At 41.8% G+C, this 72,089-nt stretch overlaps 1 long non-coding RNA gene across 3 annotated transcripts; it reads left to right on the plus strand.

The window, feature by feature from the left end:
- The first annotated feature begins 12,016 nt into the window (after nucleotides 1–12,016).
- On the plus strand, nucleotides 12,017–44,978 carry LOC132404880 (uncharacterized). 3 transcript variants are annotated; one of them, XR_009515696.1, is made up of 5 exons: nucleotides 12,017–12,156; nucleotides 25,376–25,843; nucleotides 27,374–27,461; nucleotides 27,865–28,092; nucleotides 44,672–44,978. It is a non-coding gene; the product is annotated as an uncharacterized LOC132404880 (long non-coding RNA). The 3 variants fall into 3 exon arrangements; XR_009515697.1 differs by having other exon boundaries at nucleotides 25,654–25,843; nucleotides 27,368–27,461; XR_009515695.1 differs by having other exon boundaries at nucleotides 25,654–25,843.
- The last annotated feature ends 27,111 nt before the right edge of the window (nucleotides 44,979–72,089 follow it).

Genomic DNA, 72,089 nt, shown 5'->3' on the forward strand with positions numbered 1-72,089 from the left:
TATTTTTATCTCTATGTGATACAATTGGTTGCTTTTTTAAGTTTTAGATGTTTTTCTGTTCATCTTTTCAATCTTAATAATTTGAAAATGCAAATGAAGTTGTGAGATATAAAAAGGAAGATTGACAGAGTCCAATGCTAGAATGCAAATTGAAAAAATACATTGAGTAGTTGGCACAAACTATGAACTAATTTGTGTGGAAATCCCAGAGTTCTTGCTAATAATGTGAGGAAACATCATCGTTAAAGAAGCGCATATCAGGGTCAACAATTTGCCATATACATTTGCATCTACAGTATTAGGAATTTGCTGTGTGTTGCCACCAAAAAACAATGCAACAAAAACAACATTCACCAATTATAAAGAGTAAACAATTATATAGAATATAAAGTTAGAGGTTCAAGTACGGAAATAGAATAAAATGTGCATTAATACATAAATACCAGCATGTATTTGCAATGTAAACTATTATAAAGAATTTTAAAATATTTACAGTGCAGGTATATGTCAATATTTCCCTGAAATTGTCAGATCATTCTTACATCAAAACAAATCAAACCTTTCTGTTATCCAACAAACAACAAACAATTACAACCCTGAATTATGTTTAACAGAAACAATGTTAAAGTTACAATCTGACAGCAATCAATCTTTTATCTCCAAGTCCTGACGAAGGGTCTGGGCCCGAAACATCAACAGCACTTCTCCCTATAGACGTTGCCTAGCCTGCTGCGTTCCACCAGCATTTTGTGTGTGTTGCTTTTATCTCATGTACAAAGTTACAAGACAGTTTGCAGATTTGGGAACATCCTTCCCTTTATTTCATGGTTTACTAGCCTCTTCTATCAGATTCTTTCTCTTTCACCACTTTACCTTTTCTGCCTATCACCTCCCAGTTTCTCACATCATTCCATCCCTACCCACCCACCTTCCCCTTGACCTACCACATGCCAGATTGTACTTTTTTCCCTCTTCCCACTTTCTTATTCTGGCTTCTCCATCCTTCCTTTCCAGTCCTGAGGAAGGGACTGATCTCAACATATCAACTGTTTATTTCCCACCACAAATGCTGTCTGACCTGTCGAGCTCTTCCATTGTTTTCTGTGTGTGGTTTCTTATTTCACATAACCTCTGGTGACCTGGATCAAGATGTGTTTGCCGTTGAGTTGTGCAAGTGATCTCAGTAGAAAATGGGTGAAGAATAATCATTATGGGGTTGGAAACAATATTTGAGAAGTTTTGAGGAAGATTTGGAATACGAGTTAGGCCTTCCTACCGCACTTGTTTGCTCAAACACAGAAACCTGGTAAGGGTGCCTGTATTAACATGGATCACTGCAGGCTCACACTCCAATTGATCCTGTTCCTTAATATATCATCAGTGGAAAATAAACTGGATTACCTGCGTCTGCATCTGAACTAGTGCGAGATAAGGGACTGTTGCACATTGAAACGTGGCTTCGAGACACCATTCCAGTCTCAGCTATCCAGCTAGAAGGCCTAATCTCCTTTTGGGCAGGCAGAAGTGCTACAGCCTCCAGCAAGACCTGTAGGTAAGGCCTGTGTGTCTACATCAATAAAAAATGGTGTGTCAACACCTCAGTAGTAATGGCCCACTGCTCACAGCGGATAGAGTTTTTAATTAACTGCAGGCCTTTCTACTTACTGAGGGAGTTCACTGTTGTTGTGATTATTGCTGTTTACTTCCCCTCTGTGGAACTGCTGGGGAAGCACTTCATGAGCTTTATGGAGCAGTCTGCAATCTCAAAGCCACTCATTGTTGCCTTCGATGGTTTATTCATTGTTGCTGCTGACTTCAATCATGCCAAATTAAAAATAGTCCTGCAGAGGTTCTACCAACAAGCCAACTTCACAACCAGAGGAGAAAATATTTTTGACCTGGTTGATACCGATGTCCGTGGAGCCTACATGACCTCACCTTGGATACTCAGAACACATACCCATTTTGCATCTCCCTGCATATCGGTCTGGTTAAATGAGTCAAACAAGTTCACAAGGAGACACGCACTGCAGAACTGCTTCAAAAATCACGGACTGGAGCATATTCAGGGAGGCAGCTACCATCAGCATATCAACATTGATGAATATGCGAGATTGGTGACCGGTTACGTAGGTAAGTGAATTGAGGGCGCCATTGTAATTAAATGCTACCCTGCCAGGGTAAACCAGAAACCATGGCTGACTGTAGAGGTTCATGCACTGCCTAGAAATTGGGACTCTGCTTTCAGATAGGGATATAGGATGATTGTAAATTCAGCAAGAGCCACACTCTCTCATGCCATCAGGAAGGCAGAGTGTGAGTACGCCCAGAAAGTTCACAGATGCCTTTGTGATATCAGGGACATGCAGTGCATGTGGCAAGGTTTGCAAACCATAACCACTTGCAAGTCCAGTCCGCCCTGCATGACAAAGGTAGCAAGGCCTCCTTCCTTGATAGGCTGTTGCTTTCTTTGTACGATTTGACCAATTGAATGATATGACATTGAGGAATGCCCCCTCTCCTGAGGAGCTGGCAGCCTCTCCGGATATAGCCAAGGTGGAGAGAACCCTAGCCAGGGTAGACCCACATAAAGATTCAGGGACAGACAACATACCTGGTCAGGTGCTAAGGCCTATGTAGCTCAGCTTACAGAGGTCTTAACAGACATCTTCAATATCTCTTTGAAACAGCCCAATCTCCCTATGGGCATCAAGGCAGCCAACATCATGCCGGTGCCCAAGAGAGCAATGGTAACTGGCCTAAATGATTACCACCTAGTGACACTGACATCAACAATTATGAAGTGCTTTGAGTGGCTGGTAGTTGATCTCATTAAAATCACACCTTTCAGCTACATCGGACCCTTTCCAGTTTGTCTACCCCTCAAACTGGTCCATTGATTGTACCATCGCCTTGGCCCTCCATTCTGTCCTGTCCCACCTAGAAAACGATGACTTGTGTGCCAAGAGGTTGTTAATCGACGTGCATTCAATGTTTAACATTATCATCCCTCACAGACTGGTGGATAAACTGTTCTCATTGGGAATCAATAACCCTCCCTGTAATGGGATCTTAGACTACTTGATGGAAGCACCCAAGTCAGACCATGTTGGCAGCAATATCTCAAGCTCCATCACACTGAGCACTGTTACCCCCCCCTCCCCCCGAGGGTTGTGTGCTCAGTCCGCTGCTGTTCACACTTCTGACTCACGACTGCACTGCCAGATCCAGCTCAGGTTCACTGATGATACAAGAGTGGTTACCCTCATCAGCAACAATTACGAGTCTGCATACAGAGAGGAGGTAGAGAGGCTTGTCAAATCATGGGAGAACAACAACCCAAGTCTCAACATGGACAAGACAAAAGAGATGATGGTAGACTTCAGGAAGGCAGGGTTCCATCACTTTGCATTGCACATCGATGGCTCTGCCATGGAGAGAATAAAGAGCACAAAGTTCCTTGGTGTACCCATCATGGACAATCTAACCTGGACCCACAACACCTCGTCACCAGTGAAGAAGACACACTTTCTGAGGAGAGTGAGATGTGTCAGGCTCCCTGCTCCCATTCTAACAACTTTCTACAGAAGCACCATTGAGAGTGTCCTGTTTGGCTGCATCGTCATGTGGTACAGATGCTGCAAGCTGTCGGACCACAAGAGCCTACACAGAACCTAAAAACCAAGAGGGTCATCGGGGTCTCCCTCCCCCTTATTTGTGGCATTTACTAGGTCCGTTGCAGACATAGGGTTCAAAGCATTGCTGAGGATTTTCCTACCACCATCCCACAATTCCCTTGACCCATGACAGTCAGGAAGGAGGTACAGGAGCATCAGAACTAGGATCTCTAGACTGGGCGACAACTTTAGGCTGTGAGACTAGTTAATACCCTGCCATCACCGAGGTCTCATCACAAGGTCAGCAAGCTGTTTACTGTACTGTTTACACTTTACATGCATATTGAATCACATTTTATTACCTCATTACTGCACCTCCTCCAACCCCTATGTGAAGCTTTGAAGTTTGCAGACGACACCACCGTCATCGGACTCATCCAGAACAGTGATGAGTCTGCATATCGACAGCAGGTGGACCAACTGGCGCTCTGGTGCAGTCGGAACAATCTGGAGCTGAACACGCTCAAGACAAAGGAGATGATAGTGGATTTCAGGAGACATCCCCCCGTTATGTCCCCCCTCACAGTCCTCGGCAGCCCTGTGTCCACCGTGGAGAACTTCAGGTTCCTGGGAACCACCATCTCTCAGGATCTGAAGTGGGAGCAGAACATCAGCTCCATCCTGAAGAAGGCCCAGCAGCGGATGTACTTCCTGCGGCTCTTGAGGAAATATGGTCTGCCTCAGGAATTGCTGCTGCAGTTCTACACTGCAGTCATTGAGTCTGTCCTGTGCACCTCCATCACTGTGTGGTTTGGAGCCGCCACCAAGCAGGATAGAACCAGACTACAGCGCACAGTGAGGACTGCCGAGCGCATCATTGGAGCCTCCCTGCCCTCTATTGTGGACCTGTACTCTTCCAGGTTGAAGAAGAGGGCGGGGAACATCATAAAGGACTCCTTCCATCCTGCGCACGGACTGTTTGAACTGCTTCTGTCTGGTAGGCGCTTCAGATCCCTCCAGACTAAGACTAATAGGCACTGGAGAAGTTTTTTCCCTACTGCAGTCACTTTGCTGAACAGTTAACTGCCAGTTAACTGTCGGCTAACTATTACTTGGATTGCACTACCTGTATGTATAATCTATATTTTCATTTATATTTATTATCTGTTATGAGCAGAGAGACAACATCTGCCAGAAGTAAATTCCTTGTATGTGCACAGGTACTTGGCGATTAAAGTCTGATTCTGATTCTCATTGTATAATATTTTAGTTATATTGTTATGCACGCAGACCCTCCTTTGTGAGAATCGCAAGAGCACTAGTTGAGGGAGGGTCAGTAGACCCAGGAAATGGGAGAGAGAGAGAGAGACCTGCCGAATACCTCGTTCCACTGCGATGCAAAATAATGCAACATTGACCATTGTCTCCTGGAGACCACGTTTGTGGATTGGGGACTATGCCACGTGCAAGCCCTCGGGCAAAGTGGGCTGGTTGAGAGAGAGATTGCATCATCCCAACCTGATTGACATCTGAGCCCCCGTGAGGAAGTATAAAAGAAGGTCTGGAGGAACAACCCCTTCAGACGCACCAGAAAAAACGCTAACGATCCCGTAGTAGCGGGAAGCCATTTGAAGGTAGCCATGTGCATTCGATTCCACTGCTGGAATCGGTGGCTGGAACCATGGAAACCAGCTTTTAGCTAACAACGGGGAAGCCCGCTCCCCTGATTCAACGGATTTGCTTCATAAAAGACCCGGGCAAGTTTCTTTTCTCACCAATCTCTCTCTCCAACAAGTGAAAACCCAGTGGTCCCCCAAAAGGCTGAAGCCTGCAGAAACTGAGTGACTTTTATATTTCCATCGGACAATATATTATCCCCTAGACAAACGATCGAGTTGTTTCTTATTGATGGTTATTATCAGACCCGCACTTTTAGATTGAGTAGTGACGACGTATGTTTGAATGTTTGTATTAATCTAATTTTTTGTGTCCCTTCATAAATAAAGACTTTTAAAAATAGTACCATCAGACTTCAACGGACCTCTCTATCTTTGCTGGTAAGTGATCTAGTTACGGGATTTGATAACAGTTGGGGTTCTCGTTTCGGGATTTGACACCAAATTGGAGGGCCAGTGTATTGGGCTTGCAGGTCCAAAACTTGGATCTGGTTACACGGGTAGCCAGACGGGAAACCAGCAAAGATGGACGTGGGTGAATTTATAGAAAACCCGACTCTGGAGGCGCTGGAGGTGGCCTCCAAATCGGACTTGATAAAATTGGCAAAGGAGTTAAACCTCGCAGGGGTGAGGTTGTCAATGAAAAAGCGGGAGGTGCGAAGGGCAATAACTCAGTATTATATTGGGAAGAAGGTGTTTACAGCTGAGGTATTGGAAAATATCTCTGAAAAAGCTCAGTTAGAGTTGGAGAAATTAAGGTGGGAATATGATATTAAGTTGAAACAGCTGGAAGCAGCTGAGAAGGAGAAGGAAAGATATTGGAAAAGGGAGAGCCGCAGTCCCTACGGGGTGTGCCGTGGTAATCAGTAAATTGACGAGAGCCCCGGGTAGACAGAGTACGAGAAGGGTCTGAGACTTGTCTGATACACAGAACCGTGTCTTTGAGGAAGGGGGAACCACCAATTCCTGTACGAATCTGGAGAGACACGGGGGCTGAGCTGTCGTTGATCAGCAGTAAGGTACTAGAATTTGGTCGAAAAATGGACATGGTAAAGGTAGAGGGGATCAGAAAAAGAATAGAAATGGTGGCCTTAAAATGAGGTCACTATGGATTGTGAGCTGGTGTCTGGACCCATTGAAATAGGGGTACCATCAGAGTCTCCGAGAACTGACGCGGACGTCCTTCTCGGTAACGATTTAGCAGGTGGTAAGGTTTGGGCAGCCATGATGCCGACCCGCCGACCGGCGAGTGCGGTGGCCCGGCCCCTAGAATCCCAGATCTATCCCGCATGCGCAGTCACTCGCAGCCTGTCGAGAAAGGCAGCTGAGAACGAGAGCAGTTTAAACCGGGCCAGTTTTGATTTGGCCGAGACGTTTCTATCGACCCTGTACCACAAGGGTTTACAGGATGGTAAAACAATGAGTAGTAAAGTGAAAGAGGGTAAGGGAACGGAGGTAGATATGCCTTTAGTGAGGAGAAAGGTCCTAGAGGCCGGAAATAAAGATGAGGAACCGCTAGAGCGTTAAGAGGTCCAGAGTTGGACAGTGATGATCTGTCTGGTTTGGCAGAACTGTTTGAGGAAGTTGAAACTTCTAAAGGTGTTCCCGATAATGAAATGAGGGCAGCCCTAGATGAAAAGGGTGCCCTTACCTCGAAGAAGTCTGCTGGGTTGGCAGATGAGGTTGTTTCAGCCCGCGGGGTTGAGTTTACTCCGGAAGGGAGTTGCCCAGAGAGTAACTGGGAGAAACGGGGGAACTTAGAATTTGGACCGGGTACGGGGTATTGAAAGCCTGGAAGAGGCCAATGTCCCATTTGATTGTGTCCAAGATGGGGATGCACGTGGTACTGAACCTAGTAACGGAGCTCAGAAGAAGTCTGAGGTATTTGATTCAGTGGAACGGGGCGGCCGTCCTTGTGGGTCAGATAGACTTGGTTCAGTGGAAAAAGGGTTAACCTTGGTAACCGTGGGAAGTGTGAGTTCCCAGGTGTTTGTACTCGAAGGTGGGTTCAAAGTTAATGCAGAATTTAAGAATGGGGAGATGAGGATTATTATTGAAGGAAACAGAAAGTCGGTAGTTCCCAAGTCGAATGAAGAAATTTTAAACCTGGAAGATCGCTCACAGAGTGAGCCGGGAGATAGCGGGGCCCCCCCACTCTATTGTTATGCCAGGATGGGGTGTGAAGAGGCTGAATTCAAAATGCTACTTGAACGAAGCGTTCGAATTAAAAACCAATAGCCTGAAGGGTCCTGACGAAAGGGCTAGCCACGTGGGTAAAATTAAAGAATTGGGTGGAAATGGTCTAAGTTTGGGGCATGGTGTTGATAAAATAACCCCTATGAACGAGGTGGGCGGGAGTTTACTGCGCCAAATTACTCAAGTTCCCCACGGGGGGGGGGGGGGGGGGGACTCACCGGAAAAGAGGCGACGGTTAATTGGGATGCCATTTTAAACAGCAAAGCAGGTTGTACGGGATTGCGCCAAAGCCTGTGAATAATAAAGACAGCCCCTTTGGAAACCTACCGGTTAAGTAAAACGACCGAAACGATTAGTATTCGCATAAACTTTTGTAGAGGCACATCAGCAAAGATCACAACTCCTTAGTTTTGTTGCTGGGAAAAAAAAGGTGGTTATTCAGTTGAAGTCTGATGCTACGAGACTTTAGTAAGGCACAAGGTGTTACAATATTAAAGGAAATGCCACTGTAATCGTTAACCATTGGATGTCAAATTAAATGTATACCTGTATTGCTCTGTAGTGAAAAGAGAAGCTTGTGTATTGTGTTCGATTCAAAAATCCTGTAAGACTCTGTACAACTCCGTTTTTAACCGCTGGTAAAAAAAAACGCTGTTAGGAGGGGAGGTGTTATGCCCGCAGCCCCCTCCTTTGTGAGAATCGCAAGAGCACTAGTTGAGGGGGGTCAGTAGACCCAGGAAATGGGAGAGTGAGAGAGAGACGTGCCGAATACTTCATTCCACTGCGATGCAAAATAATGCGACATTGACCATTGTCTCCTGGAGACTACGTTTGTGGATTGGGGACTATGCCACGTGCAAGCCCTCGGGCAAAGTGGGCTGGTTGAGAGAGAGATTGCATCATCCCAACCTGATTGACATCTGAGACCCCGTGAGGAAGTATAAAAGAAGGTCTGGAGGAACAACCCCTTCAGACGCACCAGAAGAAACGCTAACGATCCCGTAGTAGCGGGAAGCCATTTGAAGGTAGCCACGTGCGTTCGATTCCGCTGCTGGAATCGGTGGCTGGAACCATGGAAACCAGCTTTTAGCTAACAACGGGGAAGCCCGCTCCCCTGATTCAACGGATTTGCTTCATAAAAGACCCGGGCAAGTTTCTTTTCTCACCAATCTCTCTCTCTCACCAACAAGTGAAAACCCAGTGGTCCCACAAAAGGCTGAAGCCTGCAGGAACTGAGTGACTTTTATATTTCCATCAGACAATATATTATCCCCTAGACAAACGATCAAGCTGTTTCTTATTGATGGTTATTATTAGACCCGCACTTTTAGATTGAGAAGTGACGACGTATATTATCCGAATGTTTGTATTAATCTTAATTTTTGTGCCCCTTCATAAATACTTTTAAAAATAGTACCATCAGACTTCAATGGACCTCTCCATCTTTGCTGGTAAGTGATCCAGTTACGGGATTTCATAACAATATGCTGTGTGAGTACACTGTGGTCAGATGAACGTTGCTTCATTTGGTTGTACATTTGTACAGTCAGATGTCAATAAGCTTCATCTTCAAAGATTCAAGATTCAAAGTTCACTTATTTTCTAAGTACATATGCAGCATACAATGCTGAAATTAATCTTCCCCAGAGACAGTTTGAAAACAAAGAAGAGTCATGGAACCAAAAACATTAAACATCCAACCTTCTTCCTCCATGTACAAAAAGATTGCGCCAAGAGCAACAAAAAAAGAATGAGTGAAAGACAGAGAATGTAAAACTCAAAATCAAAAGGCACATTTCAGTACAGTTCAGCTTAGTGTTCTTTATCCACAGGCCACACCAATTCAAGAATCACCCAAAAATAGTAACAAAAAAGAGCAACCTGAACTAAAACAGATCATAAACCCGAATTAGAGTCCAAATCTACAATCTGCATCGACCAGGCCTTGGTCTGGCACCATCCATCAATAGCATCAAGGGAGAGAGAGATAGTTCGAATGCAAGGACCATCCCTCGGAAGCAGCAAGTGAGAGACAGCCACACGCAGACACCTTCTCTAGCAGCAACGAACGAGAGGCTGGTAGACAGCACTGAAAACCCGCTTGCTTTCCTCATCCAGCACGATAATTTCAACCTTCCTCAGGTCTTTAATCGGTGAGAGATGCAGTCGATCACGGGGTCGTGGCCCGTCTCCTGGAGTGCTGGCCTCCATACCGCACACTTCCGTAGCAGCCCAGGGGAACACTCTCGCAGACAGAAAAATCGCATCTCTAGGATGTAGATTATAGGCTCCAACAGTAACAGAACCATAACTGAAATAAAAGATGTAAAAGTAGTAAAAATAATTGCTTCTTTACCCATCTTGAGGATGCCGCCTTTGGTAGCATTGTTTACTGGCCATCTCCTTTTGGTATGAGTAGTACGACAGAGAGAAACTACATAACATGCAAATGACGCCTCAATAATACATCTATTTTAATTGGTGCCAGGTGTATAACAATTTTGTGACAAGGTATATATTGTAACATATTATCATTCTGTTTTATATCTTGCTGGGTAGCAAGCTGTGAGAAGATCAACTGTTGAAATAAAGGACCTTCACTAGAGTACCTGAAGCAGAGCAGTTGCTGGTCTAATGAAAATCTTGCAGTTGCCAGCCAGGCTTCCAGGGGCTCAGGTAACTTGGCAGCAAAATGGAGCGGTTAGCTCCAAAATCAAGTACGTTTCACAACAGCTGTGGGCCAGAGGAATTGGGAATATTAGATCTGCCCAGTTTACCTCGGGATCAATAAAATATGTCTGTCTGTCTGTCTTTCTGTCTATCTTGCTGAGTTCCTGAAGCATTTGTGTGTGTTACTCTAGGTTTCCTGAATTGACGAAGTATTTTGTGTTTATTTATTCCACCTAAACCTTTGTACTATAAGGAACAAAGTTGTTCCCAGAATTGTTCACCCTGCTGCAATAATTCATCTCCCTCCCACCCCACTCATCTGATCTGTAATTCAAAATTAAAAAACAGAAGATGCCGGGGATAGTCAGCAGGTCAGGTTGCAGAAGAGAGAGAGTTAGAGTTAATATTTAACGTGCGTGACTATCCTTTGGTACTGGAAAAGTGAGTCATAGACACATACAGCATACAATCAGGCTCTATGGCCCAACTGGCCTGCCCACACTGACAAAGACACCCATTCAAGCTAGTCTTATTAGTCAGTGTCTGGGCCATGCATTCTAATCTGTTCCTAGCCATGTCCCTGTCCAATTGGCTTTTAAAAGCTGTTGTTGTACCCTCCTTAACCATTTCCTCTGCCTCCTCATTTTACATACATGTCAGCTTTGTGTAAAGAAAGCTGTCTTCTCAAGTTCCTATTAAATCTTTCCCCTCTCACTGTTAAAACAATGTCATTCAGTTCTTGATTCTCCAAACATGGTGCTGCCAACCTCACAGCCTCTCTCCCAGATGAGTTGCTTTTATGTTCAGTTATTTCCCATGATAGGGGAGTCGAGGACAAGAGGGCACGACTTCAGGACTGAAGGGCGTCCATTTTGAACAGAGGTGCAGAGAAATTACTTTAGTCAGAGGGTGGTAAACCTGAGGAATTTGTTGCTACGAGTGGCTGCGGAGGCCAAGTGCATTTAAGGCAGAGATAGATAGCTTCTTGATTAGCCAGGGCATCAAAGGTATATGGAGAAGGCAGGAAAGTGGGGAAGACTGGGAGAATTGGATCAGCCCATAATTAAATGGCAGAGCAGACTTGATGGGCCAAATGGCCTATTTCTGCTCCTATATCTTATGGTCTTACCACAACCAAGGCAACACAGTTCTCCTGCCATCAGCCATGCCAATGAAACGGTGAAGCAGACTGCCAATGTCCAACAGGGTCTTGCAATCACAATAAAAACAGCCTTGACAATCACTTGCACCACACACTGTTTCGGCAAAATGGTACCCAACAAGTCCAGGTGACAACCCCAACCTCGGTACATGATAAGTTCAGTTCCATTCCTATTGAGCAACTTGCTGATGAGATAGACCTGCAGTGCCTGATGTTTTTAGTTTCCAGTAATGTCTTGGGTTCATAAAAAAGACAAACAGGATGAACTAATACATCTTTTTTTTGGACCCAGAGTGGCTGTTGCATCTAAGCAAGCAGCCATCTTACTGGAAGCACATAAAAAGGCACCACAAGTGGCCCTTAGATGATTAATGGTTTAAAGCAACTAATTAAGGGTGGCATGAGAGCATAGTGGTTAGTGCAATACTATTACAGTGCCACAAACCTGGGTTCAATTCCACTGCTGGCTGGAAGGACCTTGTACATTCCCTCGTGAATGTACAGATTTCTTCCGTGTTCTCCAGTTTCCTCCCAGAATCCAAAGGCATATGAGTTAGTAGGTTAATTAATCACCTGTGTGTAATTAGTTGGTGTATGTTCATTGGTCTAGAAGAGACCGTTACTGTGCTGTAGCTATAAACAAATAAATAATTACACCTGAAAACCTTCAGTGCGTTTTGCACTTTGATCTGTATCTTACTTTGTTCCACAGATTTTCAAACAGCTACATCATAAGTAATTTCTGTAAATGCTGGCTGGAGAATTCCAGTCAATGCAATTACACATTAGGGTGACCAGTTATCCAGGGTTTAATTGTGTAAAAGTCACCAATATGGTAAGTGCTTAAAGTTTATTACCTCTTTGTCTCTCAGGCCTTTAGAATCAATAGCACGAGGTTTTACCTTGCAGTTTAGACAATAGACAAGACCTCTTTGCTGTTAATATGCACTTCAGGTTGTCATTATTGTTTATTTGTTTCCTGGATGTGAGCTCCGCTGGCAAGGCCAGCAGTTGCTGTTCATTTCCAATTACCCTCGACAAGTTGGAAGTGAGCTGCTGCAGTCTTTTGAATGGAGAAAAATACACAGACTGAATGCTGCCAGGATCAAGACTCATTTCAATGAGCCCTGAAGTATTTCTGCAGACTTTTAGCTCTTTTGTACTCCTTTCCTACCTTGAAGTACTGTTAAAGTCCACCCACGCCACCCCCCCCCCATTGATTTTATGTCTTTGCCTACGATCAACTTTCTAGAGTCTCCATTTTTCCACTAATTAATGATGGAACAGAAAGGGCAACGAAGCAGAGAACAACAGCATGCAGATGAGCTGTTTACACTGATTAATTTTCATTGGCATTCAGTTCTCTGACAAGCACACTGAGCAGCTGTTGCTGCAAGAGAAAGTCATGTGTCAAGTATTACCTGACAATCTTTGAACCTGAATGTTGAATTTAGGATTCAACATTTAGCAAGGGTTCGCTTCAGGCTAAGTGAGGTTATTGGAAATTTATTATTTAAGATTCCTGGTCACTTCAAAGTGCCAGACACATCAGCACTTAAGAAAATCATTCATTACACCGTTTCACTCAGTGCCTCAAACTACATTCAAACTTCTGTATGTTAAAACCTAGAAGTATCCTCTGTTAAAATTACACAAGGCATTTTTTTTGTTATTTTGAGAGAGATCCTGAAATTTAAAAAAAAATGTAGAAGAATACCACAGCCATATGCACACACAACAACCTCTCCCAGACAGCAGACTGATTCTAATCCAGCATTTTGGAATCTTTGTGTGTACCTGCATGGGTCTCCAACAACTTGGCTGGAGATCTCATCCAAAAGACAGCTGGCTGAAAACTGAGAATTAAAAATTGATTTGACGCAATGCTGCCGCTTTTAATCATGAGATGGTTGAGCACAGCAGTAAAGACCTGCCAACCTACTAATCTCATTAAGACTATAAGACATTGGAGCATAATTAGGCCATTTAACCCATTGAGTCTGCTCCACCATTCCATCATGGCTGATTTATTATCCCTCTCAACTCAATTCTCCTGCTTTCTCTCTGTAACCTTTGACACCTTTAATAATCAAAAACCTATCAAACTCTGCTTTAAATATACCCAGCAGCTTGGCCTCCACAGTTGTCAGTGGCAATGAATTCCTCAGATTCACCACCCTCTGGCTAAAGGAATTCCTCCTCATCTCTGTCTAAATGGATGTCCCTGTATTCTGAGGCTGTATCTTCTGGACTTAGACCCTCCACATCCACTCTATCAAGATCTTTCACCATCAATGAGGTCACCCTCATTCTTTTGAATTCTAGTAAATACAGGCCCTGAGCCATCAAATATTCTTCATGTGACATGCCATTCAAGCCTGGAATCATTTTCATAAACCTTCTTTGAACCGTCTCCAGTTACATCACATTCTGTTGAAATTACTTACAATACTCCACCAGAGGCCTCACCAGTGCTTAATGAAGTTTCAACATTACACCCTTCCTTTTATATTCTAGTCATCTTGAAATGAATGCTAGCATCACATTTGCTATTCTCACCACAGATTCAACTTGCAAATTAACCTTTAGAGAATGCTGCACGAGGACTCCCAAGTCCCTGCGCAATTCTGTTATTTATATTTTCTTTCCACTTAGTAAGTTGTCAACCCTTTCATTTCTTCTACCAAAATCTATGACAATATACTCCTAACACTATATTCCATCTACCATTTATTTGCCCATTCACCTATCTACGTCCTTCTGTAGCCTCTTTACTTCCTCAAAACTACATGCCCCTCCACCTATCTTCAGATCAAAGGTTCAAGGTTCAAAGGTCAAATTTAATGTCAGGGAATGTATACAACATACATCCTGAAATGCTTTTTCTTCACAAACCTCCACAAAAACAGAGAAGTGCCCCAAAGAATGAATGACAGTTAAGTGTGAGAACCCCAAAGTCCCCCCAGCTCCCCCCTCCCCGTGCATAAGCAGCAGCGAACAACAATCCCCTCCCCCACCAGCAAAAAAACACGCATCGGTACCATCACCGAGCCCAAGCGTGTGGTAAGCAATAGCAAAGACATAGACCAAAGCTACCCCAAACGCTTCGCATTTCATCCAAAGGAGAATCGGTTAACGTTGTGTAGTTGCATTTTCAGATGTCAAAGGCCACCTGAAAATGCAACTACATGACATTAACCAATTCTCCTTTGTCTATCCTGATAGAGCCAGTATGTGTTGTGAAGAACATTGCAGAATTTCTTCCTACTGGCAAGGCTTCTGCACAAATAAGGTTTTCCAAGTGGCGGATGCTTTAACATGCAAACTCTTGGAAAACACCATATCTGGGAGACTAGGCAGAGACAATGAGAAGATGGCAGATGAATTAAAGTAATGTTGCATTGATCATTCCTACAGGGAACACAAATGACATCCCAGAAATAGCTGTGTAAGGAATTGAAAGTGTGAGAGCAATTTGGGAACATTGCGATTGAAAGAGCAGTTACATTTTTATTATAGGACATTGCTGGAGTTACTGTGTATAGTGTCAGTCCCCTTAGGAAGAACGTTAATGGATTATACACAATTCAGAGGAAGTTTCCTAAATTAATGCCTGGAAAGGAAAGGTCAGTTTATGAGGAAAGGTTTAATCGGATATGCTTATATATATCGGAGTTTAATAAAGTGGGGGAAGTCCTGACTGAAAAATAGAAGTTTTACTATGGTCTTCTAAGACTTCTGAAAAGTTATGGCAGGTAGGATCTAGAGGTAGTTTGTTTTGTGGAAAATGAAAACCTGTGTATCACTTTGTGGGGAAAGAATAGGTGTTGCTTATTTATGATATTAAAAAGACAACTTTTTTTTGTTCTGAGGGTTTAGAGAGTTTGGGATTTTCTTCTGAAAGTGTGGTGGAAGCAAAGTATATGGATCTTTTTTTTAGCAAAGTTAGATAAGCAAGAGGTGGGAGATTACCTTGAGTAGAGGGGAAAAGAAAGTTGAGATTACAATCACATCAACCATGCTCTTATTCAAGTCAAGTCAAGTCGCTTTTTATTGTCATTTCAACCATAAACTGCTGATACATTACACAGTAAAAACAAAATAATGTTCCTCCAGGACCCTGGTGCTACATTGAACAACACAAAACTACACTAGACTGTGTGAGACAGCACAAGGCTACACTAGACTATGTAAAACAACATAAAAACTGCACTAGACTACAGAAGTGAACAGCACTACATAAAGTGCACAAAACAGTGCAGGGCAGTACAATAATTAATAAACAAGACAATAGGCACAGTAGAGGACAAATTTCAATATAATAATAAATGATGTAGATGTCAGTCTAGACTCTGGGTATTGAGGAAACTTGGGGGAAGAAACTGTTGCACAGTCTTGTCGTGACAGCCCGAATGCTTTGGTGCCTTTTGCCAGATGGCAGGAGGGAGAAGAGTTTGTGTGACGGGTGAGTGGGGTCCTTCACAATGCTGTTTGCTTTGCGGATGCAGCATGTGGTGTAAATGTCTGTATTGGCAGGAAGAGAGACCCCGATGATCTTCTCAGCTGACCTCACTATCCACTGCAGAGTCTTGCGATCCGAGATGGTGCAATTCCCAAACCAGGCAGTGACACAGCTGCTCAGGATGCTCTCGATACATCCTCTGTAGAATGTGCTGAGGATGGGGGGGGGGGGGGGGTGCGGACTTTTCTCAGCCTTCGCAGAAAGTAGGGATGCTGCTGGGCTTTCTTAGCTATGGAGCTAGTGTTGAGAGACCAGTTGAGATTCTCCACCAGGTAAACACCAAGAAATTTGGTGCTCTTAATGATCTCAACAGAGGAGCCATCAAGGTTCAATGGAGAGTGGTCACTCCATGCTCTCCTGAAATCAACAACCATCTCTTTTGTTTTGTTCACATTCAAAGACAGGATTCTGGCTCTGCATCAGTCTGTTAGCTACTGCACCTCCTCTCTGTATGCTGGCTTGTCGTTCTTGCTGATGAGACCCACCATGGTCGTGTCATCAGAGAACTTGATGATGTGATTCAAGCTGTGTATTATTGCCCAGTCTTGGGTCAGCACAGTGAACAGCAATGGACTGAGCACACAGCCCTGGGGGGCCCCCGTGCTCAGTGCGATTGTGTTGGAGAAGCTGCCTCCGATCTGGACTGACTGAGGTCTCCCAGTCAGGAAGTCTAGGATCCAGTTGCAGAGGGAGGTGTTCAGGCCCAGTAGGCTCAGCTTTCCAATCAGTTTCTGAGGAATGATTGTGTTGAATGCTGAACTGAAGTCTACGAACAGCATTTGAATGTATGTGTCTTTTTTGTCCGGATGGGTTAGGGCCAGGTGGAGGGTGATGGCAATGGCGTCATCTGTTGAGCGGTTGGGACGATACATGAACTGCAAGGGGTCCAGTGAGGGGGGTAGCAGGGTCTTGATGTGCCTCATGACGAGCCTCTTGTGAGAGCAACGGGATGGTAGTCATTGAGGGAGGACACTGAAGACTTCTTCGGCATGGAGACGATGGTGGCAGCCTTGAAGCACGTTGGAATGACATCACTGCTCAGGGAGATGTTGAAGATGTCCATGAGAACATATGCCAGCTGGTTTGCACACCCTCTGAGCACTCTGCCAGGAATATTGTCTAGTACAGCAGCCTTCCGTGGGTTGACCCTACATAGAGTTTTCCTCACATCGGCCATGGTGAGACACAGCACCTGGTCATTGGGAGGAGGAGTGGTCTTCCTCGCCACCATGTCATTTTCCACCTCAAAACAAGCGTAGAAGTTGTTCAATGCATCTGGGAGGGAGGCATCACCTGCACAGTCAGGTGATGTTGTCCTTTAGTTGGTGATGTCCTGGATGCCCTTCCACATGCACCGTGTGTCACCGCTGTCCTGGAAGTGGCTGTAGATTCGCTGGGCATGTGCACACTTTGCCTCTCTGATGGCCTGGGACAGTTTGGCCCTTACTATTGTTAGGGCTGCCTTGTCACCTGCTCTGAAGGCGGATGCACCTCTGTGGTCATCCATGGCTTCTGGTTGGAGCATGTAGTGATGGTCTTGGACACAGTGATGTCATTGATGCACTTGATGATGTAGCTGGTCACTGATGCCGGGTACTCCTCTAAGCTGCTGGAGTCGCCATCAGTTGCAGCCTCCCTGAACATGTGCCAGTCAGTGTTCTCAAAGCAGTCTTGAAGAGCAGAGATGGCTCCTGCTGGCCAAGTTTTCACCTGCTTCTGAACTGGTCTGGAGCACCTGACAAGCAGTCTGTATGCTGGGATTAACATATAAGAGATGTAGTCTGAGTAACCACAGTGGGGGGCAGGGCTCCACCTAGTACGTGTCAGGGATGTTTGTGTAAACCAGGTCCAACACGTTCACCCCTCTTGTTGCAAAGTCCACATGCTGATGGAACTTGGGGAGCACTGACTTGAGGTTTGTGTGGTTAAAATCTCCGGCGACAATACACAGTCCATCAGGGTGTGTGTTCTGTAGCTCACCAATAGCCGATCAGCTCACAGAGCGCCTCCTTAGCATTAGCACTGGGGGGAATGTACCCTCTGACTATAAGGACAGTGAGGCATACAATGTGGCCTATCCTGCTCATATTTATTTAACTGGGAAGGTCAGCTTTTGTTGAGAGCTGATTAAACGGAAGAGCAAAAGAGCTGTCAGCAGGCAGCCTCATCCACTCAGGTTCAATTCTCCCATACGTACCTCAGTGAAAGCAATACTTCAGATTAGACAATAAGATCATGACATAGGAGCAGAATTAGGCCATCAAGTCTGCTCTGCTATTTTGCTCATGGCTGATCCATTTCCCTCTTAACCCCATTCTCCTGCCATCTTCCCATAACCTTTTTATGCCCAGACTCATCAAGAATCTATCAACACCCACTTTAAATATACCCAGTGACTTGGTCTCCACAGTCATCTGTGGCAATGAATTCTGGCTAAAGGAATTCCTTCTCATCTCCGTTCTAAATGGACAACCCTCTATTCTGAGTTTGTGCCCTCTGCTTCTTGGCTCACCCACTCTCCAGATCCATTCTACCTAACATTTGGTAGGCTTCAATGAGATGCCCTTCATTCTTCTAAATTCCAGTGAGTACAGGCCCAGAGCCAATGTCCCCTCCAACTTTTAGTAGCCAGTATGTGCAAAAATCTTATGTTGTGCAATTTTTTTTCCTGTGACAGAAGTATGTGTGCACTGAATGTACACATGGCACAGTTTATGTACGTTTACAAAATATTTGACATAAAACTGCACAGAATATCAACAAAATAACATACATATTTAAGTCACTTAGTTATTTTTTTCTCTCTCCTGTCTTTGGCATTTACCCATTCTTTGTAAACTCTATCTAGACGAATAGAACTTCCATCCAATTGGTAGCTTTTGATTCTCATTAACATATCCAAATGACATTCACCTAAACAGTTTCTCAGCTTGTTTCTGCGTTGACTCATTAGGCTAAAACCTCTCTCACAGTCCACACTAGACGCAAGAAAGGTTCCTCCCAATGTCCATCAACTGTATAAGGTTGCAAAACTGTTCATTTTGAAGTACAAATGCCACCATTTGAACAAAGTTTGAAATCACTTTGGATTTAATTTTTTCTTGCACAGAAATTTTGAAATATTAAATTGTCTATTGCAGTATTTTCATTACAGTTATTCATTTTAACAGCTAACAACACACTGTCAATAAGAAATTTGATCTCCCCTGCGTTTGATCGTTTTCACTCTTGCGCGTCTGTACTCAACCATAACATGTGTAGCACTCCTGTAATGGTTAATGACGGGTTCTGTTGACTGAGCTTTTGTACACTGTCCAAATATGATTTACTTGTCAAATATCACTTCAAAAAGTCAAGTTTCCAAATATCATCCCATTTCTTTCCACTAGCAAATTCTCCAGCAACTTTCACATCACAACAATACAAACAGATAACTCCAGATTCCAAATCATACATAAATATTTCTCATAGCTGAACGTTCAGGACCACATGGGCTTTCAGTGTAGCAGTTTCTACTATATTGTTAAGACATTCAACTTTAAACAAATTTGCAGTTTTTTTGTGCTTCACATCCTTAGCTTCTTTTGAATTTGACGTAATGAATTGATAACTTTTTTCAATAAAAACTTAGTAAGCTATCTACAGGATTTGAAATAGATCTTTGTAAACTTTACGATATGAACGCTGTCTGCCAAAGATGCCAAAGCTACATCATGATGTAGCTGTACAAACCGGAACAGGAAAGGTGAGGTGATGTAAATTAGTGACGTGCATTGTGGTATTTGAAAAACTAACAGAAATGTTTAGCTAAAAGATTATTTTCAATAAGTATAAATATTAATTACTACATTATTTTAGATAACTAACCTTTAGTGCGCACATTAATTTCCTTTGTGCGCTGGTTGAAAAACGTGTGCACGCGCATAAGCACACAGCTGAGAGGGAAAATAGCCCAGAGCTATCATACATTCCTCATACAAAAAGCTTTTCATTCCTGGAATCAATTGCATGAACTTCCTTTGAACCCTCTCCAATGCCATCACAGCTTTTTTTAGATAATGCGCCCAGGACTGCTTACAATACTCCAAATGAGGTTTCACTACCTCCCCTTCCACCTTCCATCATTTGCAGAAGTAGCTGGGGGAAATAAATGGAAAAAGGTGTCCCCCTTTCACAGCAAGAAGGGAGACATACAAAACACTTGCTGATTTACAGTTTTAAAAGTTTGTCACGCTGCTTTTTTCCCAAGTTCTCTGACCATAGAATTGGCAACAAACTGTCTTGCACTAATGAGAGAGAAAAAGAGTGCAATTCACCGAGAACAGAGCCTTCAACAGCTGAGATCCGCTGTTCCTGATGTTCCGTTCCCTCCCACAATGCTTCAATCAGCTGCTCTAGCTTGGAATCAGCCCAACCATAGGGATGCAAAATCTCGGAACCCTGAAGGCGTACTTGTTTTCTAGGCCGTATCCTTAGGATTTTGAAAAGCAGGCAGTCGTGAGTTCCTGGGAGCGGGTGCCACCACCAGAAGCACCCAAAGTGTGAGCCGAACTCCAGGTCAGGGTCTTCTACAGAACCTTGTGATGCACCATCAATAACTCTCGAAGACTGGAAGTGAACAATAGGCTTTTATTAACAGGGAAAAGGGAGCACAACATCTTGAAGACTGAGGGAGGAGCAGTGCCCCAATCGCCTTTATACAGGGGTCTGTGGGAGGAGCCACAGGAGCAGTCAGCAGAGGGGCATGTCCAGACAGGTATATGTAGTTTACCACACCCTGTCCACCCTGAAAAGTGAAGAAAAGAGATTTCAAAGGTGGAAATTAAGCTGTTTTCATAGATGAACTGGAAGGAGTTGCTACTGAGTGTCATTGTAACTCTGTCTCATTAGTCTTCCTGTGTATTGAAATCCCCATGACTACTGTAACATTGCACTTTGATATATATTTCCTATCTCCCTTTGTAACTTTTGAGCCCACATCCTGGCTACTGCTCAGAGGCTTGTATGTAACTCCCATCAAGATCTTTGTACCTCTGCAGTTCCTTAACTCTACCGACAAGAATTCTATGTCTTCTGATCCTATGTCATCACTTTCTAAAGATTTGATTTCATTTTTAGCTAACAGAACCACCTGACATCTTCTGCCTATCTGACTGTCCTTTTAATACAATGTGTATCCTTGGATGAAACGCTCCCAATTATAATCTTCTTTCAGTCACAACTCATTGATGCTCACAACATCATATCTGCCAATTTCTAATTCACTACAAGTTCATCTACTTTATTCTGTATACTGCATGCATTGACATATAATACCTTCAGTGCTGTATTTGTCACCCTTTTCAATTTTGTTACACTGCAACTCATCCCACTGGCTGCAATTTTGCCCGATCTTCTTCCTGTCGTTGTCGGTCTCACTAAACACTGTTTCTGATTGTCTACCAACTGCCCCATCCTCAGCCCATCCACCTGCAAAATTAGTTTAAATTAGATATCTGCATTTCTTTGCAAACTTCCTCATTGAAATCTGCCACCCACCACAACCACAGAACAGCCACCTTAGATTAGAGCAGGGCAAGGACTATATTGCCTCGAAATGCATCAAAAAATTTAATGTCTCGAGTACTAACTAGTGTTGGCCTCATTGTGCACCAATGCACCATGTGGCATGCATTTAAGATAACAAGTATGCTTAGCAGGTGTCCTGGCAGAACGAGTGATGATGTTGGTGCACAGGAGAGGCACAGGTGAGAACCCGCATGTGATGAGAAAGAAATGGGCATGTTGGTGTGACAAAGCAGATCACCAGGGTAGTGCAATGATGACTTTACTCTCTGGAATCCTTGTATAGCCTCATTGTCCGAACAGAATAATATAAAAGTGAATCAAAGAATACAACATTTACACCATTGAAGGAGGGCATTCTGCTTGCCCGTCAGAAAAGAGCTGTGCAATATACCAGCAATTTTCATGGCCTAGCAAGTCAGCTGGGCACCCAGACACAGTTTGAAGATGGTGAAGTTTCTGCCTCTATCACCCTTTCAGACCGCTGAATTCCAGATCCCCTTCACCCCCGCTTTACGCATTTCTTTCATTGTGCTCCTACGCAAGGCTAACCATGTGGCTGGAACTTGGCTGGTGGATGGCTGTGGAGGCTAAGTCATTGGGTGTATTTAAAGCAGAGGTTAATAGGTTCATGATTAGAAAGGGTGTTAAAGGAGAAAGCAGGAGAATGGGGTTCAAAGGAAAAAAATAGATCAGCCATGGCTGAATAGTGGAGTAGGCTCAATGGGCCAAATGAACTAATTTTGCTCCTACGTTTTATGGTCTTACAGTCTATAAGATTTTGCTTCCTACTGTGCCATCAAATGTACCACCTACGGTGGTATTTCAAGAGGAATGGCAGAATGGTAGTAAGTGGAAAAGAAGAAATTTGTCTTCTCAAGAAAGCACAGCAGGTTTATGGTCCATAAAGCCACTGCCAACATCCCCACATTGCTCTTTGGATACCCTAGTGATCCAGTAGAGGGCAGATGGCAGGGCCAGATCCCATGAGACCATGAAGCCCTTTTGCACATTGCTATCCATAACCATTATGATCTCTGTCTGGGTTTGCAAGGGAGCTTTCTAAACTACAGGTTTAGAAGTTGAATGGTAGCAGTCTGGTCTGAAATCATAAAAAGATTTCCAAATATCCAAGCAGATTTAGCCACAACTTCCATCATGAAAATGAATGGCTCAACACTGTCTTGAAGGGAATGAGTAATCATGCAATCAGTTATTTTGTATTTAATGATTGTAATAAATTTAGACCAATTTGTTTTCACTTTGACACAAGTCTTTCTGTTGATCTGTGTCAAAAAAGACAAACTAAATCCACTGTGATGCAATGTTGTAAAATCATAAAACATGAAAACTTCCTAAGTGGGTGAATACCTTTTATAGGTACTATACTTTCACCTTGACTAGATTCTTGTCTCTGTTCACCCACCTCTGAAATTATTGACTCTTTAATGCACCCTAAGCCATCTTTCCTCAATTTCCCAATCCCCGCTTTAAATTCATGCCATTCAAAATCTTCCTGCCAATATCGTAATTTGTATGATGTCATCTATCCCTCACCTCTGAGGTTGCTGACCTACATGAACTCTAGTTAAGTGAATCCTCAGCTCTTATCCTGTGTTCAAATCCCTCTCCACTTTTATCACCATTTTCCTCCAAATCCAGTGAGCCTCTAAAGTTATCTCAAACTGCTGATTTCTGATCCTGAGCAACTTCATGGTACAGCATTCACCTCAAAATATCTGAAGCATCAAAAGCCTTTGCTTCTCCTTTCCATAGTATCTATCCTTACATAATTAAACACTCTTGAAAACACACCCCTTTGACCAAGCTGATGCACCATCAATAACTCACTCTGAGACGTAAGGCGAGATATCGGCTTTTATTGACTGAAGAAGGAACCAGCAGTGAGTGACCATCATATTACATCCTGGAGAATGAGGCAGAGGATTAGACCTGAATCGCCTTTATACAGGGGCCTGTGGGAGGAGCCACAGGAGCAGTCAGCAGGGGGTGTGTCCAGACAGGCACACGTAGTTCACCACATTCACCCCCCCTTTGTTTGAAAGAGTCCCCATGTGGCGAAGTTTCTTACAGGTCAAGTCTATCAGGTGGTTGAACCTGTCGCTGCGATCTACGTAGCACCGGCTGTGATTGCACCGATGCCGGCGACATTGGTGATTGCACAGGAGACGGAGGTTGTGCTGGTTCCAGCTCATGCATGTGCGAGGCACCTGGTATATAAGTGTCATGAGGAGTCCATGTAGGGCCTGGTGAGCGCGGTCTCACCCCGGGTACAGGGTTCATAGTTACCGGAGAGTGTTCAGGGTAGTGGTCTGCTGCACCTGCGGGCGCCAGGTCGCGGATGGAGGCCGTGTCCTCCTGCCCATCAAGTAAGACCACGTAAGCATACTGGGGGTTCGCATGCAGAAGGTGAACCCTCTCGACCAGCGGGGAGTATTTATTGCTCCTCACATGTTTCCGGAGCAGCCCTGAATCGCCTTTATACAGGGGCCTGTGGGAGGAGCCACAGGAGCAGTCAGCAGGGGGTGTGTCCAGACAGGCACACGTAGTTCACCACACAAGCTTTTGACTGTCTGCGCTTTATACAGATTGATGAAAAATTCAGCTTAAGAAAATGTTAGTGAAAGATCTCAGGACATTTTGTTTTGCTTGCAGTTTGAAGTGTTCTGTTGCTGAGTTGTTTTAAACTTAAAAGTTTAGTTGTAAAGTAAAAACTGTTCAATAACACTGGAGTTTGCATTATCTCATGTAATACAATAAGAGGTATTGTTAATTGTGGCTTTCCAGTTATAACTCTGGAGGACCACTACAATCGATACGACTGTTGTTGGGAGAATCTCAAAGGACAATGAGAAGGCACATAGGAGTGAGATAAGTTGGTTAGTGGAGTGGTGTCTCAACAACAACTTTGCATTGAACATTAGCAAGAGCAACGTATAGATTGTGCACTTCAGGAAGGGGAAGTTGGGAAAGCTCCTTGTTGAGCGGTCAGCAGTAGGAATGTGTTCAACTTCAAGGTCCTGGATGATGAGCATCAATCCTGGGCCTAACACACGCAGTTATGAAGAAGGCATACTATTGGCTCTAATTCATTAAGAGATTGAGGAGATTTGGTATCTCTCCAGACTCTAGCAAATTTGTACAGTGAAGAGCATTCGGACAGGTTGTATCACTTCCTGGTACAGATGCTACAATGTGCAGGACTGAAAGAGGCTGCAGAGGTTTGTAGATGCACCCAGCTCCAGCATGAGTACAACCTTTTCCACCATCAAAGACATCTTCATAAGGCTGTGCCTCAACAAGTTGGCAACTATCATTCAGGACCCTCATCATCCGGGGCATGCCCTCTTCTCATTACAACTATCGGGGACGAGGCACAGGAACCTGAAGATCCACACTCAATGTCTACCATCAGATTTCCTGTATCTCTTCCAAACTATTTATTTATTGTCTATTTATTTGTAACTTTTAAGAATTTTTGTCTTCAACTCTATTACTGCCACAGAACAACACATTTCATAAGATCATAAGATATAGGAGCAGAATTAGGTCATTTGGCCCATCAAATCTGCTCTGTCATTTCATCATGGCTGAAACACTTTCCCTCTCTGTCCTAGTCTCCTACCTTCTCCCTGTATCCCTTCACACAATGACTAATCAAGAGTCTATCAAACTCTGCCTTAAACATACCCAGTGATTTGACCTACACAGCCAACTGTGGCAAAGAATTCCACAGATTCGCCACTCTCCAGCTAAAGAAATTCCACCTTATCTCCTTTCTAAGAAGACATCCCTCTACTCTGAGGCAGTGTCCTCTGGTCTTAGACTCCCCCAGCATAAAAAGCATCATAAGACCATAAGACATAGAAACAGAATTGGGCCATTCAGCCCATTGAGTATGCTGTGCTATTCAATCATGGTTGATTCCTTTTTCTCCCTTCCTCAGATCCATTCTCCGAACTTCTCCTTCAACCTTTCATGCCATGACTAATCAAGAACCTATCAATCTCTGCCTTAAATACACCCAACAACCTGGTCTCCACAGCTGCCTGTGGTAACAAATTCCACAGATTTACCACCATCTGGCTAAAGAAATTTCTCTGGATTTCCAAGAATTTCCAAATCTTTCACAATAGTTCTGTATAAGCTCATAACACTCAGGACCACAAAGAATTATTCATTTCTCCTACAAGTTCTGAATATCAATATTTACTCTTGAAACAGAAAAACCTTGAAAATATGGAAGGAGATAGAAGACGATTTTATTATTATGGAATTATTGAAGCATAACATTGCTGATGGAATCGCTGAAGCTTTGCTTATTGGGAGATATTTTCTACTTTTCATTATTCAAAATCACAAAATATGTCAACGATAAACCAAAGGTATCTAATTAAAAAGTAGAAAAAAACAGGTATGAGGAAAGTTTTAAGTTTGTTGCTAATTATTGCATTATTTTGATTCATTATATTATGTCATGCAGTGCATTTGGATTATCAATTCTTCTAGCAATTGGTTTTCCAGAGCAAGACATCTTTATTAGCTGCTACATTTTCTGTATCTCCTAGAGACCATTTCCTACAGAATTTACATTAAAAAAAATTAATAGAGTGGATTCCAGTTAACTGGAAAACATCAAGTCAGTACATTCTGGTCCAATTAAGCGGCTGCCCTAGTAGCCGAAGTTTCTTGGAAATGGGAAAAGGTATAAAAAAGACAAGCTGAGTAACAAATTATGTATTTAAGTGAATAAGTTAGAACACTACCAATACCTCTACAGTACTACAAATCTGTGTATTGTTTCCAAATAGTTATCAACCTCCGCCATGTTCTTTTGATTGACTGAAAATGAATGAAATCAGCACAAACACCTAGCACACATTATGGAACATCCTCCAAATCTTCATTTCCATTGTAACATTCAAGATGATTTTTGACACCTTCATAATTCCTAACTTGTTAAAGTAATGACATTGTTTCATAATCACTCCCAGCCATTTCTGCCATCTCCACGCCCGAATGTTTAAAATTGTGGCGAGCAAAGAGGTTCTGAATTGTCTTAATGCTCATTTTCCATCAATGCTGAGTGGAAAAAAAATCACTGCTTTTTGAACGCAATCACAGATAGCTGTGCACGAGGCTCATGCCAGTTAGAAGCTGTTTAGCAACAGTGACCTGCCCCAATTAAGAGGCAAAGTGTCCCAAATAAATGAAGGGAATCCCTTGTCACAGTTCTGTCGAGGCATTGGTAGGTTTCAATTTTATTCTGTATTTCTTTTAAATACATAAATTGTCTTTAAGTCTGTCCCAATTATCCCATGGCCCTATTAACTGGAATCCACAGTACTCCAATAACATCAAACGTAATTCACTGATACACTAGAAAAATCCTGCTCTACAATTCTTAAGACTAACATTTAAGAAAAATCTTCAAATCAAAAAATTGATTCTTCACAATGGCTGTGTGCCATCTATGCTTCTAAATCTGATGAAGGATCTTGGCCTGAAATGTCAACTGTTATTTTCTTCTCTAGATACTGCCTCACCTGCTGATTTCCTCCATTTTGTATACGTTTTGCTCTGAATTTCAATCAACTCCAGAATCTTCTGTGTTTATGCTTTTTAATTACTGTCCAAGAGAGAGAAAGGAGTAAAAATGCAAATCACAAACACATAGCATATACAAAAACAAATACTGTGTACTTCAGAATCCTGTCAGAATACTGCACAGTGTCTGTTTCCCATATGCAAATTTCATGTATATTCTTTTTTTAAGTGAGTGAAAATAAGCTAGCAACCATATTCAATAGAAATTCCACCCATCTGGAAACTAGATATGTCCTTATCAGCTACAGACTGTGCAAGTGTGTCAAACATTTTCCCAGTACTGGACCGATTTCTAATGATCTGTTCACCGTGATTTTTATTTTATTTGGAGTTACAGCATGGAACAGACCATTCCAGATGACTGAGCCCAGCAACACACCAATGTTAACCTTACCCAATCACAGGATCCATCAACCTACTAACTGGTACGTCTTTGGACTGTGGGAGGTAAATGGAACACTCACATGTTCATGGGAAGAACATATAAAGTTTCTTGCAGAGGATGCAAGAGTTGAACCCTGAAGCCCCAAGCTGTAATAGCGTCACACTAATGGCTAAGTTACCGTGGCACCCTATTGTGATCACTGAGAGTAATGAACCTGCAACCTCAAACCAACAAGGAGGAAATCCTGACAGCAGATCAGTAAAAACATATCATTAAAGGGCATTCAGAATGATGATGGGGCTTTCCTCTTCTCGTGTTATATACAGTTTTTATTGATTATCGGCTCTGATACAGAATTACTTTATCCTTCAAAGGTTTCAAAAGTAAACTTAATGTCAGAAAAATGTATACAAGATACATCCTGAAATTCTTTTTCTTCACAGCCATCCATGTAAACAGAGGAGTGCCCCAAAGAATGAATGACAGTTACATGTTTGAATTCCAAAGCCCCCCCAAACTACCCCCTCGCAAGCACAAGCAGCAGCAAAGCCACAATCCCCCACCCCTGACCAGCAAAAGAAGCATCGGCGGCCCCCACCGAGCACTCAAGCATGCAGCAAAGCATCAACGAAGACCCAGATGCAGTACCCCAAAGACGACTCCTTCACCTGGTAATTTGACATACCACAAGCTCTTTCTCTCCCTAATAAGGGAAAAAGAGGTGCCTCCATTTCACAGCAAGAGGGGAGACATAACAAACAACTCGTTGATTTACAATGTTAAAAGTCCATTAAGTCACTTTTTCCAAGCTCTGTGCCCGAAGAACTCAGGTCTCTGGGCTCTCAGCCAGCAGCCAGCTCACTGCTTTCGATCTTCCATCACCCACAGCACACTGATTACCCGCAGAGGCACCGGCCTCGAGTCCGAAGACAAACTAATTGTATTCCTACATTTGTATAGGATCAATATTGTGATCTATTCAAGAGTGACACTCCAACACATGGGGACCACACATAGCAGGGGAATCAGAGCATGATCACATACGGAGGAAGGGAAGTGGGTGACGGTGAGAGTTGATTGTGGTTGCCAGATACATGAGTCCCAGTGCTTCTCCTGCAGCAGGCAACTGACAACAGGAAATTTGCAAGTCCTGCTTTAGCACAACAATCTGAGTGAAAGCCATTCTAATAATCTTTACACAACACACATAAAATGCTGGTGGAACACAGCAGGCCAGGCAGCATCTATAAGGAGAAGCACTGTCGATGTTTTGGGCCGAGACCCTTCGTCAGGACTCACTAAAAGGAGAGATACTAAGAGATTTGAAAGTAGTGGGGGGAGGGGGAAATGCGAAATGATAGGAGAAGACCGGAGGGGGTGGGATGAAGCTAAGAGCTGGAAAGGTGATTGGCGAAAGTGATACAGAGCTGGAGAAGGGAAAGGATCATGGGATGGGATGCCTTTTGGGAGAAAGAAAGTGGGGGGAAAGCACCAGAGGGCGATGGAGAACAGGCAGAGTGATGGGCAGAGAGAGAGAAAGAAAAAACAACTAAATATGTCAGGGATGGGGTAAGAAGGGGAGGAGGGGCATTAACAGAAATTAGAGAAGTCAATGTTCATGCCATCAGGTTGGAGGCTACCCAGCCAGTATATAAGGTGTTGTTCCTCCAACCTGAGTTTGGATTCATTTTGACAGCGGAGGAGGCCATGATTAGACATATCAGAATGGGAAAAGGATGTGGAATTACCTTGTCCTCACCTACCACCCCACCAGCTTCTAGGTCCAATGTATAATTCTCCGTAACTTCCACCACCTCCAACGGGATCCCACTACCCAGCACATTTTTCCCTTCACCCATCTTTCTGCTTTCCACAGTGATCGCTCCCTACGTGACTCCCTTGTCCACTCGTCCTCCCCATCCATTCCCACCAATCACCCTCCTGGCACTTATCCTTGTAAACGGAACAAGTGCTACACCTGTCTTTACACTTCCTCTCTCACCACCATTCAGGGCCCCAGACAGTCCTTCCAGGTGAGGCGACACTTCACCTGTGAGTCAGCTGGTGTGGTATACTGCATCCGGTGCTCCCGGTATGGCCTTTTATATATTGGTGAGACCCGACACAGACTGGGAGACCGTTTCGCTGAACAACTACGTTCGGTCCGCCAGAGAAAGCAGGATCTCTCAGTAGCCACACATTTTAATTCCACGTCCCATTCCCATTCTGATATGTCTATCCATGGCCTCCTCTATTGTCAAAATGAATCCAAACTCAGGTTGGAGGAACAACACCTTATATACCGGCTGGGTAGCCTCCAACCTGATGGCATGAACATTGATTTCTCTAACTTCCGTTAATGCTCCTCCTCCCCTTCTTACCCCATCCCTGATATATTTAGTTGTTTTTTTCTCTCTCTCTGCCCATCACTCTGCCTGTTCTCCATCTCCCTCTGGTGCTTCCCCCGCCCCTTTCTTTCTCCCAAGGCCTCCCGTCCCATGATCCTTTCCCTTCTCCAGCTCTGTATTACTTTCACCAATCACCTTTCCAGCTCTTGGCTTCATCCCATCCCCTCTGGTCTTCTCCTATCATTTTGCATTCCCCCCTCCCCCCACTACCTTCAAATCTCTTAGTATTTTCAGTTAGTCCTGACGAAGGGTCTCGGCCCGAAACATCAACAGTGCTTCTCTCTATAAATGCTGCCTGGCCTGCTGTGTTCCTGCAGCATTTTATGTGTGTTGTTTGAATTTACAGCATCTGCAGATTTCCTCGTGTTTGCTCTAATAATCTTTAAATGTCTTTATCATTTTTTGACCGCATATTTGCATTATAACAAGATACAGCACTTCTTAATGCACTAAACCATTATGGGAATCATATATTGGTCTCTAAGTAACAGCCAAGATGTGGGTTTGAGATTGCAGAGGGATCTGGAAAATGCATGTAATAAGGGTAATGATGCAATTGTAATGAGGGACTTCAATATGCAAGGGAATTGGGGAAATCAGGTAGGTGTCAGATTGCAAGAGAGGGAATTCATTGACTGCCTACAGATAGCTTTTTAAAGCAGCTTGTGCTTGAGTCTTCTCAAGGAAAAGCGACCTGAGATTGGGTGTTGTCTAATAACCCAGATCTTATTAGGGAGGTTTACATAAAGAAACCATTAGGAGGCAGTGATCATAATATGATTAAATTCATCTGCAGTTTGAGATGGAGAAGCACAAGTCACATGTAACAGTTTTGTAATGGAATAAAGGGAATTACAGAGGTGTGAGAGAGGAGCTTGCCCAGGTGGTTTGGAGGGGAATACTAGGGGTGGGGATGACAGTAGGGCAGAGATGGCTGAAGTTTCTGAGAATAGTCACAGGGCATAGGATAGATATGTCCCACAGAGGAAGAAGTTCTCAAATGGCAAAGGTAGGCAACCGTGGCTGACAAGGGAAGTTAAGGACTGCATAAATGCCAAGGAAAAAGACATATAAAGTAGCAAAAATGAATGGGAAGTTGGTTGATTGGGAAGTTTTAAAAATCCTACAAAAAGCAATTAAAAAAAACTATAAGATTGGAAAAGATGAAATACGAGGGCAAACTTGCTGATAATATAAATCAGGATATGAGAAGATTTTTTCAGTTATATAAAGAATAAAAGGGAGGTGAGAGTTGATTTTGGACCACTGGAAAATGATGCTGGTGAGGTAGTAATGGGGGGGACAAAGAAATGGCAGATTAACTTAATAAGTACCTTGCTTCAGTCTTTACTATGGAAGACACCAGCTGTATGCCAGCAGTCTGTGAGTGTCAGGAAGCAGGAGTGAGTGTCATTGCTATTACAAAGGAAAAAGTACAAGGCAAACTGAAAGATTTTAAGGTGGATACGTCACGTGTACCAGATGGACCACATCCCAGAGTCCTGAGAGAGGTTGCTGAAGAGATAACAGATGCATTGGTCATGATCTTTCAAGAATCACCTGATTCTGCCATGGTTCCAGAGAGATGGGAAATTGCAAGTGTCACTCCACTCTTTATGAAGGAAGGAAGAAAAAAGAGTGGAAATTATAGGCCAATTAGTCTAACTCCAGTGGTTGGGAAAATGTTGGAGCCTGTTATTAAGGACTATTATTTGGGGTACTTGGAGACTAACGATAAAGCAAAGTCATCATGGTTTCTGTGAAGGGAAATCTTGCCTGACACATCTGCTGGAATTCTTCGAAGAAGTAACGAAGCAGGGTGGACAAAGGGAAGGTAGTGGATGTCATTTACTTAGATTTGTGAAGGCATTTGATAAGGTGCCTCACATGAGGCTGATTAACAAGACTACGGTGTCATAGGAAATATACTGGCATGGATAGAGTAATGGCTGACAGGCAGGAGATGGCAGTGGGAATAAAGGGGGCCTTTTCTGGTTGGCTGCCAGTGACTTCTGGAGTTCCCCAGGGGTCAGTATTGGGACCGCTACTTTTCACATTGTTTGTCAGTGATTTAGAAAGTGGCATTGATGGCTTTGTGGCAAAGTTTGCAGATGATACGAAGATTGGTGGAGGAGTAGGTGGTGCTGAGGAAGTAATGTGTTTGCAGCAGGACTTAGACAAATTGGAAAAATGGGCAAAAAAGAGGCTGATGGAATACAGTTTTGGGAAATGTATGATAATGCACTTGCTAAAAGGAACAATAGTGCAGACTATTATCTAAATGGGGAGAAAATTTAAACGACAGAGATGCAAAGGGAATTAGGAGTCCTCGTGCAAGACTCTCAGCAGATTAATTCACAGGTTGTGTCTGTGGTAAAGAATGCAAATGCAATGTTGGCATTTATTTCAAGGGGAATAGAATATGAAAACAAGGATTCTGGTCAGACGCCACTTGGAGTACTGTGCTCAGTTCTGGTCGCCTCACTACAGGAAGGATGTGGAAGCCATAGAAAGGATATAGAGGAGATTTACAAGGATGTTATCTGGATTGGGGAGCATGCCTTATGAGAATAGGTTGAGTGAACTTGGCCTTCTCTCCTTGGAGCGACGAAGGATGAGGGGTGACCTGATAGAGCTGTATAAAATGATGAGAGGCATTGATCATGTGGATAGTTAGAGGCTTTTTCCCAGGGCTGAAATGGTTGCCACAAGAGGACACAGGTTTAAGGTGCTGAGGAGTAGGTACCAAGGAGACATCAGGGGTAAGTTTTTCACTCAGAGTGGTGAGTGCGTGGAATGGGCTGCCAGCAATGGTGGTGAAGGCAGATACAATCAGGTCTTCTAAGAGACTTTTAGATAGGTACATGGAGCTTAGTAAAACAGAGGGCTAAAGGTTAGCCTAGTAATTTCTAAGGTAGGGACATGTTCGTATCTATGTTTCTAAGGAGATACTGCTGAAGCTTTATAAGACACTAGTTAAGCCACACTTGGAGAATTGTTATCAGCTTTGGGACACTTATCTCAGAAAGGATGTATTGTCTGAGTACTTTTTCCTTATTGTTATGAATGATATATTCGATACATTTGTTTTGCACTGTATTAATCTCCATTTTGTTGATTTTTTTGTAGTTGTACTGTAGAAACGCTTAAAAAATTAATAAAAAAAAAAGAAAGGATGTATTGTCATTGGATGGAGTCCAGAGGAGGTTCACGAGGAATGAAGAAGTTAACATATGAGGAGCAGTTGGCACCTTTGGGACTGCACTCACTAGAAATTAGAAGAGTGTGTGGGAACTCATTGAAACCTACCAAATGTTGGAAGAGCTCGATAAGGTGGATGTGGAAAGAATGTTTCCACTGGTGGGGGTATCCAGAACTAGAGGGCACAGCTTCAAGATAAAACAGAAGTAAGGAGGATTTTTTTAGCCAACAAGTGCTGAATCTGTGGAATGCTCCGCCACAGTTTGCAGTTGAAGCCTATTCCATGGGTAGTTGATAGATTCCTGATTGGTCGGAGCATCAAGGGAGATGGTGAGAGGGCAGGTGCGTGGGGTTGAATGAGATCCAGGATCAGCCACGATGAAATGGCAGAGCGGACTCAATGGGGTGAGTTCTGCTCCTATGCCTTATGGTCTAAATATCACTCAAGTACGACCATAATACATAGATATTCAATCGGTTATTTTGCCTGAAGTTTCTAGTTTTCCTCATGCATCACACACTTGCAGCCAAAAAATTATACATTGCAGTACCAGGAAATCAAAAGATGAATACTATTGGCATGAGTTATGTGAATCAATTCAAATTACATGTTATTTAAAATTCGATAGATTAGAATCTAATCCCAAACAGTTATTTCTAAAGCAGAAAACAATTTCTAAAAGCAATGTAAGTGAATATAAAGGCACATCATTATTTGTGCAAATATTTAAAAGTTAAATGATTAATCATAGTTTCATGTTAAAATAATTGCAACTACACCTGACAGCATCGAAACCCTGGACAATAAGCAGACAAATCGTCCGAAACCCCAGTGTATTTGTGTTTCATTTGCATGTTGGGGAATAGCTTAATCTTTGCCGTGTGTGTGTGTTTTTTTCATTTCCTCTTGATGAACTGATTGAGATTTGATGTAAGATGCATCAGTGTCCATTGTTCCGCCCTTCTCAAAACTCAGCTCTGATTCCATGTCACTTCCAATAGCTGCTCTACATGGATGACAGCTTTGTTGGAAAAAATATAAGCAGAATGACAAATGAAGAATTTTAGAAGTATAAAGTTCATTCCTTTGTGATATCACCTCAACATGGTACATTGCTATATGACAGTAATAGTTAGGTAAGTGGTGGGGCCCATTGGGTACTAAAAAGAAGATGTATAGTATTAATGAGACAGGATGCAGTCATTGTATTAGGTGCACCTGTACACATGCTCATTAACGCAAATATCTAATCAGCCAATCATGTGGCAGCAACTCAATGCACAAAAGCATGGTCAAGAGGTTCAGTTGTTCTTCAGCCATTCATTGGAATGGGGAAGATATGTGAGCTGAGTGATTTTGACCATGGCATGATCATTGGTGTCATACTGGACGTTTTGAGTATCTCAGAAATGGTCATCTCTGGGATTTTCACACACAACAGCCTCTGGAGTTTTCAGAGAATGGTGTGTAAAACAAAAACACCCCAGTGAGTGTCAGTAGGGTGGGTGAAAATGTCTTGTTAATGAGAGGTCAGAAGAGAATGGCCAGGGTGGTTCAAGCTGACAGGAAGGCGACAAGAAAGCTTGCATTACATCTGCGGTATGCAGAAGGACATCTCTGAATGTACAAGACTTCAGTTTTGAGGTGGCTGGCCCACAGCAGCAGATAATGACAAACATACACACAGTGACCACTTTATTAGGTACAGGAGGTATCTAATAAAGTGACCACTGTGTTTATATTAGAGCTATTCATTTGAGCTACAATGGAGGAGGACTTTACATTAAGCAAGGTGGATGAGCTTAAAATAAAATAATACCAAAAATGTTGGCAGGATTTAATATGGATTTTCACTAAAATGATATGGGTAGTTTGCAGCATTTTAGTGTATAGTATAAAACAGTCAAGCTATGGTTGTGCTGGATTACTTGGGACTTTCAAATGATAGACCTTCTTCATTGACAGATTAACCAGAGAAAATAGCCTTCATTTCAGGATAAATCTCTGATTTTTTTTCAATTATATTTCAGGATTAAAAATTATATTAACTATCCATCTTTACAAAGTCATAAGTAACTAGAAATCCCATTTTATTACCAATGAAAAAAAGTTAACAGGTTTCAGGTGGAACTTTGAACAGTTTTATATACAGGCTTCTCCCCGCTATCTGAAGGTAGAACGTTCCTATGAAATTTTTTGTAAGCTGAAATGTTGTAAAGCGAAGAAGCAATTACCATTAATTTATAATTTGTTAATTACCATTATTAAGCAATTACCATTAATTTATTAATTTGGGTCTGAGAACACTCAAATAATTTTCCCATATTAATTTATATGGGAAAATTATTTGAGCATTCTCAGACCCAAAAAATAACCTACCAAATCAAACCAAATGACACATAAAACCTAAAATAACAATAACATATAGTAAAAGCAGGAATGATATGATAAATATACAGCCTATATAAAGTAGAAATATTGTATGTACGGTGTCGTTTCACTTATCAAAATCGGGAAGACAGCGAGCCAAAATCGATTTGGAGAAAAAAAAATCGGCACATACACGCACTTGCACATACACGCCTATGTACATACATGCGTACGCACATACATGCATATGCACATACACGCATGCACACACAACTGCCTGCACAAGGCTTCACGGTCATTGTAGTCTTTCTCAGGATAAACACGCATATTATGTGGGCGTCTTTTTCTCATAAAAGCGAAAATCCTCTTTGGTTTGCGAAAACAGGTACTAATGTGGATCTTTTGTATCAGCGAGCTGTCGTAAAGCGAGTGTTTGAAAAACATGGGCCACCTGTACACTTATTATTTCAATTTCCCAAACCTTGCTGTCCCAAAAATGATTATGTTCGGTCTCATCTTATGTCTCTCACAACAAAGGATTCCGGGGGGTCAAATGCTATTTGAACAAAGACATATTGTCACAACCACGGATTCGGCAGCACAACAGATTCCACAATTGCGCTCGTGAATGTGCACGTGCCAGCTAATTATTATTTCATTGTGATAGTACTTAACCCCATTCATTCCGACATAGTATTTGTCAAGACTTGAACACAACAATGCTTCGTTGCCTGCTTGCATAATGCCTTAGAGACTGGACTGTCGAGTCAACGGACTCTGACAACTAGCGATATTTGTTTTATATTTAGCTGTTCTTTTCAGCCACAGTGTAGGCTTTGTTTTAATCAACGGTCCTGTTTGGCCTAGCGTTTATTGTTTCCTTTTCTCTTTAACACTGTTCGCATCAAAGTCTGTTATCTATCGACCCGTGTCAGTGTCTCTCACTCCACACTTGGGCCATGTCTGCACTGGAGGACACCAATAGTAACTCAAGAGAACTAGTGTGAAGTTCTTGAGGAGAAAGACACATATTTCTTCTATCTGATGTGCCAGTTTACTTAACCTCCAACCAGTATATATTTGGACTGTAGGAGGAAGCCAGAGCATCTGGAGGAAATCCACGTGGTAATAGGGAGAATGTAAAAATTCCTTACAGACAGCAGCGGGAAATGAACCTGGGTCTCTAGTACTGTAATGAATTGTGCGAACTCCTACATTACCATGCTTCTCCTATGATGATCAACTGTGGATGAGGATGAGACAGAGGAGGAGGAAGAGGAAGATAAGAGAAAAGGAAGGAAAGGAGAAAAAAATGAAGAAAATTGAACTATACTGTGTTATACTCAGTAATAAACTCACAAAATGCTGGTGGAACACAGCAGGCCAGGCAGCATCTAGAAGGACAAGCACCGTCGACGTTTCGGGCTGAGACCCTTCGTCAGGACTAACAGAAAGGAAAAATAGTAAGAGATTTGAAAATCTGTTCACAGATACTAGCTAGATATCTAAGCATCTGCAATTTCCCCATTAGTACTTACATGAAGCTAGGAAAGGGCAAGGGGATTGCAACGTTCACAACCCACATCTATTTGTCTGACACACAGACCTTGTACCGTCTGCTTGTTAATCAGCTGTAAACATACTAGTAAAGTAATTAGTACCTCAGTAGGTTTGGGCACCAGGGACAGAGTCCGTTTCTGGGTGCCCCATTACAGGAAGTATGTGAAGATTCTGAAGAAGGTGTGGAAGAGGATAACCAGGATGCTGTCTGCTTTAGAGAATATTAACTATAAGAAAAGTATTCTCAAATTGGATAGTTTTCTCTGAAGCATCAGAAGTTGAACAAAGACCTGCTAATGGTTCATAAAATTAGGAGAAGCATAGAAGGGTAGATTGTCAAAGTCTTTTTTCCAGGGTAGAAATGCCAAATATTAAAGCACATAGCTTTAAGATAAAAGGAGGAAAGATTAAAAGAGCTGTGCAGGGTAATTTTTCTTAGACATATTCATAAGTACCTGAAATGTGCTGCCAGGAATGGCAGGAAGCAGACATGATGGTGGCACTTAAGAGCCATTTAAACAGGCACATAAACATGTAGGAAATGGAGTGATAAAGAACATGTGCAGACAGATAGGTTTAGCTTAATTTGGCATAGGCACTGTTCTATGTTCTGTGAGTGCAGATGATATATGTGATGCTGTAAAGAACCGATAGAGGTAAGTATATTTGTGAATGTGACTTGGTCATGTGGATGAATAAAGGGTTGGACCCAGAATATCGACTGTCCATTTCCCTCCATAGATGCTGCCTTTCCCTCTGAGTTCCTCGTTCCTCTTGTTTTTCATTTCTTTTGTAAAGTGTTCACTGAAGTCATGGCATTGACCATCTCACCTTTCCCTTTCTGTGGCCCTTGCATGTGTACCTACAGTAACCAGACAAATGTCCTTGCTGCACCCTCCTTGGGAATTGCTGAAGCCCAGCATCTCTCAAATTGCTTCATTCTTGAGGTCTCCCAAATCCAAATGGATTTTTCCATTATGGATACCACAATGCACTTCCCGTTTAAGAGGTACAGGCTGACTTAGTGCAGTTAATCACTCGTAATACAGGGAGTCAGGCTGTAAGCGTAGGCTGCATGTGGAGATCATACAAATGAGTAGGAAGCACAATATGTGTAAAGCCTACAATCAAAGCAGCATGCCATCCGTAAACTGTGATCAGCCCATTTCCCAGGGTCATCCACTTTAACCACATCATGCTTTAATTTGTTGCTTAAGCAAGAATAAAAAATTACACTTACTCACTGTGGATCTGATTTGACCAGCTGTTGTTTTCACCACGTAGTACTGAAGCAAGGCAGAAGCTTCTTGAAACTGGATATAAGCATTTGGATTAATTTGAACATCAGTCTTCAGACTCCACAGCCAAATCACTTGATATTCAGATTATCTGATTGCTAAAATGCCCTGAAAAAAAAACATTATTGCATGGTAGTTTCTGCCTGAAGTGTTTTCTTAGAGCAGTGGGTAAAGTTACAACAAAGCAGATGGCTACCTAAAGGTGCAGTGAAGACTTGATAATGTATTTCCAATCAATCATTTTAATTAAATGGTAGCATGAAATGAAAGAGGTGGATCATGTATTTTGGGTTTACTTTAAGGAATTAAATATGAAAAGAAAGTAATATCATAGCAGAGAATAGTAGCTTGCTCTAGAGTAGCAAGGTATAGCATGATAATTGTTATTCTAATAGCTGTGCCAATATTTACACCACAGTCACCATTCCAGAGGAGCAATCACCCACACAGTTATTATACCAGTTCAGTGATCAGCTGCAGAGTCAGTATACCTACCCAGGCAGCAATCTGACCTACTGCACCTACACGAAATCAGTAGTTTACTATCGACGCATTTCCCAATGCAATAAAAATAAAATATCTTAAGTATGTGCTTTGCCATGAACATACATTGAAATCAAACTGTGCATTTAATCCCTTTGAGCCCTGAATGTCTTTTGAAACTTGGATAGTTTTTAACTGCCAAGATTACTCCCCTCTAACTCCTCCAGGTTTGATCAAATTAATCTGGTTTCATGGTAGTCTGGAGACTTCTGCATGACTTCACCCAGTCCTCCAGGATTTAAATTGTCATGCAGGCATGACCCAGTTTGGCACCAAACATCAGTTTTGAACAACAAGACAGTTCTATTTGAGAAAGAAAATGTCAATTGAATGGTTCTGACTACATAGCCCCTCTCAATGTGCATGGGCAATTACAATATTCCTGTTGACTTTACATCAGTGTCCTGCTGACTCTCCCAGTCTACAGTTTTAACCTGCTCTTTGACTATTTTTTAAGTTGTCACACAAGTTTAAGAAGGTATATGTTGTTTTGACCTTTATAAGAGACATGAGGCAATGTTGCAGCTTTCTCAAACTCCGGTTAGACCACAATTGGAGTATTATATCAGCTCTGGTTGCCTCATATAGGGAAGATGTAGAAGCATTAGAGGGGTTCAGAGGATATTTACTAGGATGCTATCTGGTTTAGAGATCATATCTGAAGAGGAAACATTGAGTAAGCTAGTGTTCTTCTCCTTAGAGTGAAGGGTGATGAGAGATGATTTGATAGAGATGTATAAGAAAAGAACCATAGATTGAGTGGACAGCCAGAGACTTTTCCCCAGAGTAACAGAAGACATCTTTTTAAGGTGAGTGGAGGAAGGTTTAGGGGAGATGTCAGAGGTAGGTTTTTTACACATAAAGTTGTAAGCGTCTTTAGTGCACTGGCAATGCCAGTGGTTGGGGCTGATACATTAGAAGCTTCTAGATGGGCATATGAATGAAAGAAAAATGGACAACTATCGGCTATGTAGGAAGAAACGGATAGACTGATCGTGGAGTTGGTTAAAGGGTGGGCACAACACCATCACTCAAAGGACCAAGTAGAACCTAGTTTGAACTCTTTTTACAGTACATGAAATTTATTCTCATTGCATTTCGCTTGAATGCTGTTTTAACCTTGGAGCTGAATCTACAGTAACCTAGAGGTAAGAGGAACTGGCAGCAGAAGAATCCTAGGGATATGTTTAGGGAGCCCGAAAGAAGTCTGGCTGCATAGGCTTCTTACTCCTGTAGGTGAGCAATGTCTGCTTCAGGGGGACACCCATCAAGTGTGTTACAAAGGAGATGATTTAAAATTTCCTGAATCCTATGCTAAAAAAAGAGCTGTTTAAATCAAGCTTTTGCTTATAGAGAATTGGGATATCAAGATTATTTTACATGCATTAATCCCCTTCTAATTTTTAGTTATCTTGAACTAATTAAAATAATCCATCATGCCTGGAGGTCCCACACACTATAAAATAATATGCCTAAACATTAACAAATTTCTTGACTCCTTCATACTGGAGTTAAAATGCTGTAGGAGGATAACCCTGTGGTAGAAAAAAGTCATTTACGGTAATTGTGATCAAAGTTCAAAGCAAGATTATCAGTGTGCATCAACAGTATTTTTTTCAACATAACATCTTCATTCCTAATCACCAACCAACATTCAGCAATGGCAGCTCACCCGATTAAGAGGAAGGCTGTCTCCTAACCACACTGAATAAGATCAGCAGTGCCTTATAACCAAATGGTTAACCAAACTTGCAATGCTGTTTTGACGAATCACTGACAAATGCGACAAGTATTGAAAGAGCGACCTACGTACGTTGTCTATAAATCACAAGTAAGTAGCACCATCTGCCTGCCATAATTAACAAATTTTAATTGGGTATTAATATGCACACATTTTAACTAAACGTGCTGCAAGAGATAAATAAAGTTAAATAAAGGGTCTGCAGCTGATTTTAACACTGCTGTTGAAAATACTTCAAAATTTCATTGACCTAAGTAATGACTTTACAATGCTCAGCTTAATTTTTTCTCATGGTAAAGTCATTTTTAATCATTCTGGAATGCAGCCCATACTGATAATAAGTAGAACACTGTCCTTTTAAATCCTTCCAAGGATTGATATATAAACTGAAACATATTTCCATTGCTTGCTGGTTCCGGTTACTGACATTTTTTTTTCCAAAGCTATTCAACAATATTGCGGTGTAAACCCAAAACAATTGCAGGATTTAAATCATCTGGATTTATATAATCTGCATCTAACTAGATTGGTATAATTCAAGGTCACAACAGATTGTGCTATCACTGTAATAGCTCCCTTACTGGATTAACTGTTTCCTTTTCATCATTTTGGAAAGCTGGACCTCCATCCAACTTTTTCCAAAAAAAAAACAATTAGGCAAAATCAATAAGAACATTTACTTTGACTGACCAAGAAGCTTCACACCTCATATAATTCACTTACAATGACAGGAGGTTGCATTACAAATATCATGTTAGAAACAGGGTGAATGAAATTAATGCAGACATGGTTTCATGTAGAAATAAATTACTTACAATGTAGAACTGCAGAAATATTTTCAAGGCCGTGGAGAATGATTAGGAGAAGGGAGTGAATCGGATACATTTCAGGATACCTATACCAGCCTATCTGACCAAGTGGTACTTTTTTCGCTGCAGGACCTAAAGTTAATTGATTATATATGATCAAGTAAAGGCTACTGCATATGGTACAGCTGAAGTTTAGATGTTCACTCAGCTCTTTGTGGAGTCCCGTTTATTATATTTGATAAACAAGATTATATAATTTTCTAAATTGGAATAGAGGTGGTTTAAAAAATAATAAAGTCTCTGTTTTGTACAGCATAGATATAGGGTCATTAGCCCACCACATCCACAACAATCTTTTGTCTATTTACTCTCATACCATCTTCCTACATTAGGTCCATACCCTACTATGCCTTGTCATTCCAATGCCCATCTAAATACCTCTTGTGCAATAATTCCACCTCCTCCTCTGGAAGGGCTTTCCAGACATCAGGATGCCATGGGTAGCATGGTAATGAACCAGCTAGTGTAACAATTTTGATCGGGGTTCAATTCCCCCTGGTGTCCGTAAAGAGTTTGTATGTTCTCACTTTGATTGTGCAGGCTTCCTCTGAGTGATCTAGTTTCCTCCTACATTCTAAAGATGTGTAGGTTAAGGCGAGTAAGTTGCAGGCTTGTTATTGCGATGGTATTGGGCTTGCTGACCACGAAGTTCTAAATTCAAATGAAGACCTTAATCCCCATCAGATATACAATAAATATCCATGAATACTCCCGCTAAAGAGAGATTATACTGTAACTACCCAGTCTTAAAAATCTGCTTCACTTCCCTATTTATTCCCCACTATGTTTAGCTGCCAATGCCCACTATTCAAGTAGTGGGTCCCCTCTCCCGACAAAGGAGAAGTTATTGCCAGCTAACGAAGTAGTTTAAAACACAGTTCATGCATTTTCAGTGATACAAATTAAAATCCATAAAACACCCTTAAAACTCATTTTAAGACTGACAGAGGATTTCTATCTTAAACATTCCCAAATTCTCACAAAGGATTTCTATCTTATAAAGCACTTCCAGATTACAAACCATTCTAAATCGCTAAGCATTTCTTAAACAGAAAGCACAAAGGCTTTCTAAAACATACACCCTGTAGAAGATAAAGCATAAAGCATAAAAGACAAAGGATTGCCAAAACACTGGTACAATTCCTATAAACTAAAAAGGCATACCAAAGATGCAGGCAAAGAAATCATCTGTCACAACTACCAAAGCTTGAGAATGGATTCACCCCTGTTTCTTCCATGCTTCTTGATGTTCCTTACCCCATTCCTAATGAGCATGAGTGGCTCTCTACAATTTACCTTTCCCTACCACTTGGGTGACTTCATGTTCACATGATATTTTCTCAGATATATTTTTAACACAAATGGTTTAACAGCTTCATTTGAAGATTTGGACCTCAGCTTAATGTTTACAGTTCACAAGTAATGCTGTAAGGCTAACTTCTGAGCACATAAAACCTTCAACTATAAACACATCACTAATTGATATACTAAATGATATTTGTGCTGCCTTTGTGGCAGTTATTAAGTTTATAATATTTTCGCTTAGTAATTGGTTTGTTAGTATTCTAGTTAAAGTTAGGATTGTTTAAAGTTGTCTGTGAGATATCGCGGCATGCGATGACGTCACATCCGGTTTCGCCGCGTCCTGTGGGAAAATACCGGTTTGGAGAAATGGAAAGGTGGGGGTCGAGACATGTGCGAGCAGCAGCGGCAGCAGCAAAGTTTTCTCTCTACGCACCAGAAACATTTGAAAGCAACGCTTTTTCACCATACGTCAATGTGGAAGAGTGAACAGTAAACGGTTAATCTTACTGTGATCCTTTCGTTATTGACAAAGGTTTAACTCGGTGTTTAGCTCGCCGTTCCGTTACACCCGAGCGAGAACGCTACAATATTATCAATCTGTCCTGCAAGATTCCTTGAGCAAAGCAACTTAGGAGTCAGCGTGTCTGTCAGAAACACCCCAAATACAGAGTCTTATACTCTACCTGATGGAAATGTGAAGGCAAATGCTAACACTGCAAATGTAATGTTAGAACTAATTTCAAGAGGACTAGAATGTATGAGTAAGGATGTAATATAAAGGCTTTATGAGCCATTGGTCAGACCACACTTGGAATATTGTGAGTAGTTTTAGTCCCTTATCTAAGAAAAGATGTGCCGGCATTGCAGAGCATCTGGAGGAGGTTCAGACAAGTGATTTTGGAAATGAAAGGGTTAGCATATGAGGTTAGCATATGAGGAATGTCTGGTAGTTCTGGGCCTGTACTCATTGGAATTAAAAAGAATGACAGGGGGTTCATTTGAAATCTATCAAATATTGTAAGGCCGGGATAGAGTAGATGTGGAGAAGATGTATTCTATTGTAGGTGAGTCTAGGAGCAGTGCAGACAGCCTCAGAACAGAAGGATGTCCATTTAGAACAGAGAAGAGAAGGAATTTATTTAGCCAGTTGCTGGTAAATCAATGAAATTCATTTCCACCATGGTTGTGGGGGCTAAGACACTGAATATATTTAAAGCAGAGGTTGAAAGGTTCTTGGTTAGTCAGGGCATCAAAGGTTATTGGGAGAAGGCAGGAGAATGGAGTTAAGAGGAATAATAAATTGGCCATGATGGAATGGGGGAAGCAGACTCAATGGGCCGAATGGCCTAATTCTGCTCCTATGCCTTTGAGCTTTATGGTCTTATTGAACAATAATAAAGCAGATGTCTGGGCTAGCAGCTACCTCTACAGGTAGAGTATCTTCTATCTACAGAGCTTGTTTGCAAAGATACTCTTTAGAGAGTGCTTTGTTTTAACTTCAATCTGATTACTGTTGGCCACTTACCTTTGAAAACTGACTTTAAGATGTTGTGTTGGCCTTCATTAGATGCAGGACTGACTTCCGTACTAGTGCATTGCAAAGTCGAAACATTATGCGTTTGAGACAGGGTCTCAGATGGAGATGGAGTAGGAATGATCAATTCAGTGAGGAGGAGGAGTTTCAATGTCCAACCGACTAACTCAGGTGTGTGGTTGGATCACTCTAAGCTTTGAGCTGATTTGGAAAGTTCGAGAATGGCCTTGGGCTGGGTGGCTAGATCTAGGTCCATAGCATATCACTACACTGAGGCCCGGGCCCTAATGCAAGGTACAGTCCGGTGTTTGGACAATTTAAACACTGGCCCAGATAGACTGAGAAGATAGGGTGTCAGAACTGGAGGCAAAGGTTGGGCTGATCTCGTCTCTTTCATGATGTTCATTCCTCTTTCCACAGTGCTGAGTCTGTGAGACGTCTCCGGCTGCTGTGAGCTTTGTGGCAATTTGCCCGCTAATGTGATGAACTGAGGCAAAGGCTTCGACTGAACTCTGGCCGCCCAATTCAGATCTACAGACTCAATTTGGTTCAGAATGCTGTTGCTTGCCTCTATTGTGTACATGAATTGTGCTTTTTCTCTTTCTCTGCGCATTGGGTGTTGGTCTTTTTTAATTGGGTTCTTTTGGGTTTCATGCTTTGTGGCTGCCTGTAAGCAGACAAATTTCAAGGCTGTATAATTTATTCATACTTTGATAATAAATGTACTTTGAATCCTTTAAAGAGTCATGTGGTAATGTTGCAGCTCTAGAAAACTTTGGTTAGACCACACTTGGAGCATTGAGTTCTGTTCAGGTTGCCTCATTATAGAAACATCTTTCCCCTCAAATCCCCTTGTGCCTTCCACTCATCTTAAACCCTGTGCCCTGTTGTATTTGATACCCTTATCCTGGGAAAAATATTCTGATACTCTATAAATACCACTTACAATTTTACACAGCATATCTCTGTCAGGCTACCCCTTATCTTCTTTGCTCCAGGAAAAACAAGCTCAGCCTATCCATACTTTCCTCATAAATAAAGCCCTCTAATTCTGGACACAACCTGATGAATCTCCTCTGCATCTATGCAATGCAAACATTTCCTTCCTATAGTAAGTCCAACCAGTATTTTGTCAAGTTGCAACATAATATCCCAACTTTTATACTCTCTACCCTGACTTATGACGTAAGAATGTCAAATGCCTTACTCATTAATATATCTGCCTGTGTTGCCATTTTCAAGGACCTATGAACTTGAATTCAAGGTCCCTCTTTTCACCATCATTCTTAGAGCCCTATCATTTACATGTTGTCAAGCTATTTATTTTCCAAAATGTATCACCTCATGCTTCTCAGGATTAAATTCCATTTGTCAATGTTCTGCCCAACTTTCCATCTGATCTACATCCTACCACAGCTTTAGACAAGCTTCCTCAATAACCACAACACCACAATTTTTTTTATCAAGCACAAACTTACAAATCATCAGAATTGGAATTAAGTTTATTATCACTGACAAATAGGTTTTTTTTTTGTTTTGTAGAAACAGTACTGTGCAATATGTAAAGAACTACTATAGATGCAATAAATATATAAAAATTAAAAATTGCAAAAAGAGAGCAAATAGTGTTCATGGGTTCACAGACCATTCAGCTGGATGAGAAGTGCTACCTAAAATGTTGAGTGTGGTCCCTCAGGCACCTGTACCTCCTCACTGATGGTTGCAATGGGAGAAGGGCATGTCCTGGGTGCTGAGGGTCTTTCATGATGGATGCCTCTTTTCCTTGAGGCATCATATTTTGAAGATATCCTCCATAGTGGGGAGGCTAGGGCTCATGACGGAGTTGCATACTACTTTTTTCCCAACCCTAAGTCCAATATTCACTTTCAAGTCATTCCTGTACCACAATCAGCCAGGTCACTTTAGATCCCAAGTGCCTTAATGTTCTGGACCAGCCTAATATACAGGATCTTGTCAAATGCCAGATTGAAGTCCACATAGACAACATCCACCGCCCTGCCTTCATGAATTTTGAAGAGGACTACTCAATCCTATAGAATTAATTAACATTCATTTTAATATACAAACATATATCTCCACCTTCTGTTAAGTAGATGCCCTGAAAGACTAAAGCTGCCACTATTCAAAGTGTTTATGATGAGGTGGGTTTTAACTCAAAGCAGGAGCAACAGACTACCCCACACAAGAGTAGGTACCAGTTCTAAGTACTAGTACTTAGTACTAAGTACTAAGGTACTAGTACTAGTACTAAGAGTGGGTGCTAGTTCTAATGCTAGTTTTAGGTTTTGATGTTGTTGCTGGTAATGGAGCGGGAGCTGCTGGACTGGGTGCTACTGATAATGATGATGTAGGTGTTGGTGCTGGCCTTGCTGCATTCTACCCACATGTAGCAAAATAGACTAAACCTCCTTGTTTAGGATATAACAGATTTTCACAATACAAAGAAAGGAGGGAGGCAGAAAACAGAGAACTATCATCCTATTAGCCTAACATAAGTAGTGGGGAAGATGCTAGATTCCATTATTAAAGATAAAATAGTGGCATATCTAGATAGCAGTGATAGGATTGGGCTGAGCCAGCATGGATTTACCAAGGGCAAATCATGCTTGACTAATCTATTGGAGTTTTTCGGGGATGTAACCAGGAAGTTAGACAAGGGAGATCCATTGGATGTAGTGTACCTCGATTTTCAGAAGGCATTTGATAAGGTCCCACATAGGAGATTGGTGGGTAAAATCAGAGCTCATGGCATTGGGGGGAAGATATTGATATAGATAGTAAACTGGTTGGCAGATAGAAAGCAAAGGGTAGCGGTGAATGGGTGTTTCTCGGAATGGCAGGTGGTGACTAGTGGGGTGCCACAGGGCTCGGTATTGGGACCACAGCTGTTTATGATTTACATCAACGATTTAGATAAAGGCATTGAGAATAGCATCAGCAAGTTTGCTGATGATACTAAGCTGGGTGGCAGTGTGACATGTGATGAGGATGTTAGGAGAATTCAGGGTGACTTGGATAGGCTGGGTGAGTGGGCAGTTACTTGGCAGATGACATTTAATGTGAATAAGTGTGAGGTTATCCACTTTGGGAGTAAGAACAGGAAGGCAGATTATTATCTGAATGGTGTCGAGTTAGGTAAAGGAGAAATACAAAGAGATCTAGGAGTCCTTGTTCATCAGTCACTGAAGGTGAATGAGCAAGTGCAGCAGGCAGTGAAGAAGGCTAATGGAATGTTGGCCTTTATTACAAAGGGAATTGAGTACAAGAGCAAGGAAATCCTTTTGCATTTGTACAGGGCCCTGGTGAGACCACACCTGAAGTATTGTGTACAGTTTTGGTCTCCAGGGTTAAGGAAGGACATCCTGGCTGTAGAGGAAGTGCAGCGTAGATTCATGAGGTTAATTCCTGGGATGTCCGGACTGTCTTACGCAGAGAGGTTAGAGAGACTAGGCTTGTACACTCTGGAATTAAGGAGACTGAGAGGGGATCTGATTGAAACATATAAGATTATTAAGGGATTGGACAAGATAGAGGCAGGAAATATGTTCCAGATGCTGGGAGAGTCCAGTAGCAGAGGGCATGGTTTAAGAATAAGGAGTAAGTCATTTAGGACAGAGTTAAGGAAAAACTTCTTCTCCCAGAGAGTTGTGGGGGTGTAGAATGCACTGCCTCAGAAGGCAGTGGCCAATTCTCTGGATGCTTTCAAGAAGGAGCTAGATAGGTATCTTATGGATAGGGGTATCAAGGGATATGGGGACAAGGCAGGAACTGGGTATTGATAGTAGATGATCAGCCATGATCTCAGAATGGCGGTGCAGGCTTGAAGGGCCGAATGGTCTACTTCTGCACCTATTGACTATTAAAGCTTAATTAGAACTCTCGGGAATGTAAGTCAAAATTCCTCGTGGACTAAAATAGATTTCACAATCACTTGAATATAGTAGTATCAGATTTCCTCATGTCCAGTTTTACCTTGGTATGTTGAAACTTCCCAAAATCATTGTTCTACACCTACCTTCCACTTGCTTTGGAAGCAAAGAAACAAAAATTCACTGAACTGCTCTTCAGGGCAAGAGGAAGCTGTCCAGTGAAGGTAAGATAAATGAGCATGAAAGAATAGCACTTAGTGACAAACTTATTAGGTATACCTGTACACCAGCTCGTTAAGGCACTGTATTCCATCTGCCATTTCTTTGCCCATTCTCCTAATCTGTCTAAGTTCTTCTGTAGCCTTGTTTTCTTCCTCAAAACTACATGCCCCTCCACCTATCTTCATATAATCTGCAAACTTTGCAAAGAAACCATCAATTGCATCGTCCAAATCATTGATATATAATGTAAAAAGAATCAGTCCCAACACAGACCCTTGTGAAACACCACTAGTCACTGTCAGCCAACCAGAAAAGGCTCCCTTCATTCTCACTCTTTGCCTCCTGCAAATCAGCCACTGCTTTATCCGTGCTAGAATATCTCTTGTAGTACCAGCAGCTCATACCTTGTTAAGCGACCTCATGTGTGGCACTTTGTCAAAGTCCAGCTGAAAGTGCAACTACACAACATTAACCAATTCTGCTTTGTCTATCCTGCTCGTTATTTCTTTAAGGAATTCCAACAGATTTGTCAGGTAAGATTTTCCAAGAGCATGCAGCATGTTTTTCCCTTATCTCATAAGATCATATCCTGTCATGTACAAGATAGATTATAATGAACTGCTAAGATTATATGCAGTCATGTAGATACTAGAATTGATCCAATGGGGCAGAATGGTTTGTTTCTGTACTTTAGTATTTAAACAATATGAATAGTTCCCACATTCACTCAACAATCATCCTAATTAATATTTACCATTTTTATCCTGATAGAAAAAGTTCAGTAAGCAAAAATCAAAGCAACCCGTGCTCTTTCACCTCTTTACTATTTGTTTCTAGTGTACGTCCCTTGCTAGAATGTACAATAAATGAATAGTCTTTATATAACTGTGTTGGTAAGAGAGAGTGAAGGTTAACGTGTAAAATGCTTGATTTGCCTTGAATGCATTGAGCCATTTATTTTCTCTTACATCTACTGATAAAGGTCAAGAGTTGGTTCAAGTCATCCTGACTTGTGATTGAGTGTAAGTAAAAATAAAAGTGATTGTCCTTCTACTGAAAATGTGGAAGAGGAAAAATTAATTGTCAACATAATTGTGTTAATATTTATGACAAAAACATATTTCAATTTAAGTGACAACACACACAAAATGCTGGTGGAACACAGCAGGCCGGGCAGCATCTATAGGGAGAAGCGCTGTTGACGTTTCGGGCCGAGACCCTTCATCAGGACTAACCAAAAGGAAAGATAGTAAGAGATTTGACAGTAGTGGGGGGAGGGGGAAATGCGAACTTCGAATTTCAAAAATAGAATTTCGCATTCCCCCCCCCCCCACTACTTTCAAGTCTCTTACTATCTTTCCTTTCAGTTAGTCCTGACGAAGGGTCTCGGCCCGAAACGGCGACAGCGCTTCTCCCTATAGATGCTGCCCGGCCTGCTGCGTTCTACCAGCATTTTGTGTGTGTTGTTGTTTGAATTTCCAGTATCTGCAGATTTCCTCGTGTTTGCTCGTCAATTTAAGTGTTTCTCTTTTCTTCACACTGCTGTGTTGTAAAAAAGCGTCATGGCCTCTCAACTTCTGTTGGAAAGTATTGTAGTGATATTTGGAGGAGATTAGTGAGATTGATGCTCTGCCATGTTTTAAATGTTAGAAAAAAGTTAGAATGTAATCACTTTGTGGAATTCCAAACACACATGAATGAAGCTGAGATTCATGTTGGTTGTCCTTATAATGGACAATGAGAACTGTGAGTGGAGACATACAAAACTTAACCTTTTCCTTTAATGGGAGTGCTCAATCAGTTGAATAATTTTATTTTGTAGCACTGCCTCTACTGCACAGTTTTTCATTTCACCTCCGAATCAAAGCATTTATATTTCCTAAAATGAAGGAAGCACTGATCAAATTCTAGTTGATTGCATACACTACTAGAATAATTACCTTTGCAAAGATCTTTTTCAAGCAGCTGTACGAGGCTGAAAAGAAATAAAGAGTTATGATTTTTGTAGAATACTAGGGTTGTGTCTATTGAAAAACATTGCTTCTGATCATGGGTAGCTTTTCTGGGTTGAGGAAGAACTCTTTTAGTTTTGCAGGAGAACTGTCTTGCCTACAACAACAGCTAAATACTTAATGAAGAAAGAAATATGGTGGTTGGATTTAGAAGCCAATAGGAAGTTTTCTGGGGTGCTTAACATCAAGCTTCATTCATGTGTGATAAAGGAACAGTATCCACACCAGTCAGGAGGTTTGATGGGGGGGAGGTAGGGATTTGAGAAGTAGAGGAGAAAGACCTAGCTGTTGGTGATGGATAACCTAAGCTGATATGATATGAAGAGCCAGAAATACTTGCAATAATGATAGAAGGATCTGAGATCTGAATACACGAGTTCCAGCAATGCAAAATGCTATATATATATGCCTTTGCACATGCAAATCGTATCCTTTCAATTGAAGGTTAACATATAGTGCCACCCTCCCAATATTTATTACAAGCATTTGCTGCTTTAAAATAAAATACAGGTTATACATGCAAGATATAAATTTTTTAATATTTCCTTTTTGAATTAAAATTTCTATTTCATTAGATTTTGGCAATAACAGTGTTTGACCTAATTTTTCTATTCCATTAGAAAAAATTACTTATAATTTAAGAGATAAATATGAAACATTTCTGAAAATTTGGAGCCCTTATTTACAAAAGACAGGATTAAATATATAGATGCTCTGAAGATGAAACAATTGGTTATTAGGGGAAATAAATAAATATACATATTAAAGTTATTACGAATTCCATGGAGCATGTGGAGATCTTCCAACAACCAGGCATTCTTCCTTTCTTTCTTTCTTTCTTTTTTTTTTCTATAGGGCAGTTAGGGGGGAGGGGTTAAGGGGAGGGGGTAAGGGTTATATACATTGTTTTTTCATACTTTGTAATCATTTAAAAATGCAATAAAAAAAGTTTAAAAAAAATAAAATAAAATAAAATACAGGCACAGTAAAATAAAAACGATCATGTGAAAAAGTAGTAAAAAGTTTGTGGTCGAACAGAGCTAAGCAATCTCATCACACAAATGTATTTGGACATAGCTTGGTAGTCCAACCAAATCTAGTTACAAGTAAACATGTAACAACTAATGGGAGGATTGAACTCAATGAACTATCCTGCCTTCAACATATGGCGCAAGAGACAGGCTTGAAGCATTCATTATTATTTCTGAAAGAAGTGCCAAATTAGCAATACTTCTCCCATCATCACAGGTGCCAGTCTTCATCTGGTTCAATTTTCCCTGCTTGACAGTAAGAAATAACTGAGAGAGTTGCACATAGGAAAGGTCCCTAGCACATCCTGCTTAATGTGTAGAATGGCTATGTTTCTGAGCTTGTTTTGTTGCCAGACAAGCTATTCCAGGAAAGCTACAACATGGTCATCTGACCAACTGACCATCTGTGTGAAAAGTTGCTTAGATACATTCTGAGCACTAAAAGCAAGTAAGGACACTAGTCTAAATGATAAACTAATTGGATTTCTGATCTAGAGACCTGGACTAAAGATCTCAAGCCATGAGTTGTAGACTCACTGTTGCAGATGCAAAATCAGAACTCCTGGTTCTGAATTAATTCTGAAATAATAGTAAAAGAAGCTTTGATGGTGAACGAATGATCATTGTGAAGAAAATTCAGATTCATTAGCATGCCCTGTGCAGAAAAACCTGGCTTGACTGATAGTGGTTAGTGACACAAGCACTGGATAATGATTATTATCTTACAAAAGAAAGATCAGTGCCACAACCCCCAAAATTCAATGGCACTGACATTAGTAAATCCTTCTACTTCAACAATTGAGTGATAAGATTTACTGAAAATAAGTGGACCAGTATCCTTGTGGGGATATTCAGTATTCCAGGTTTGATTCTCCAAAGCCTCTCCGCAACCTTTACAGCACGTAAGAGATGGGATGGGACAGTGTCTTCTTGCTCTGTGGACGTGGTTATGACCTGTTTAGTAAACATGCAGGTCAAAGCAGTTTGCTGCTTCAACACAAAATCCCTGAGCAAATGTTTAGCTCCGCATTTAGTGTGTTTGCATTTTCCCAAGGGAGAGTTGGATGAATGGGTCTCCTAATGCATTTTTGTCAGCTACGTAATCCAACAAATCGCATTTCTCAAAATAGCCAACCATATGCTGGTAAGTTTCCTGAAGTGTTCATGCACTTTTTGTCCTTTTTTATTGTTATATTTTGTAACTCCAATAAAAGGAAAACAAGGGAGCCTGGAATAACTTGTGTACATTTCAGTTTCGCTTTAAGTGAGACGCAAACGTATCACTTTGTCGCAACATGATGTATGCAATTCATGTATTTTTACATCTAACCTGTAATGAATTATTTAAACAAATAAAGGATGCTTACTCAAAAAATATATTGCATTTATATTATTGAAATAATAAATACACAGCACTCCTCCTCGCTTAGCTATAAATTCCAACTCAACAGAGCATTCATCTCAACTATATACACAGTATGTTATATAATATAACTAATATATACATTGACATTCACAGCAGAGTAAATGATAAATTATCCCATTCATGCCTGAAGATTTAATCGCTTGGAGGATTTCTTGCTCTTGGGAAATACAGTCTTTCCTGTCAAGAGGGGTCACTTTGCTCAGTAGGTGAGACTTGCAGCTGTCAAATAATCTAAGGCTTTGGGGCCTCCTCTGCGGTAGTTACAGGAGGTGACTATGAGACTGCAGGTTCGACAGCTCTGGACATCTTTCTTCTCCCTTTCTCAGCTTAACTTTCTGGATCTGCTTCAATCCTTGCTTCTCTTCCAGTCCTAGCTTCTTTCTCTCTTTTTAACTCACTTGCGATGTCATTCTTGGTCACACTCCCTTTCTTTATCCTTGGTTCTGCCATGATTCCTATCATGGTTTCGCTCATGGTCCCGAGCTCACTCATGCTTGCATTCCCTCTTTTTTCTTTCTCATGTTCCTTCTCTCTTTCACACCTTTCTTGCTCAATCACATTCTTTCTCTCTATCTTTTCTCTCATTTTCAAATTCTTGTCTTTCTTTTTCTCACCTTCCTTTTCTTCTAATTTCTTATGCGTAGCTCTGAATTTGCAAATTTCTCAAGCACTAATTCCACAGCATGTCATTATCCTCTTCTTTTTCTTTTTTCTTCTTGTAGTTTGTGCTTCTTGATCTTAAGAAGGTGGGTTTAGTTCACTGCAGTATTCTCTTATTAATCCTATTGCTCCCTTTACGATCTGATCTCTCCTCTTGGTTTTCTCATCTTCAACAACATCTGACAAAGCCTCTGTTTTTGTGGCTTCATTGACTCCTTTCTTTTTGTCCTTCCTTTCTTCCAGCTGGGCTTTGGTCTTTGCATCTACTTTCACAAGCAGCTTTTTTGTCTCCCACTTGAAGTTCATGCAATAAACATAATGCACACAAAGTAGATTCTGGTTCTTTATACTCACAAAAGCCGAATGCTTTTAACTTTCCTGAAGATCCTTGAACTCTCTTCCATTTTAAAACCAAGCCACATTTCACAAGTAACTTCCCGATTAACATATCAGGAGCTTTCTCCGATATGTTGCCTACAAAAACTGTTGTAGTCGGATCACTGCTTTTGTCACTTCTACGATTCCTCTGGGCAGCTTGGTCCTTCCTTGGTCCAACATGCTTCCTGACCAGAAGCATAGCGGTTGGCACCAACACCTGTTTGCCCTCTTTTGGACAATGGTTCATGGTGTGCAGCAAGGAGACAGTTGTGGCATCACCCAGTATCTTTCTTAATTTGCTTTCAGTTGACTCTATTACAGGGGGTGTGGCATGGAAATGGAGTATGGATCTATAATCACGTTCTCATTATCTCAGCCAGTCATGACCCCACAATGCTGCCCTTACTGTTTTTACCATATACAAGCCCTGTGTGATTGTTGGTTACAGTATTTCACTGTTATGAATGTGATCCCCTCAGGAGTTACCTTTTCTCCAGGATAAGATACTAGTTGAATGTTTGCAGGCCTCAGCTTAGTATCTTTGATATACTATTCAAACTCATTTTGTGGAATGACTGAAACAGCTGAGCCAGTCTCCAAATCCATTTTAATTAATTTGCTGTTCACTTCTGGCATCAGCCATATTGCTTGTCTGTCATTAGTTTTCACTTTGTAAATCTCCAGGTTATCCAGTCATGTGTCACTCTTATCATTACCAGATTTTAAAGTTCAAAGTAAAATTTATTATGAAAGTACATATGTATCACCACATACAACCGTGATATTCTTTTTCTGCAGGCATACTTAGCAAGTCTATAGAACAGTACCTGTAAGCTGTAAACATTATAAACTATAAACTGTAAATAAACTGTACAAATGTAGATATAAATACATAGCTATAAATAATGAACATGAAATAACAATATAACAGTGTCCTTAAATGAGTGTAGTTATCTTCTTTTGTCCAAGAGCCTGACGGTTAATCAGTAATAACTGTACTTGAACCTGCTGGTGCGAGTCCTGGGGCATCTGCACCTTCTACCTGATGGCAGCAACGAGAAAAGAGCATGGCCTGGGTGGTGAGGATCTTTGACGATGGATGCTGCTTTTCTACAGCAACATTCCATGTAGATGTACTCAATGGTTGGGAGGGTTTTACCCGTGATGTACTGGGCCATATCCACTACCTATTGTAAGATTTTCCACTCAAAGATATTGATGTTCCCATACCAGGCCATAGTGCAGCCAGTCAACTCACTTTCCACCATACATCTATAGAGGTTTGCCAAGGTTTTCAATGATATGCTGAATCTCCACAGACTCCTGAGGAAGTAGAGGCGCTGTTGTGCTTTGTTCACAATAATATTTATCTGATGGATCCAGGACAGGTCCTCTGAGATAGTGACATGCAGAAATTTAAAATTACTGACCCTCTCCAGCTCTGATCCTCTGATGATTACTGACTCATGGACCTCTCGTTTCGCTCTCCTGAAGTCTACAGTCAGTTCATTGGACTTACTGACATTGAGTGAGAGATTATTGGTATTAACCACTAGCTAAGTTTTCAATCTCCCTCCTGTGTGCTGATTCATCGCCCACTTTGATATGGCCTGCAACAGTTGTGTTGTCAGCAAACTTGTATATGGTGTTGAAGTTGTACTTAGTCACACACTCATTGACGCAAAGAGAGTAGAGCAGGCAAATAAATACACATCCCTGTGGTGCTTCTGTGCCGACGGCATGATTTTCAAAAACAGCATGAGGGTTATTGCTCTTTTTGAAACGGCAACTTGACTTTTTAATCTTTTTCTCTTCCCTGTGCTGTTCATTTAAGATTGTCTACCTGACATGCTCTCTGTATGTGTCCTATTTTGTTGCATTTTCTGCAAGTTTGATAGCGTGGATAGTCAGAGGCTTTTTCCCAGGGCTGAAATGGTTGCCACAAGAGAGCACAGGTTTAAGGTGCTGGGGAGTTGATCCAGAGGGGATGTCAGGGGTAAGTTTTTTACTCAGACAGTGGTGAGTGCATGGAATGGGCTGTCAGCAATGGTGGTGGAGGCAGATGCGATAGGGACTTTTGGATAGGTACATCTCTCAGTGCAACATTAAGCACATTACTGAACTGACAATGAACGGACAATCTCTTCAATTCAGCCATGTAAGCTGAAATGGACTCCCTTTCCTTTTGATTTTAATTATGAAACCTAAAGCATTGTGCAATCAGCAATACTTTGGTTCTAAATGTTGCTGCATTACTTTCATGATTTCAGCAAAGCTCACTTTGTCTGGTTTGGTTGGAGCAGTTAAATTCCTAAGCAAACCATCTGCCTTTAGATCCAATGTACTCAGCATAAACGGCACGAGCTTCTCATTAGCTATTTAATTTGCTTCAAAGTACTGTTCAATTTGTTCAGTATACACTACCCAGATATCTGGTATGTAATCAAAAGCATCAAACTTTCCGATGCAACCAGCCATTTCTGTTCTTTGCGATTAATATCACCCGATACTCACTGTTTATGAACGTGTGAATTCTCCTGTTTTATGGTCTTTCTTTTAACTCAACTGTGTCTGTCCCAGCAAACGAAGTTATCATGGCTCTGGTCTTTATACTCAACCACTTCTTGCAACGCTTTTTTGTACTTGAACGTCTCACTGCACTTCAACAGGTAGGCAGTCATCTCGGGTTTGTTTAAAACTTCCTTGTAGCCTCTGTTATGTTTTGTAACTCCAAAACATAAAAACTATTTGAAAGGAAAATAGGAGAGACGAGAACAACTCGCGTACGTTCTTAATTTTACTTTCAGCAAGATACGCACACATCATGTGTCAGCATCATAAAGTCATAGAGTCATAATGAAGTGCAGCATGAAGCAAGCCATTCAGAACATCTGATCCATGCCAAAACCATTTAGATTCCCTACTCCCTTCAACTGGCAGGGTTCATAGTCCTCCATACCCCTAACATCTATGTACCCATCCAAACTTCCCTTAAACATTGAAATCAAGCTCACATGCACCACTTATGCCGGCAGATCAGTCTGCATTCTGACAACCCTCTGAGTGAAGAAGTAGTCCCTCGTGTTCCTCTTAAAATCTCCTGGGATCAACGGCTGCCTACTCCTACTCAAGTAGTATATTTACAGTATTATTCAAATATTAATGAAATATTAAATACACATCAATTATTTAATTTAAATTTTTTTTCTTAAAGATAAGGAATAGTTTCTCTTATGGCCCCCTTGATATGTAGGAAAGGTGTGAGGAATATTTAAAATTAAGAAAGAGAAGAATATGACATTGACCTGCAGATGTGCAAGTATGGACCAGCCAAGTGTTCAGCCATTGAGTTTATTAACATGTTTAAAGCATGCCTCTGCAATGCAGTTGTGACGTTGCTTTACACTTCATTGATGCATTGCAGGTCCCTTGGAAGCTAAGGGTTCTTTTATTCATTCATGGAATACATGTGTGGTTAGCAAAGCAAGCGTTTATTGTCCATCCTTAAATGCTTCCAACTGAGCATGTTAGGAGTTATATAGATCCTACCCTGAGGGTGTTTGTGCATTAGGTTGGCACTACTTGTCAATTTGAATAGCATAGTGACAGGCAAAGTATGTCAAGCAGGGTGAAGTATGCACTATACGGAATGTGACATTAAGTTTGATGCAGAGATCGTGTACAGTATCTATTCAGGCAAATTGGACTAAATTTGTGCACCTAACTCAGTGTGAACCAAGTCTGAACACCAGCAAGAGCCTTCATACCTGAGCAATTTAAAGTGAACCTTGGTTTTGCCGGAGGTTCAGCATGGATTGATCTGTACGAGGGCTAAGTCCACTGAACAAGACTGAGGGCAAAGCTGGGAGTGTACTGCAATTTCAGCTGAAGTTTACCACTTCACAGTGAAATGCGGTCTTCTTGGCTTTGTACTAATTGAGCCTCCAGCACTATAAGGAGCAAGAGGAGAGAGCAAAAGGTAAGAGAGAGCAGACCAAAGGAGGTGAAAGAGAAGGCTTTAACCAAGGGCAGCATTCTGACCTCCATCTGTCAAAGCAGTAATGTATCTGGGGCTCAGATTTTCAAAGCAACTGATCACTGACTTCAGCCAATAAGCACCATAAAATTATGCTGCTAACATTTGCCGTACATTTCCAGTCAATAAGGCAAAGATGAATTAAAATATCCCTGTTGAAGTACATTTTAAACCACTTCCCTGGTCTTTATTTGATACTGCTCAAGTAAAAATTGGAGCAATTGGAAGTCACTTTAAACAAGCAAAACACATAAAATGCTGGAGGAACGCAGTAGGCCAGGTAGAATCGATGGAAAAAAGTACAGTCGATGTTTCAGGCCGAAACCCTTCGGCAGAACAAGAGGAAAAAAGCTGAGGAGTAGATTTGAAAGGTGGAGGGAGGGGAAAGAGAAACACCAGGTGACAGGTGAAATTTGGAGGGGAAGGATGAAAGAGCTAGGAAGTTGATTGGTGAAAGAGACAGAAGGCCATGGAAGAAAGAAGAAAGAGGGGACCAGAGGGTGGCAATGGGTGAGCAAGAAGATAGCATGAGAGAGGGACAAGGGGATGGGAAATGGTGAAGTTGGGGGTGGAGGCATTACTGGAAGTTTGAGAACTCGATGTTCATGCCATCGGGTTGGAGGCTACCTAAATGGAATATAAGTTATTGCTCCTCCAACCTAAGTGTAGCCTTATCCCAACAGAGGAGGAGGCCATGGATGGACATATTGGAATGGGAATGGGAAGAGGAATTAAAATGGGTGGCCACTGGGAGATCCCACTTGTTATGGTGAACAGAGTGTAGATGCTCGGCAAAGCGGTCTCCCAGTCTACATCTGGTCGCACTAATATACAAGAAGCCATGCTGGGAGCACCGAACACAGCATATGACCCCAAAAGAGTCACGGGTGAAGTGTCGCCTCACCTGGAAGGACTGTTTGGGGCCCTGAATGGTGGTGAGGGAGGAGGTGTAGGGGCAGGTGAAGCACTTGTCTATGTTCCGTCCGACAGAACAAGCAGGATCTCATAGTGACATTTTAATTCCACTTCCCATTCCTATTCCGATAAGTCCATCCATGGCCTCCTCCACTATCGGGTTAAGGCCACACTTAGGTTGGAGGAACAACACACCATATTCTGTTTGGGCAGCCTCCAACCTGATGGGATGAACATCGATTTCTCAAACTTCCACTGATGTCTCTACCCCCCACTTCCACATTTCCCATCCACTTGTCCTCTCTCATGTTATCACCTTGCCCAACCATCACTTCCCTCTGGTGCTCCTCCCCCCTTCTTCTTTCTTCCATGGCCTTCTGCCTCTTTCACCAGTCAACTTCCTAGCTCTGCTTCATCCCTGCCCCTCCAATTTTCACCTATCACCTGGCATTTCTCTCTTCCCTCCCCCACACCACCTTTCAAATCTACTCCTCAGCTTTTTCTCCTCCAGTCCTATCGAAGGGTTTCAGCCTGAAGCATCAACTGCACTTTTTTCCATAGATGCTGTCTCACTGGCTGAGTTCCTCCAGCGTTTTGTGTGTGTCGCTCAGATTTCCAGAATCTGCAGATTTTCTCTTGTTTGTAATTTTAAACCATTAGTAACATCAAACCTAAACTTGGAGAAATAATGCAAACCCCATTCAGTTTTTTACCCCCATTGTAAGCGTGTAGGCTTCTATCCGGTATAGAAAATCTACTTATTCTGAAAGTTGATCTGACATTAAAATTAATACTTTTTGAAAAAGATCTTCTAAAATGTTTCCCAACATATCCAATAGATGCCAAAATTCCACTATGATAAATATCATACAGATGAAATTATATTAAAACAGAAAATAACACAGCACAGGAACAGATCCTTTGGCCGATAAACTAACAATTAAATGGCTAATGAAACTCATCCCTTCGACACACATGAGGTCCATATCCCCTGCATTCTCTGCCCACGCCTCTGCCAATCTACAAGCAACTCAAACACCTCTGTTGTATCCACCACCACCTCTCGCAGTGGATTCCATCCAGGCACCCACCACTTTGTGCAAAAGTTTGCGCCATACATCTCCTTTGAACTTACCCCCCTCTTATCTTAAACACAGAATCAGAATCAAGTTGATTGTCACTGACCTAAGCTGTGAAATTTGGCAACAGTACAGTGCAAGTATAACAAATAAGTAGCAAGCAAGCAAGTAAATGAATGGATAAATAAATAAATAAATAGTGAGATTCAGGAATAGTGAGGTAGTGCTCATGGGTCAAATGTTGAGTATGCATCTTCAGGCTTCTGATTGCAATAATAAGATGTTTGCAAGTCCCAGATGATGAAGGTCCTTAATGAAGGATGCTGCATTATGATGCACCGCCTTTGGAAGATGCTCTTGATGGTGGGGAGTCTTGTAGCAGGCAGAGTCTACAACCTTATAGTCTTGTACATTGTCATCTCTGTTCCAAACCATGATGCAACCAGTCAGAATGCTCTCCACAGTGCATCTAAAGAGATTTAATCGAATCTTTGGAGACATATGAAATCTCCTTAAAACTCCTAATGAATTATAGCTGCTGGAGTGCCTTCTTCATGATCGCATCAATATGTTGGGCCCAGGATAGATCCTCTGAGACATTGATGCAGCAGAATTTGAAGCTACTCACCTTTTCCACTGCTGACCTCTCAATGAGAACTGCTGTGTTTTTCTCCCGGCTTCTTTTTCTTAAGAAGATTCTTAAATCTACAATCTAAGATTGTTTCTTAAGTCTACAACAATTCCTTGATCTTGGTGATGTTGAGTCCAAGGCTGCTGTTGCAACACTACTCCTCCAGATGATCTATTTTTCCCCTAGAACCTTCCTCATTGCCATCTGAGGTTCTGCCAACAACAGTGGTGTCATCAGTGAATTTATAGATGACCTTGAATGGTACCCTGCCAGACGGTCATGAGTTTAGAGAGAATAAAACACTGGGCTAAGCATGCACTTTGAGATGCAACTGTGCTGACCTTAGGGTACATACTTATCTGTTCTGACTGTGGTCTCCCAATGAGGAAGTGGAGAAGACAGTTGAAGACGGTGGTACAGAGGCCTAGCTTTTGAAGCTTGTTGATGAGTACTGAGGGGGTGATAGTATTGAATGTTAAGATGTAATCAATAAACAAAAGTTTGACATAAGTTTGACCATTGTGCAAGTGGTCCAAAGCCAAATGGAGAGCCAGTGACATTGAATCCTGTCATGGTGGTGGGCAAATTGCTGCTGGCTGGAATGTGCAGTGATGCAGAGGGAAAGACAATGAAGCAGATGAAGTGTTCACTGACTCTTGATAGGAATTGTGCAAAATTAAAGGAAAAACAATAAATGCTAGACCAACAGGGCCGTTAACTAAAACTCTCAAACTGAAATCTAATGTTCACACTAGCTCGGAAGCAGTAATTTAATACTAAGTAAATACTGCTCCTTTTCAGCATCAATCTTAATGGCAGCCTTCTTTCCTAGAACAAAGAAAAATGTAAGCAGGAAGCATTGACATTGCGCGTATGGTGAAAATTCGACAAGACTGAAACGAGAGGAAAGCAGTTAAATATAATCACAATGAAATACTAATTAACTGGAGCATGTACTCTCATGAGCTTGATTGCTAGTCCAATCAGCAGGCCATTTGCGAGGGTGCCCAGATCCCATGGCAGAGTCTATGGCTGTGACAGTAGCAGGTCCAGGCCCTTGCTCAGGCAGGAGTTAACTTTAGCCATAGCCTCTCAAAGCAGATGCAAGTGCTTCTGGGCAATAGTCATACTCTTGGGAAAAGATACTTAGCATGTACCTTATTTATGCCTCAACATTAAATTCAATGTAGGACTATCTTAGGGACTCCATATTTTTCCTCCAGGTTTACTTCAGAAGCCTTCCCCATGAGTGGGAAAGGCAGCAGAGCTCAGTGATCAGAATTTTCCATCTCCTAGATGAGCTGCCATCCACAGTTGATGAGCCCCATCTGCCCAAAGTAACTGGTTTTAAGGCACTAGTAACCCACATTTGCCCATCTACTATCAGTAGATACATTCCGCTGAGTTTAGTAGCTAAGCCATATGTGAAATCCAGGAGCAAACGCGAGGAAATCTGCAGATGCTGGAAATTCAAACAACACACACAAAATGCTGGTAGAACAACGGGATCCCACTACCCAGCACATTTTTCCCTTCCCCCCTCTTTCTGCTTTCCACAGTGATCGTTCCCTACGCGACTCCCTTGTCCACTCGTCCACCCCATCCCTTCCCACCGATCTCCCTCCTGGCACTTATCCTTGTAAGCGGAACAAGTGCTACACCTGCCTTTACACTTCCTCCCTCACCACCATTCAGGGCCCCAGACAGTCCTTCCAGGTGAGGTGACACTTCACCTGTGAGTCACCTGTGTGGTATACTGTGTCCGGTGCTCCCGGTGTGGCCTTTTATATATTGGTGAGACCCAACACAGACTGGGAGACTGTTTCGCTGAACACCTACGCTCGGTCCGCCAAAGAAAGCAGGATCTCCCAGTGGCCACACATTTTAATTCCACGTCCCATTCCCATTCTGATATGTCTATCCATGGCCTCCTCTACTGTCAAGATGAAGCCACACTCAGGTTGGAGGAACAAAACCTTATATATCGGCTGGGTAGCCTCCAACATGATGGCATGAACATTGACTTCTCTAACTTCCGTTAATGCCCCTCCTCCCCTTCTTACCCCATTTCTGATGTATTTAGTTGTTTGCCTGTTCTCCATCTCCCTCTGGTGCTTCCCCCCCCCACCTTCTTTCTCCCGAGGCCTCCCGTCCCGTGATCCTTTCCCTTCTCCAGTTCTGTATTACTTTCGCTAATCACCTTTCCAGCTCTTAGCTTCATCCCACCCCCTCCAGTCTTCTCCTATCATTTCGCATTTCCCCCTCCCCCCACTACTTTCAAATCTCTTACTATCTTCCCTGTCAGTTAGTCCTGACGAAGGGTCTCGGCCCGAAACGTCGACAGTGCTTCTCCTTATAGATGCTGCCTGGCCTGCTGTGTTCCACCAGCATTTTGTGTGTGTTGTGTGAAATCCAGGAGCTGGTCTTGGTTGGCAGAGGCTATTTGAGATGTATACCATTGGGAGCACTTAATAGGTAGTAGGAGCTTATCGAAATCTATAACAACCTTGAGGAACCTTAAGCCATTAAGTTAATGTTTTGATTTAAGTTAAAAGACATTCTTCTTCATATTGTCAATCAGTGATTGAGATAAATAAAATAAAAACAAATAAAAATAAGGCAGGGGCAGGTGGAGCAGCCTTTATTGGAGTGGAGAGTGCTTATTTGAGGCTTTAGCTCTTCAAGGATTCAGTGAGGAGAGGCTTGAGTGAGCAAAGGCAAAAAAGCTGTAGGTAAATTTATTTTTCTGCAGTTTATTGATTGTTTCTTTCTTTATATGGGCATAATTAGAACAGTAGGGATGCCAAGCAGGAGAGTTGAATGCTCCTCTTGCACAATAGGGGAAGGCAGGGAGACCTCCAGTGTCCCTGACAAATTTTCCTGCCAAATGTACATCCAGCTGCAGTTTTCCACACCTGACGTTAAGGAGTTGGAGCTGGAAATGGAGAACCCTGGGTCATTCAGGAGGCTGAGGGGACGATAGATAGGACATATAGTGGGGTGGTTACACCCAAGGAGCAGGATACAGAAGTCAGGAAAGGGAAAGAGATTAAATAGCCAGTGCAGAGTACCCCTGTGTCTATTCCCTCAACATCAGGTATACTATTTTTGATACTATTGGGTGGGGTGGTCACCTAGCAGAGGAAGGTCACAGTGTCCTGGTCTCTGGCACTGAGTCTGGCTCCGTGACTCAAAAGGGAAGTGAGGATGAGAAGTAATGTGTGGTGATAGGGGTTTTGTTAGTTGAGCGAACAAAAAGGACGTCTGCAGATGAGAACAAGATTCCTGGATGGTATTTTGCCTCCCGGGCACCAGGGTCTGGAACATCTCAGATGAAGTCCTCACCATTGTTAAGTGGGAAGGTGAGGAACCAGAGATCATGATCCATGTAGATGCCAATGACATAAGTGGGAAGAGTGACAAAGTTCTGCAAAGGGATTTCAGAGTTTTAGGTAATAAGGAAAGTACAGGAGCTCCAGGGTTATGATCTCAGTATTGCTGCCAATGCCATGTGCTAGTGAGGACAGAAGTGAGAAGATCATACAGTTTAACACATGGCTAAGGATTTGACGTAGGAGGGAGGGTGTCCAATTTTTGGATCATTGGGCTCACTTTGAGGTAAGGTGGGACCTGTGCAGAAGACACAGCCTGCATCTGAATTGGAGAAGGACTAATATCCTAGCAGGAAGGTTTGCTAATGCTCCAAGGTGGGGTTTAAACCAGAGATGCAGAGGGATGGGACCCAGAGAGCCAGAACAGGTAGTGGAGAGGGTGTGGAGACATATTATTAAGGCCTCAGACAAAGTCAGGAAACAAAAGGTTGAGCAAGCTGCAACTAATGTTCTGAAATGCATATATTTCAATGAAAGAAGTATTGTAGGAAAGGCAGATGTTCTCAGGACATGGATTAACACATGGAATTATGATATTGTAGCCTTTAGTGAGACCTGGTTGCAGAAGGGGCAGAAAAGGCAGCTCAATATCCTGGGGTTTCATTGTTTTAGACACAATAGAGCAGGAGGGATTAAAGGGGTAGGGGTGGTGTTACTGGTCAGGGAAAATGTCATGGCAGTGCTCCATGAGAACAGACTGAAGAACTCATCACTTTGTGGCTTTATGGGTAGAACTGAGGAATAAGTAAGTTATGACATATTAAAGTGGCTATAGAATAGACCACCTAACAGTCCATGGGATTTAGAGGAACAGATTTGTAGATAGATCAGACTCTTGCAAAAAACATCATATAGTTATGAAGGTAGGTGATTTTAACTTTGTATATATTGACGGGGAATCCCGTACTGTAAAAAGACTAGATGGGAAACAGTTTGTCAAATGTGTTCAGTAAAGTTTCCTTAATCAGTACATAGAAGAGCCAGTGAGAGAGTTGATCTCCTATTAGGGACAATTAGGACGGAGAACAAAAGTCTTTTTGAGGTACACTGCATCTAGATATCATAATGTTATTAGTTTCAGTAAATATGGAAAAAGATAGGTCTAGTCCATGGATTGAGAATCTAAGTTGGAGGAAGTCCAATGGTACCTAGCAAGTGTGGATTGTGACAGGCCTTTTTTCTGGCAAAGGTGTACTTGGTAAGTGGGATGCCTTCAAAAGTGAAATTTTTAGAGTACAAAGCTTGTTTGTGCCTGTCAGAATGAAAGGTAAGGATAACACATTTAGTGGACATCGGTTTTCAAGACCTATTGAGGTCCTGGTTAAGATAAAAGGGAGGTGCATCACAGGTGTCATCTGGTAGGTACAAATGAGGTACTCAAGGATTATAAGAAATGCAAGAGAACACTTAAGAAATAAATCAGGAGGGATAAAAGAAGGCAGGTGGTTGCTCTAGCAGATTAGGTGAAGGACAATTCTAAGGGATCCCATAAATATGTTAAAAACAAAAGGATTGCAAGGACAAAATTGATCCTCTGAAGAACTGAATGGTAATCCATGCTTAGGAGCCAACAGAGATAGGGAAGATCTTAAATGGATTTTTTGCATCATATTTAGATGGAAGATGGACATGGTGTCTGTAGAAATGAGACAAAGCAGCATTGAGGTCATGGACAAAGCAGATTAAAGAGGAGATGTGGAAGGCTTGCGCAGAATTTGCAGGGGCCCTAGCAGAAATATTTAAAACATTCTTAACAACAGGTGAGGTACCAGAAGATTGGAGGATAGATAATGTTGTTCCATCATTTAAGAAAGGCTCTAAAAATAAACCAGGAAATAATAGGCCGCTGAGTTTGACATCAATTATGGGAAAGTTATTGGAAGTTATTCCAAGTGACTGGATATATGAATATTTGGATAGACATGAACTAATTAGAGATGGTCATCATGGCTTAGTGTGTGGAAGTATGTGTCTAACCAATGTTACAGAGTTTTTCAAGGAAGTTTCCAGGAACGTTGATGAAATCAAGGCAGTGGATGTTGTCTGCATGGACTTTAGCAAGGCATTTGATAAGGTTCCACATGGGAGGCTGGTGAAGATGTTTCAGTCACTCAGCATTCAAGATGAGGTAGTAAACTGAATTGAACATTGGCTTTGTAGGTAATAGATGGTTGCCTCTCTGACTGGAGATGGTGGCTAGTGGTATGCCACAGAAATTGGTACAGAGTCCGCTGTTGTTTGTCATCTGTTGAATGATCTGGAGGATGATGTGATTAACTGGATCACCAAAATTTGAGGATGATACAATAATTGCTGTATACTAGACAGCATGGAATACTATTGGATATGAATCACCTGGAAAAATGGGCTGAAAATAGCAGATGGAATTTAATGGAGACAAGTGCAAGATGTTTTGTAAGACCAAGCAGGGAAGGTCTTATACAGTGAACAATAGGACACTGAGGAGTGCAGTAGAACAAAGGAATCTGGGAATACAGATCCATAATTCATCGAAGATGGAGGCACATGTAGATAGGGTTGTAAAGAAAGCTTTTGGCACATTGGCCTTCATAAATTAATGTATTGAGTACAGTAGATGTGATGTTAGGCTGAAGTTGTATAAGACATTACTTCCTACAAAGCGAAACCCAATAGCATGAATGGCAATGATGCTTCACTACCAGATGAACTCAGTGCCTTCTATGCACGCTTTGAAAGGGAGAACAGAACTACAGTTGTGAAGATCCCTGCTGCACCTTATGACCCTGTGATCTCTGTCTCAGAAGCCAATGCTAGGCTGTCTTTAAAGAGAATAAACCCTCGCAAGGCTGAAGGTCCGATTGAGTACCTGGTAAGGCTCTGAAAACCTGTGCCAACCAACTAGCAGGAGTATTCAAGGACATTTTCAACCTCTCATTGCTACAAGTGGAAGTTCCCACTTGCTTGAAAAAGGCAATAATTATACCAGTGCCTAAGAAGAATTTTGTGGGCTACCTTAATACTATCGCCCGGTAGCGCTCACATCGACAGTGATGAAATGCTTTGAGAGGTTGGTCATGACTAGACTGAACTCCTGCCTCAGCAAGGACCTGGACCTGTGCAATTTGCCTATTGCCACAAGAGGTCAACAGCAGATGCAATCTCAATGACTCTCCACATGGCTTTAGTCCACCTAGACAACACAAACACCTATGTCAGGATGCTGTTCATTGACTATAGCTCAGTATTTAATACCATCATTCCTACAATCCTGATTGAGAAGTTGCAGAACCTGGGCCTCCGTACCTCCCTCTGCAATTGGATCCTCAACTTCCTAATCTGAAAACCAAAATCTGTGCAGATTGGTGGTAACATATCCTTCTCGCTGACAATCAACACTGGCACACCTCAGGGGTGTGTGCTTAGCCCACTGATAAGAAGAGATTTGGCATGTCAAAAAATACACTCAAAAACTTCCATTGTTGTACCATGGAAAGCATTCTGACTGGCTGCATCACTGTCTGGTATGGGGGAGGGGGCTACTGCACAGGACCGAAAGAAGCTGCAGAGGGATATAAATCCTGTCAGCTACATCTTGGGTACTAGCCTACAAAGTACCCAGGACATCTTTAGGGAGCAGTGTCTCAGAAAGGCAGCATCCATTATTAAAGACTTCCAGCACCCAGGACATGCCCTTTTCTCACTGTTGCCATCAGGTAGAAGCCTGAGGGCACACACACAGCAATTCAGGAGCAGCTTCTTCCCATCCGATTCCTGAATGGACATTGAAGCTGTGGACACTACATCACTTTTTAAAAAAATATACAGTATTTCTCTTTTTGCACGTTTTTTAAAATCTATTCAATATATGTAATTGATTTACTTCTTTATTTGTTATTATGTTTTATTTATTTATTTTTTTCTCACTGCTAGATTATGTATTGCATTGAGCTGCTGCTGCTAGGTTAACAAATTTCACGTCACGTGCCAGTGATAATAAAGCTGATTCTGATTCTGAAAGTGATTCTGGAACTTTGGGACTCTTTGGTTTGCAGTTTGGAGATCAGCAGGGTGTTTCAGCACTCTGTAGAGGATTCCAGGCGGCAGAGACTGCATGTGCAAATCTCGTTGCAAGAAGGCTGCAGGGGGAAACTTCCTTTATATTGATAGTGGGATCACTTGTTGCCATTGTGCCTAGAGGATGATACCCAGGTTTTTTGCAGTTTGGATATGGACTTGGACTAAGGACTTTTTTCAGTCTTATAGTTTCTTACATTCTGTGTTTTTCACCTGGTCTTTCTTGTTTTTTTGTGTGTGCAAGGGTCAAGGATTTGGGAGTCAATTTGCTGTTTCGTTTTTGTGCAGGAGGGAGAGATTTGGAGGTTGATGACTGGGCTGCTGTTCTTTTCTTTCTTGGTTTCATGGCTATCTGGAGAGTAAGAATTTCAGAGTTGTATGCTTTGATAAATAAATTAATCTTTGAACCTCTATTACTTTCAAAAATATAATGGTTGATTTTCAGCTTAACTAATATTAGCATTATTATCACTGACATGCTCTCCACCATGGGACTTGTGTTTTTATTGTCAGCTTGATTTAAGAGAAATATTCTTGGCATTAACTAAGACAATTTCTGCTCAAGCTTTCCTCAAGGAAGATGAGCAGATAATTTAGCCTCGTACAAGCTGAAGTAATGCTTATTCAAAGATGTTTCCTATTAGATGAGATATCAAATGGAAGCCAATCAATTCAGTGAATCTAATGAAGTAGATAGAAGATAGCCCCTGGCACATTTTGAATAAGTAGTATTGTTTTTCATTGGCTTCAAATTCAATGGGAAGTTATAAATTTTTGCCAAAAATTGCGTGTACGGTAAATGGTAGGGCACTGAGGAATGTGAGTGAACGAGACACCCTGTGGTTTCCAGATCATTGTCCATGAAAGTTTTAAATGAAGAAAGCAAATGGCATGCTTTCCTTCACAGTTTGGGGCACAGAATATAAATGTTAGGATGTTAAGTGACAATTTTACTAAACACTCGTCAGGCCCCACTTTGTCTGCAATTCAGGTGCCAAACTATAGGAAGGATGTAATCGTACCGGACAAAGTGCAGAGAAGGTTCAACAAGATGTTGTCTGGATTTTAGAACTTTAGCTATGGGTAGAGAGTGGATAGGCTGGGCTTGTTTTCCCTGATGCGAAGGAGGCTAAGGGAAGAGCTGAAAGGGGTATATAAAATTATGAAGGATATAGGTGAGGTAAGTATATGGTCAAACTATCAAAAAGGGCAAAGAGTTCTTCTTCTTCTTCTTCTTGTTTAACAGTGCATTACTGCCACCTTCTGCTCCAGAGTGTGGATCAGACGATAGACTTACATTCTAAATCCCTTCACCCATTCACACACACACACCCTAATCTACACCTTATCCTTTCTTCTTTGGCCATCCTAGTACCCTATTCCTGCTTATCCATCATATCCTTTAAAAAACCCCTGTATCCCTTAAGAAAGCTAAAAAGTACCCTGACCTGTGCCCTTTCAACCATGCCCAATAACCCTTTTACTGTGAATTCCTGCATCCCCAATTCCCTTAGATTAATTCTCATCATCTCATCTGTATCCCATATTTCCTGCAAGTCAGAATTACATGTTCTACTGACTCCTCTTCCTGACATTCCTCACACAATCCTGTCTGGTGTTTCCCTATCATTTTCAATGTTTAATGCACAGTGCCCCAGCCTTAACCTAGTCCACACAGTTTCCTCTCTTCCGTATCCACTACCTGCCCTCGTAAAGGGCATAGGGTTAAGCTGAGAGAAATGAGTTTATAGGGCATTTGAAGGGTTTTTGTTTGACAGAGGATGGTTGATATCTGGCCAAAGGAGGTTGTGGAACCCGGTATAATCATTGATTTGAGAGGCATTTTGACAGGCACTTGGATAGGCAAAGTACTGACCCAAGGCAGCAAAATGGGATTAGTCAACATGGATGTGATGGGCCAAAGAGCCTGATTCTGTGCTGTGCAACTCTAAGACTATGAATCAGTCCAGGAAAGAGGAATGAGTGTCCAGAACAGCTGAACAAGCTTCAGGGGTCTGAGGCTGACCACTATTCCTACCGCTGTTCCTGCTTCTAATGCTTGTACCATGCAACACACAGAGAACAGGATTCGCAAAGATTAGAAAGTCAGAATTTCAGTATCTTATAATTTGGGTTTAAATACCCATTTATTTTCTAACATTTATCTTTCGATGACAATTACTCCAGGGTAGAAGTTTACAAGTCCCCTTGCGATTGTTCAGAATTTACTAAAGGAACATCAATTTATGCAGCAAGTTATTTTCATTGCATGGATCTTGTTGGAATGATTCTAGAAAAAACAGTGTTAATTATGTAGAAATTATTCTTGATTGGTGCAGAATTAGAAAAGACGTGTTATTGAAGAAGGCTGAGGACAAAACACTGAAGTTCAGATGGCCAAAGCTGATCTATTTGGTGTGATATTGGTTGGCTGGAACTAAATGAAACTGGAAAATAATAGCTATTGAACTAGTAATTGGACCAAGTCTAATTTGAATGAAAACTTCATACTGTTTCCAGTGTTCTCACTTTTTAAAGTAACTTCACTGACCAGGAAAAAAAGTCTCCTGATCTCTCTTATCATTCAAAAATATAAAAATGAAATGATCTTTGAACAATTTTTGAGCTATTTTGACAATGCATGTAGACATTACTCTGTATGTGAATTGCTCAGTTCACAGTAACCATCTTGTTCAAAATTCTATCTCATTCTTCACTCTTTAATCAATTATTTAACTTAAAATATGATTAATTGGAGAGGATGTGCTTCAATCGTGAATTGGGGAAATAATTTTATGTTGTTTATCTTTCTAAGTAAATAATGTGCTCCAGTCTTCTATCTTAAATCATTCTTGGATTGTAATAAGCAGAAAAGGTTTGCTTCCTTGTTTCATCTTTTTCCTTTCATTCATAATTGTAGACACTTCTATGTTATACTTTTGTCAGTTCATATTCTTAAATGGGAAGTCAAATGGGTGAGTAGGGCAACCTGTCTTATTTTAAAAGCAAATTGAAATAGAGTCAAAAAGTGAGGAGATAATCAACAATACATGCAGCATCTATGAAGAGTGAAATAGAGTTAACATTAGAGAACTATATCCCTTCAAAAGATGAAGATTACAGACCTGAGAAGTTAATTCTGTTTCTTTCTTCACTGATGCCACCCATCCCGCCAAGCCTCTCTAAAACGTTCTGTTTTTAATTCAGTTAATCTTCACCTGCTGATTTTTATTGGAATTCATTGCAAACTGGACAGAAAAGGGTGACTGCCAGTTGACTGCCAGTTGAAGAACATGAGACAGACCAGAAACCTCTTTCCAGCACCCAGATAATTGGCAAGCTGTCATGGACTTTGGGTGGGATGCCAAAACCCATATAGAGTCCATTCACACACTGACAATCCTGACCAAAGCCTCCTCTGCTTTCACATTACAGCTGGATGCAGATTGGAGAAGAAAGATCTCATATTCTCCTGGGTAGTCTTCAGCCTGACAGCATCAACATCGATTTCTCTTCCAGTAGCCACTCCCCTTTCTTTTCTTTCCCCCAACTCATTTTCCCTCTCTTTCCATTTCCTTTATCCTTATGACCCTGTTACTGCTTCTCCTTCCCATCTACTACGCTTCACCATCACTTCCACCCTTTTCTGGTTACTTACATCCTGCCCTTTATTCCATGGCTGCTGTCCACTCCGATCAGATTCCTTCTTCAGCCTTCTGCCTCTTCCACCTATCTCTCCCAATTTCTCACATCATTCCCCTTTTCCCCATCACACATTCTCCTGCCATCCCCCTCTCACCTGGACTCACGTATCACTCACCAGCTCTTGCTCTTCCACCTCCACTTTTATTCTGCCTTCTACTCACTTTCTTTCCAGTGCCAATAAAGGGTCTCATTGACGGTTCATTTCACTCCATAGATGCTAACTGAACTGCTGAATTCCCACAGCGTTTTGTGTCTGTTGTCCAGATTACCAGCACTTGCAGTTTCTTTTGTGTCTCCACTTTCTGTTTCAGGCCACAATACCGTTCCTGTGGCTCCTAAACCCACAATACAGAATTTGAAACACACTTTCCAGTAAGCTTGCTTTCACACTTTAGTGTACTGAGC

The sequence above is a fragment of the Hypanus sabinus genome, chromosome 14 (assembly GCF_030144855.1).
Source record: "Hypanus sabinus isolate sHypSab1 chromosome 14, sHypSab1.hap1, whole genome shotgun sequence".
Classification (NCBI taxonomy): Eukaryota; Metazoa; Chordata; class Chondrichthyes; order Myliobatiformes; family Dasyatidae; genus Hypanus; species Hypanus sabinus.